Source organism: Choloepus didactylus, chromosome 6 (assembly GCF_015220235.1).
Source record: "Choloepus didactylus isolate mChoDid1 chromosome 6, mChoDid1.pri, whole genome shotgun sequence".
NCBI classification, from domain to species: Eukaryota; Metazoa; Chordata; class Mammalia; order Pilosa; family Megalonychidae; genus Choloepus; species Choloepus didactylus.
Window position 1 is genome coordinate 21,924,626 of NC_051312.1, and position 72,089 is coordinate 21,996,714.

The window sequence follows — 72,089 nt, forward strand, 5'->3', positions numbered from 1 at the left end:
GGGAAAGATCAAAAAATTTTCATACAAATAATGAGAGAGATTGTGAATAAGAGAACTGTGCTTCAAGAAATATAAAGGAAGAGCTAAAGGCTGATAGAAAAAGACAGGAGAGAGAGATTTGTAGAAGAGTGTAGAAATTAAGACCAGCAGGAAGGGTAAAAAGAGAGAGAGAAAAAATAAGATATGACATATAAAATCCAAAACACAAAATGGTAGAAGAAAGTACTGTACTTAACAGTAATAACATTAAATATCAGTGGATTGAATTCCCGAATAAGAAGACATAGATGGACAGAATGGATTAAAAAACAAGACCCATCTATATGCTGTCTAGAAAATCTCACTGCAGATGGAAGGACAAAAATAGGCTGAAAGTCAAAGGCTGGAAAAAGATATATCATGCAAATTACAACCAGAAAAATAGTGGGAGTAGATATATTAATATCAGACAAATTAGACTTCAAATATAAAGCAATTAACACAAATAAGGACACTATATATTAATAAAAGGGACAATTACTCAGGAAAGTATAACAATCATAAATATTTATGCAATAAGTCAGAGTGCCCCAAAACATGCAGCAAACACTGTCAGCACTCAAGGGATAAGTAGATGCATCTACAGTAATAGTTGGAGACTTCAATACACAACTCTCATGAGTGGCTAGAACATCTAGACAGAGGATCAATATGGAAACAGAGATGTTGAATTGTATGATAAATGATATAGACTTGATAGATATTTATAGAACACTACATCCCACAACAAAAGGATACACTTTTTAACCAAATGCTCATGGATATTTCTTTAGAATAGACCAAATAGTGGCTCATAAAGCAAGCCTCGACAAATTTAAAAGAATTGATGTTATATAAAACACCTTCTCAGACCATAATGGAATGAAGTTGGGAATCAATAACAGGTAGAAGGTCAGAAAATCCACAAATATAGAGAGGCTATAAAACCTTATAAAACCAGTGGGTAAAGGGACAAATTGCAAGAGAAATCATTAATACCTCAAGAGAAATGAAAATGAAAATGAAAATGCAACATATCAAAAGTTATGGGATGCAGCAAAGGTGGTGCTGAGAGAAAAATTTATTGCCCTAAATGCCTATATTAAAAGAGATGAAAGAGAAAAAGTTGAAGAATTAACTACTCACCTGGAGGAACTAAAGAAGGAAAAGCAAACTAACCCCAAAGCAAATAAAAAGAAAGAAAGAACAAAGGTTAGAGCAGAAATTAATGAAATTGAGAATAGGAAAACAATATAGAGAACAACAGCAACGACTACAAAACCGAAAAACAGAAGTTGAACTTTGAGAAAATAAATGAAATTGATGGACCCTTAGCTAGGCTAATGAGAAAAAAGAGAGAGAGTGGATGCAAATAAACAAAATCAGAAATAGAAGTGGGAACATAACTACTGACCCTGCAGAAATAAAGGAGATAATCAGAGGATACTAAGAGCAACTATATGTTAATAAATTAGAAAATATAGATAAATCTTCCTAGAAAAGCATGAACAACCAACAATGATTCAAGAAGAAATAGATGACCTCAAATAATCTATTACAAATAAAGAGATTGAATCAGTTGTCAAAAAGCTCCCAAAGAAGAAAAGCTCAGGACCAGATGGCTTCACATGTGAATTCTACCAAACATTCAAGAAAGAATTAGAACCAAATCCTTCACAAACCTTTCAAAAAAATTTAAGAGGAGGGAAAGCTACCTAATTCATTCTATGAAGCCAACTTCATCCTAATACCAAAGTCAGACAGATGCCACAAAAAAAGAAAGTTATATACCAATACCTTTAATGAAGATAGATGCAAAAATTCTCAATGAAATGCTTGCAAATTGAATCCAGCAGTACATTAAAAAAATATATACCATTATCAAGTGGGATTTATTTCAGGTATGCAAGTCTGGTTCAACATGAGAAAATCAATTACTGTAATACACCACATCAATAAATTGAAACAGAAGAACCACATGATTATTTTTGATCAATGGATAAAAGGCATTTGACAAAATTCAACATCCTTTCTTGATGAAAGCACTTCAAAGGATAGGAATAGAAGGAACATTTCTCAATATGATAAAAGTAATGTATGAAAAACCCACGGCTGTTATCATAGACAATGGGGAAAGACTGAAATTTTTTCCTGTAAGATCAGGAACAAGAGAGGGATGCTCACTGCCACCATTGTCATCCAACATTGTGCTGCAAGTTTTAGCCAAAGCAATTAGGTAAGGAAAAGAAACAAAAGACATCAAAATTGGAGAAGATAAGTAAAACTTTCATTGTTTGCAGGTGACATGATCCTCTATGTAAAAAATCCAGAAAAATCTACATCAAAGCTATTAAAGCTAAACAATGAATAAAGCTAAATGACAGGCTACAAGGTCAACATGTACAAATCAGTAGCTTTCCTTTACACAAGTAATGAGCAACAGGAAGAGGAAATCAAGAAAAAAATCCATTTACAATAGCAACCAAAGAATCAAGTATTTAGGAATAATCTTAAACAAGGCCACAAAAAACCTTTTCAGAGACAAGTATAATAAATTGCTAAAAGAAATCAAACAGGACCTAAAAATATGGAAGAACATATCATGTTCATGGATTGGAAGACTAGATAGTTATGATGTCATTTCTACCAAAACTGATTTATAGATTCAATGCAATACCAATTAAAATCTCATCAACTTACTTTTCAGAAATAGAAAAACCAATAACCAATTTTATTTGGAAGAACAATGTGCCCTGAATAGCCAAAGATATATTATGATAGAGGAAGGAAGTGGGAGGTCTCTCACTATGTGACTTTGAATCATACTATAAAGCAACAGTGGTCAAAACAGCTTGGTACTAACATAAAGATAGATATACTGACCAATGGAATCTAATTGAGTGTTCAGAAATAGACCCTCTCATCTATGGACCTTTGATCTTTGATAAGGCAACCAATCCAAAACAACTGGGACAGTGCAGCCTCTTCAATAAGTGGTGTCTGGATATCCATATCCAGAAGAATGAAAGGGGATATCCATATCCAGAAGAATGAAAGGGGACTTCTCTCTGACACCTTATACAAAAATTAACTCAGAATGGATTAAGGATATAAATATTACTGCTAAGATCATAACACTTCTCAAAGAAAATGTAGGCACATATCTTAAGGCTCTAGTGATAGGAGGTGGCTTCCTAGACCTTACAGCCAACACATAAGCAACCAAAAAACAAATAGACAAATTGGAACCATCAAAATTAAACACTTTTGTAAAACAAAGGACTTTGTCAGAAAAGTGAAAAGGCAGCCTATACAATGGGAGAAAATATTTGGAAGCCACTTATCAGATAAGGATTTAATACCCACAATATATAAAGAAACCCTACAATTCAACAAGAGAAAGACAAACAACCCATTTATAAAATGGACAAAAGACATGGATAGATACTTTTCTGAAGAGGAGATACAAATGGCTCAAAAACATTTGAAAAGATGTTCAATTTCACTATCAGGGAAATGCATACCAAAAGCACAGTGAGATATTGTCTCACACCTACCAGAGTGGCCATTATCCAAAAACAGAAAATTGTGAGCACTGAAGCTGAGAGATTTCAAATGGAGTCAAGAGGTCAATCTGGAGGGTATTCCTGTGTGCTATATGGATAGCATGTTTAAGTTTTTAATGTGTTGGATGGCTAGAGGAAAATACATGAAGCTGTCAAACCACAACCCAGTGACTTTGATTCTTGAAGATGATTGTATAGGTATGCAGATTGCATAGTGTGTCTGTGTGACTATGAAAACCTTGTGGCTTGCACTCCTTTTATCCAGTGTATGGACAGATGTGTAGAGGAATGGAGACAAAAATTAGTTGAACAATAGGGTGGGATGGAGGGGATGGAAATATTTAGGTGGTTTTTTTTTTTTTCTTCTTTATTTTTATTTTGGAGAAAGAAAAATGTTCAAAAGTTGATTTGGGTGATGAACGCACAACTGTATGATAGTGCTGTGAATAACTGATTGGACACTGTAGGGTATGTGAGTATATCTCAATTAAACTGTACTAAAAATGAATGAACAATGGAGGGAGATGGGAATGGGATGTATTGGATATTCTTTTTTATTTTAATTTTCATTGTATTTTTTGGAGAAATGAAAATGGTCAAAGTTTGCAGTGATGAAAGCACAACTAAATGTCAATACTGTGAACAACTGATTGTGTACTTTGCACAATTGTAGGTTATGTGGTTATATCTCAATAAAATTGCATTAAAAATATAGTACTGAGAGATACACCCTTTCTAATGATCATAATGTAATGTCTGGGAGAGTTCATTCATTTGGGTTTACATTAAAGAATAATTATTCAGCCTGCAATTATCTCTTCACAGAAAAATGGCTTCTTATAATATGATTGAATCTTTATTAACACAATTTTTCTGCTTTAGAGACATGAAAATTTCAGTATATATCTCCAAATGGTTCCAGTAATTAATCTGCAGCTAGTGCATTTATACACACACACACACACACACACACACACACACACACACACACAAACACACATATTTTTTAATAAAGACTTTGAAGCTAGAGAGTCACAATTTAGTTATTTTGGTATCCTTATCTGCTATTTTAAAGGAGAAAATACTTTACATTATAAAACAGAAGTTTTCTATGTAACCTACAATCAAGACCATGTCAACTCACAGATAAATAATACAAATTTTAAGTATCATAGCAATATGACACCATATTATTAATATTACTTAATGGTCCCTTTAGTGCTTGCACCTCAATCAAATAATTCAGTGTTTTTAGAGTGGCTTATACTTTCTTTTGTTAGTTCTATTCTCTTTTTTTCTTGATCTCAGGCTATAAGCTGTCATTTCCTATGTTACTTAAACTTAGGAGTCCTCATAACTTAATCTTTTATTGTTCTGCTCTCAATCTGCTAATAGCTGAGAAAGCAGAGCATCTAGCTATACCAGCATCAATTTAATATTTTTCACAGGTTACAGTGTAAAGCATGCGCATATATGGTTGGTATGGCATAAATTTCATGCACTGTTCAGGTGCTTCTTTACTTACTTTCATATGTTTATGTCCTGAGTATTTGATGTACCTAAATAACCCCCTTATACAGTGACTCAGTGTTGAAACAAAAAAGAATGGTAATTTACCTCTCAAATTTCAAAACTGTATTTGATTGGTCTGTGTTTTAACATTTGATGTTATTAAAATTCTTCCCAATTACTGAAGTAATTGAATGCTAAAGCCATCCATATTTGTTTTAATTTTAACATGTGTTGGTTATTCCAGAAAATAGTGTTCTATGTATGATTATCAAGGGATCATTTTTCACATCTTTGTTCCTCAAATTACAGATCAGTTGATTAAGCTTTGGAATGACAATGGTACAGAATACAGAGGCCACCTTTGCCTGAGCCAGCCGGAATGTCTGTCCAAATATTTATGGCTTATTTGTTCAAATTATGTTATTTCCCAAACCATCAGGTCAACTGGCTATTTTACCACTGAATTATTAGCTCTTTTAATATTAAAGCCCAAAACACACAAGGTGAACAGCTAAAATATATTTTCTTCTCTCATACAAACACATGAAATAATATATTAGTTGACAGAACATTGAAATAGAACAGGAGAAATACATCTTTAAGCACTTGTATAAAACGATTTGCTATAATCTATTCACTTGTAGAATGAAGATATAAATATTTATTTAAGTTAAGCATAAATATTGAAGGACAAGCTATGTTAGTAAGATTTAACCTTCAAAACATTTTCAAATATAGAATGTTTGAATTAGGTTTGCACTCACAGCCAAAGACTCATATATTGTAACAGTTTATGAGCTAATCTTTTAAAATTTTCTATTTGCATTAGGTCTTTTGGGGATTAGCTGATCAGAATTAATCAAGACATTTACTGGGAAGATACATTATGAATGAATTAAACTTTGCATAACAGTTCATGTTTCTTTCAAATATCTTGTTTAAATACATAGCATTATGTTTTCTCTGAATGGCTAAAACATTGCCCATTTTATTGCTTTGGAATATTAATTTCTTGACAATTCATTTGTTTTTCTATTTCCTCAAAACTTTAGTAGGATTGGTAAAAAATATTCTGATGATAAAAATAAGAAATTATATTTCTTTGCATTATACTTATTTATGTATGGTTGACTGGGGATTCAGTGAAATAGCAATGAAATATCTAATTCATAATTAAAGTAGTTATAGAAAACAGTAATTAAATATTACTGCAAAAATGAACAAAACTTTTTGCACATAAGAATTCAAGTTTAAGAGTAAAAAGGCAGGACAAAATGAAAGTTAGAAAAATAATTTAAAAATCTTTCCTGGACAGCCTTATCATTAAAGAAAGTAAGAGTCACTAGTGCCAGAATCCCAAGTTTTATATATGAGTCCATATATAGCACTGATAATAAGATAGATTTTATTAGTTATTTACTACCATTCCTTTTATTTTTTATGTATTCACCCCATAGGAATTTTGAGTCATTCCTGAGGTCACATAATCTTCTGCAGATAATATTCTGTAAATATTTAAATTTGTAATGTATGTCAAGATCCAGTTTTATTATATTGACATAGATCCCATTAGTAAAAGAGAAGAAAAAGCCATCTGGAGAGGAAATATGATGTAAAGAGAAGGAAGCCCTGTTCTAACATTCTTCTGGGAAAGACAAGATCACGGTTACTTAGAGGCCAATTAGAATTAGTGGAAAAAATAAAGTCATAGAAAAAGAGAAATGCTTAAATGAGGTGTCAGAAAAGGCAGATATTAAGTTGGAGTTTATTCATTGGAATTAAAATATAAGACAAAACAAATTAGAATTCCAAACTACCTGTTCTAATTAACATAATATTGTGAATGACTAAAAAACTATAAAATGTTTTTAAATTTTTCACTTAATTAAAAAATGAGTTAATGACTTGATTGGGAAACCCCAGGGCTTTTCTTTTCATATTTTAAAAGTGCCATGTTGGAATTCTTTATAAACATTAACCGAAGGGAGGATGAGACAAAAGTATTTATGTAGACATGTTCAAAACAGAATTGAAAGACAGGAAATACAAACATTGATGAATATTTTGAAAGTAATCTATTATTCTTAAGTGATTAGGACTCACAAAATAATATTTGTCCTGATACATTTCTTGTCATCAGTTCAAGATGTATCTGAGTTAACAATGGTGAAAAATAAATATCTTAGCATTTTGAATATGAATGTATGTATTCATGGCTAGTTCCATGATTAAAAGCTGCATTTGATGTTAGGCCAAATATCCAAATTTTATTGCTCTTTAAAACAACAATATATTTGAATGACCAAGGAGGGACAATGATGGAGGACTGGCAGACTAAATAAATAAAGCAAAAATTAGAAAATAGTTTACATAGTTCAATTTTGGCTATAAATGAAGAAGATGAAAAATTGAACTTTTATTTTCAAATGTTTTAAATCACCTTTTGAAATTAAATATTGACTCTCAAAATTAATACTATAACCAAATCATTAAAAATGAATGTGACAAGAGTCTTGAGCAAGGTATTCTTTCCTTTAGCTACATGCAATATATTTGTTTTGTGATTAGTAATTCACACAGAAACATTCTCTCTGGTTTAAGTTCAGTTATTCATATTATGATTAAAATATCTATATAGTTGGGTTTCTTGATCATCTTCTACTTTTTCATATCCAAAGTTACTATAATTTTAAGAGGTCATTTAAGTTTCATAAATATATATGTATGCATATTTATTTATTCTGGATGCCAAAAGAAAAGTCATACTAGGCATGATCAAATCATTTTAGCACTTATTGAAATGACTCAGAAGTTATAAAGAGAAAATGACTGTGATTCTTAAAGAATTCCATAATAATAGATTAATCTATAGAAATTAATTTAGAGTAGCTTCCATAAATAGCATTATAACAGAACATGAGGTACTTAAAATATCTCTACCCAATATTGAATCTCAATAATGTTTGCAAAGAAGGAGAAACATGAAAGTAATCATTTATTGAGAACTTGCTTTAGGAATGGAATTTTGTCCACTGTAATGGTTTAGAACTATGTATCCCAGAAAACAAAATTTCTTAAATCGTACCCATGCCTGTGTGTGTAAACCCATCATAAGTAGGAACTTTTGATGAGGTTATTTCATTTTAGGTGTGTCCCAGTGCAGTCATAAAGGGTCTTAGTACTGGAGTCTTTTATAAAAGAATGAAACTCAGAGAGGGAGTTCAAGCCACAGAGGCAATAAGCTAAAATCACTGAAATGCATAAGAGAAGGGGGAGATCAATAGATTCCACTATGTGTCCTGCCATTTGACAAAAGAGCCAAGGATTGTTTGCAGCCAGGCTTTAGGAAGAAAGCATCACCTTAATGATGCCTTGATTTGGAAATTTTCCTGCTCTCAAAACCAGGAGTGAATAGATTCCCAATATTTAAGATAAATCATGTAATGGTGTTCTAATTTGCTAAAGCTGCCATTATGCAAAATACCAGAAATTGGCTTGAATAAAGGGTATGTATTAGATTCCAAATTTATAATTCTAAGTCCATAAAAGAATGCAAACTAAGACATCAACAAGAGAATACCTTCTCTGAACAAATGGCCAATGGCATTTTGAGCACCTCTATCAGTTGTGAAGGCACATGGCTGTTTTCTGCTGGTCCTTTGCTCCCAGGTTGCATTTCAAAATGGATTTCTCTAAAATGTCTCTGCACTTCTGTCTCTCAACTTTTCTTAGGTTTCTGTTTATTTCTCCTGGGGCATTTCTCTCTTAGCACCTCGGAGTCCTCTCTTAGCTTTTCTGAGGCAAACTCTGGGTAGCATATTTTGGCTTCTCTTTAAAATATCTCTCTCAGCATCTCTGAGCACCTTCTCTTCATAAGCTCTCTTAAAGGACTCCAGTGATTTAATTAAAACACACCCTGAATGGGTGGGGTCATATTTCCAAGGAAATAATTTAATCAAAGTTCTCACCAACAGTTTGGTGGGTCACATTTCCATGGAAACATTCCATAAAAAGGTTCCACCCAACATGATTAGACTGAAAGATCATGGATCTTCTGGGGTCCATAATGGTTACAAAGTGGCACACATAGCATTTACTTAAGCACTCTAGGAAACTAAAACATGCACATGGCTTTATTTCATCTTAACAGCAATTCTCATAGCTAATACATGCCAGAGCAAAATTCAACTCCATCTCCTTTTGTGTGCATGCACTCTTCAGTCATATATTGCTTCTTAGTGTGCTATGAATTTATTCTGCAATGACCCTTTGTTACCATAGTGAAATAAAACAAAACATGATCCTTGAGATTGCAGATTTTTTTAAGCTATTAAGACAACAAAAAGAGACTATGAACCAAAGAGACTATGGCTAAGAGACTATGATATATGTAGTAATATGAAATTTCTTCTAGATTCTGTAGGTAGCAAAAAAAAAAAATAAACCACTGGATATATGAATGATTATTTCCCCCATTGATAGATTTTCATGACCTTTTATTGCTATTATTTTGAAATGGACTCTCTCCCCCATTGGTAAATGAAAGTATCCACCAAATTTGGAGTGCACTTATTTACCACAATATACACAGATTTAGCATATTTTTCTCTGTTTTTTTCTTTCCCCAATATGTTTTGGGTTCAAAGTCCTATGTAGAACTCTACATGAATCAGCTTTCAATGGATACTTCCTAGTCACATATGCAGTAGGCAAGAACTAAAGTATTTAGTACCTGAGATTTCATAGCATATTTGAACTTGATATTTTATATTCCATATAATAAAATAGGCTGCAAATTGTCTGAAATTTCCTCTTACCTGTGTAACAGCAAATGCAGGTTTAGGTACACCATAACTATGGCTTATTAGATTGTTTATTTTCACAGCTCATCAGTTCTAACCCACAGGAGAGGCTACAAGGGTAATGCAATCCAATTACCTTCTCGAGATAATATGATGATTTACTCAAAAATAAAAAGTAAATGATTATGGATTAGGGTACTACATGTTCACACTTGTTAAATGAATACAAATGCAAAATGGAAGCTTAAAATAAATAAATATATATATATATATTTATTTATTTTAATACTATGCAAGATATCTTAAGAGATGAGACATAAATTTATATGATAACCTCTGACATGGATTACTGCTTACCTACTCCATGGCCCAGTTTCCATATCTTAGTAATTTAGCCAATATTAAATTGCAACAAATTAGTAAATATGATGAACTATAATAATGTTACCCTACAGTGTATTCTTGCAGAATGTAGGACATAGGTTTATAATGACTCAAATTCATTTTAATTCTACTCAGTTTAAATTCTGAAGTGCTGTATTTGGAGTGAATAAGGTATAAATTTTGAGAAATTCAATGGATTATTATTCAAAGTGATAACGAAACTACAAAAATGGCATAGGCATATGAATATGGAGATATCAAAAGTATAAGTCTCTGGAGGTTTTAAGTCAGAATAATAACTTGTAGTTTACTCTGAAGAATTAGTGCACACATACTGATCAACACATATAGTACCCAAATACAGAAATTTAACATTGGTAGACAAGGAAGAACCAATAAAAGTTTATTTTTTTTTTCCATTCTTTGGGAGCTCCTTATGGCTATTAATTCAAAATGCTTTATAGGACCTATAAGTTGGCTGATATACAACAAATGAAAATGCCATGAAGTATAAGAGGAAGGCTGAAGCTCAAGTCTCTCTCTGTCTTATCAACAGCTTGTTACAAAATCAAGAAACAGGCATCTCTGGTAATAAATCCCAGAGTTAACATTTCAAAATCTTAAAATGTACAGTGTGCAACAAAATATCACAAGACAATGAAATGGGAAATGATGGTTCATCCAAAGCAGAGAACAAAAACCCAGAAAACACCAAAGAAGACCAGAATGTCAACAAATTAAACAAAGTCCTTAAAAAATGATCTTAAAAATTCTCATGGAGATGAAGGAAATACAGGAAAAAGAACTAAAGGATATCAGGAAAACAATGAATCAGCAATATGAGAATCTTAGTAAAGAGACAGAATTTGTTTAACAAGTCCAAACAGAACAATTATAGTTGAAAACAACAATAATAGAAATGAAAATTCCCAGGAGAGTTTCAAGAGCAGACTGGTACTGGCAGAAGACAGAATACATGAGCTCAAGGACAAGACACTTGAAATGACTCAGGCTCAGGGGCAGAAATACAAAAGAATTATTAGAGCAAAAATAGACAAAGAAACCTATGGCAGTCTGAAACTGTATGCACCTCAGTAAAGAATGCTATTAAATTTATTCCATCATTATGGGTGTGGGCCCATTATAAATAGTATCTTTTGGCAAAGCTACTTCAGTTAAGATGTGACCAACCTCATTCAGGATGGATTTTAATTGTCTTATTGGAATCCTTTACAAATGGGATGAGTGAGAGAGAGAGGGGAAGAGAGAAAGAGAGAGAGAGACACAGAGAGAGAGAACCACAGATGAAAGAATGTGAAAGCTGCAAAATGTGGAAGAGAAGTATAAGACAAAAGTTGCCTTGGTGATTCCTTAATTTGGATACTCTCATGGTTTGAACAGTAAACAAATACAGTCCCATTGTTGGCTTCTGAGAAGACGGTGGATGAGGCAAAGTGGAGGAAAATTCTTCTACATCAATAACATTAGATAAAGGGCAGAAAGTGCTACAGAATGGCAGTTCCAGGGTACCACAAGCTAGGCAGGGACTTCTACAACACATAGTAAGGACATGGCTGGAGAGGCAAAGAGAGTATGTGAGGCCTGAAGAATGTATTTAGACTGGAACACCATCAGTGATGGGCAATTGGAGCTGACCAATGAGTGCAGGCAATGAGAACATAACATATTAAAAGCCATAGGATGCAGCAAAAGCCATGCTGAGTGGGAAATTTATAGCTCTAAATGCATAATTTAAACAGGAAGAAAGAGCTAATATCAAAAAGCTAACAGAACAACTGAAGAAGCAACAAAATGATTCACAAACTCAACCAAGTAGAAGAAAAGAAATAACAAGGATTAAAGCAGAAATAAATATGAAGAAAAAAAAAATAGTGAAAATAAATAAAGCCAAAAGTTGGTTCTCAAAAAGATCAACAAAATTGACAGACCCTTAGCTAGACTGACAAACTAAAAAAGATAGAAGGCCCAAATAAACAAAATCATAAATGAGAGGGTGGACATTACTGTGGTTCCTAAAGAAATTTTAAAAATATTAAGAGGATATAATGAACAACTGTACACCAACAAACCAGATAATTTAGAGGAAATGTATAATTTTCTGGAAACATATGAACAATGTAGACTCACCCAAGAAGAAAGAGAAGACCTCAACAAACCAGTCACAAGAGATCCAATCAGCCATCAAAAAGCTTCCTACAAATAAACACCCATTGTCAGCTACCTTCACTGGGGAATTTTACCAAACTTTCCCAAACTCCCACCTCCCCCCCCAAAAAAAAAATCTGACACCATTTCTGCTCAAAATCTTTTGAAAATGAAAGAAAATGGAACACTACCTAATTCATTTTATGAAGCTAATATCGCTATAATACCAAACCCAGATAAAGATGCTACAAGAAAGGAAACCCACAGGCCAATCTCCCTAATGAATACAGGTGCAAAAATTCTCAACAAAATACTTGCAAATTAAATCCAAAGACACATTAAAAGACTATGCACCATGACCAAGTGGGGTTCATCCAAGGCATGTAAGGTGGTTCAACATTAGAAAACCAATCAATGTAATACCACACATTAACAAATCAAAAGGGGAAATCAAATGAACATCTCAATAAATGCTGTAAAAGCATTCAACAAAATTCAGCATCCTTTTTGGTAAAATCACCTCAAAAGCTAGTAGTTGAAAGAAACTTTCTCAGTATGATAAAGGGCATAAATGAGAAACCTACAGCCATTATAGTACTCAATGGTGAGAGAAAGAAAGCCTTCATCCTAAGATTGGGAATGAGACAATGATGTCCACTTTCACCAATATTTTTCAACATTGTGCTAGCAGTTCAAGCCAGAGCAATCTGGCAAGACAAAGGAAAAAAAGACATCCAAATTTGAAAAGAAGTAAAACTGTCATTATTTGCAGATGATATGAACATATATTTGGAAAATCCTGAGAAATCAATGACACAGCTATTAGAGCTAATAAACAAATTAAGCAATGTAGTGGGAAACAAAACTAATGCACAAAATTCAGTAATGTTTCTATACACTAGAAAGGACCTAACTGAAGAGACACTCAAGGAGAAAAATCCATTCACAATAGCAACTAAAAAATCAATTACCTAGGAATAAATTTAACCAAGGATGTAGAAGACCACTAAACAGAAAATTACATAACTTTACTAAAAGAAATAAATGGGGATCTAAAGAGATGGAAAGGTACTCCATGTTCATTGACAGGAAAGCTAAACATCATTAAGATGTCAATCTTGTCCAACTTCAATGCAATTTCAATCAAAATCACAACAACCTATTTTGAAGACTTGGAAAAGCTAGTTATCAAATTCATTTGGAAGGTAAATGGACCTTGAATTCCTGAAAACATTCTAAAAAGAAGAACAAAGTGGGTGGACTTACACCTCCTGAATTTGAAGCCTACAATAAAGCCATATTAGTCAAAACATCATTGTACTGGCACAAAGATAGATATATTGATCAGTGGAATCAAACTGAGAGTTTGGAAATAGACCCCAAGATTTATGGTCAACTGGTTTTTGATGAGGCCCCCAATTCCACTGAATGGGGACAGAACAATCTCTTCAACAAATGTGTTTGGGAGACCAGGATATCCATAACCAAAAGATTGAAAGAGGGCTCCTACTTCACACCCAACACAAAATTAGTTCCAAATGGGTAAAAGATCTCAATATAAGAGACACTACCATAAAACTACTAGAAGATAATGTAGGGAAACAACTTCAAGATCTACTTTTATGAGGTGGCTTTTAGACCACACACCGGAAGCAAACACAACAAAAGTATAAATAAATGGGAATTCCCCAAAGCCAAAATCTTCCATACTTCAAAGGAATTTGTCAAAAAAGTGAAGAGGCAGCCAACTCAATGGGGGAATATATTTGGAAACCATATGTTCCTGTTTGCTAATGCTGCCTTTTCACAAAACACCAGAAATGGATTGGCTTTTTAAAAAGGGAGTTTATTTGGTTACACAGTTACAGTCTTAAGGATATAAAGTGTCCATCCAAAAAGGGTACCTTCACTGGAGAAAGGCCATTGGCATCCAGAAAATCTCTGTTAGCTGGGAAGGCACGTGGCTGCCATCTGCTTGCTCCCAGGTTGGGTTTCAAAATGGCATTCTCTAAAATGTCCACATCAGCTTCCAACAGCCATCTTCAAAATGTCTGTCTCAGCTACATCTAGCTTGCTCTTTCTGTCTGAGCTCATATAGTGCTCCAGTAAAGTAATCAAGGCCCATGCTGAGTGGGCAGGGCCACTTATCCATGGAAATTACCCAATCAGAGTTATCACCTAGAGTTGGGTGGGTCCACATCTCCATGGAAATATTCAAATTACAATCCAATCAACACCAGTATGTCTGCCCACACAAGACTGCATTAAATAATATGGCTTTTTCTGGGGGAAATAATATATACAAACTGGTACATTCCATCCCTGTACCCCAGAAAAACATATTCTTTCCAAATAGGTTCATCCCATCACAGTATCACAAAAACTTAAATCATTTCAGTAACAATAGGTAAGTACAAGATCCCATCAAAATCTTTTACATGCATGGTCTGTCCAAAAGCAAAATTCTCCTCTGGCCCTGGACCTCTGAAACTTAGAACAAGTTATCTGATTCCAATATACAAAGGATGGACGTTCATAGTATAAACTTTCCTATTGCAATAAGGAGAAACAGTAAGGAAAATTGTTTAAGGGACCAAAACAGTTCCTAAAACCTGCAGGCCAAACATCATTAGATTTCAAAGCCTGAGAGTCATTTACAGAATGACATCACATCCTCAGGGCTTGAGAGAGTGGCCTTCCCACAGTTTCCCAGGGCTTATGCAGCAGCCCTTTTCTCTTCAAATGCTGGGGTGAGTGCTCCAACATATCCACACATTCGGGACACCAACTTTTTTGCCCCACTCTCATCAAACATTGGGGCAGCACCCGGATTCTCTTCCATCTCTGGTGCACATGCTCAACCCCTTCAGAACAGTGCAGTGGTGGCCAGGATCTCCCCAATCCCCTGGGAATATGCTCCACCCTCCTTGGGGCCTGTGGTGACGGAACTCTTCCTGAGCATTGAGGCAGTATACTTTCCCTTGACCTCTTGGGCAAACTCACCCTTTCCATGCATGTGGGCTACCCTGCTCTCTGAGGCCAAGACCTCTTGACTCCAGACCTCAACCTCCATGACTCTGTCTTTGAAGAAAAATTTCCTTTAATTTGTTCCTTGTCTGTTTCCTCCAGTCCAGACTGGAAGTGACGCCATGTATAAAGATCTCACAAAAATTCTGTTGTCAAAGCCATCAGACAATAGGATTTTCTACAAATCCTCTCTGGATTACTCCATCTCCAATCCTGGCTTGTACTGAAATGATGGCTGGTTTCTGTGTTTGGCTAAATTCTCATGACAGTGTGAAGCTCCTGGTGTTCCACCCCTTGGAAGCCCAGAATTTTCCAAACCATCAGTTTCTGGTTTCTTTGAAACCAGGAGTTCAGTTCTAAGTTTATCTTTTATCCAGTCACATTTTAGTTTAAGTTGCTAGAAAAAACCATGCTATATCCACAGCTTTTAGTTTTGAAGTCTCATCAGCCAAGTATCCCAGCTCTTTGCTCTCAAATTCTTCCTTTGATCCAAACACCAGGACTTAATTTTGCCAAATTCCCTGCCACTTTAAAACAAGGATCATTGTTCTCTCAGTTTGCAAAGACACATCCATCATTTCTGTTTAAGGCCTTGTCAGAAGTATCTTTAGAGTCCATATTTCTACTAACAGTCTCTACAAAGCAGTCTAGGCCTTTTCTATCAAGCTCCTCACAGTTCTCCCTGAATCTTCCCCTTTTTGATTTAAAAAGCCATTCCAATATGTTTTGTACTGGCAAGCTCAGCAGCACCAGCACCCCACTTCTCTGTTACCAAAATCTGTTCCAGTTTGCTAATGCTGCCTTTTGGCAAAATATCAGAAATGGATTGGCTTTTATAAAAGGGGGTTTATTTGGTTACACAGTTACAGTCTCAAGGCTATAAAGTATACATCAACAAAGGGTGCCTTTACTGGAGAAAGGCCATAGGCATCCAGAAAACCTCTGTTAGTTGGGAAGGCGTATTTCTGGTGTCTGCTTGCTCCCAGGTTGCATTTCAAAATGCTGTTTTCCAAAATGTCTGCATCAGCTTCCAACAGCCATCTTCAAAATGTCTGTCTCAGCTACAGGTGGCTCGCTTATTCTGTCTGAGCTTATATAGTACTGCAGTAAAGTAATCAAGGTCCACACTGAGTGGGCAGGGCCACACATCCATGGAAATTATTCAATCAGAGTTATCACCTACAGATGTGTGGGTCACATCTTCACGGAAACACTCAATCAAAGAATTGCAATCTAATCAACACCAATATGTCTGCCCACACAAGATTGATTTAAAGAATATGGCTTTTTCTGGGGGACATGATATACACAAAGTGGTAACCCATATATGTGATAAAAGATAGATATCTTGCATATGTAAAGAAATTCTACAACACAATGACAATAGTACAAACAGCCCAATTATAAAATGAGCAAAATATATGAAAAGACATGTTTCCAAAGAGGAAATTCAGGTGGCTAAAAGCATATGAAAAATTTTCATATTCATATTTCATTAAAACATATGAAAATATTTCATATACACTAGCTATAATGGAAATGCAAATCAAGACCAACATGAGATATAATCTCACACCAAGAAGAATGGCTGCCATTAAACCAACAGGAAACTACAGATTTTGGGGTGGATGTGGAGAAATTTTAAGATTTATCCGTTGCTGGTGGAAATGTATAAAGGTACAGCCACTGTGGAAGACAGTTTGGAAGTTCCTCAGAAAACTAAATATTGAGTTTTCCTATGATCCACCAATATCACTTCTGGGTATTTCACCCAGAAGATGTGAAAGCAGTGACACAAATATACATTTGCACACTGATCTTCATAGTGGCATTGTTCACAGTTGCCAATAGATGGAAAAAAATCTAAGTGTTCTTCAACAGATGAGTGGATAAACAAAATGTGGCATAAATATATGATTAAATACTATGCAGCAGTAAGAAGGAAGGTCTTGAAACATATGACAACATTGGAACTTTGAAGGTATAATTTTGAGTGAAATAAACCAGACACAAAAGGAGAAATATTGTATGCTATGACTAATGAAAACTCTGTGAACAATGTAAAGCAAGTGTCTTATAATTTAGAATACAGAGGATCTAGAAATAGACAGAAGTTAGTGAAGGGGGAATGATAACCTAATATTTACAGGCATGATATTGAAGGTGAACTTAATGGTAAGGGAATGGACAGGAGTGATTGTGGTTTGCTAATGGGATTATAAGTACCAGTGCTGCATTGAAGTTGAACATGATCAAAAGTGGTTGTTTAAAGGCATGTAACCCACAGAATAGCACTACAAATATAAATAAGGATTAGCATGATATACTCAAAACGTAATGCACAGTTACTAAGCATTAACATCAGAGTGGTATATGGAAAAACTAGCCATTAAATATAGAGTATATTTAACAGTGATATCTTACGAGTTCTACACTAATTTCTGGGATGAATAGTGGCTGTGGGATGTTCTATGTTATGATAATTGTTTAAAATTGAGACTGATGATTGTACAAATAAGTGAAGATAATATGAGAAATTGCTTGTTTATATTGTGACAAAATATGTCTTATGTGAAACTAGGAACCCCCTACTTAATTAGTCAGGCCCTAGATCTTGAGGCTTGCTCTTGTGAAACTTAGGGCTATAAATGGGAGGCTAAGCCTTCCTATAGCTATGTGTTAGAGGGGCCCCCAGAGAACCTCTTTTGTTGTGCAGATGGGGCCTTTTTCTCTCTAAGACCAACTAGGCAAATCAATTCATTAACCTTCCCTCCACCATACAGGACATGATTCTCAGGGGAATGAATTTCTCTGGTGACGTGGATCATGACTCCCAGGAATGAGCCTGCCTCTGGCTTCAAGGTATTGAAATTGCCTTCTTGACAAAAAGGGGGAAAAGAAAGGTAACAATAAGGATACAGTGGCTAAGATATCTCAAATAGAGTCAAGATGCTATCCTGGAGGTTTGTCTTATGCAAGCTCCAGCTAGATACACCGAAAATGCTATACCCTTACCAACAGTAGTCCCGAAATAACTAGGTCCCTCTCTGAGATTCTATAAAATATCCACTCACTAAGTTTTACCACTCAGAATCTTAAATCCACAAGAGCTCTCCAATGCCAGGCAAGTCTGAATACCCAGAGGCAACAACATCTTTAAAAACAACAATCAGATGCAGCTGCCTTCCCCATAATGTTGACACCTCCTTTCAATATGAACAAGTTAGGGTGATCACTGCCTAGACACACCTAAAGATTGAGAAAGTAGTTAAATGAAAAGAAGGGGTATTAACAGACAAGATAAGATTTAACAAAGGATTACTAATTATATATATATATAATTTTTCAGATGTTAGGGTATTGGAATAGCTAGAAGGAAATACCAGAAGTGGTGAAGTGGTGGAACTGTAACCTATAATATTCTTTGAAATTTGCTCCATAGCTATTCATTGAATTGTGCTTTCCATGTTATCACCTTTCTGTATATATCCTATATTTCACATTAATGACAAACTGAAACTGTGGAATTGTAACCCATAGCATTTCTGGAAATTACCTGTATAACTGCTTATTGAGCTGTACTTTGAAAGTTAGCACCTTCCTGTATATATGTTATATTTTACAATAAGGAAATAACTGAAATTGTGGAACTGCATTCATAATATTCTTTGAAATTTGCTAACTATTTGTTAAATCATACTTTGAAAGTTATCACTGTTATGTATATATGTGTTCAGATTTGCTAATGCTGTCATGCTAAATACTAGAAATGGATTGACTTTTACAAAGGGGATTTATCACATTACAAATTAACAGTTCTAAGGCCATAAAAGTGCCCAAACTAAGGCATCAACAAAAGTATGCCTTCACTAAAGAGCAGCTGAGGGTGCTGACAATACCTCTGTCAGCTGGAAAGACATGTGTCTGGTGTCTACTGGTCCTTTGCTCCTGGGTTCTGATTTCAAAATGGCTTTCTCCAAAATGTTTCTGGGCTTTTGTCTTAGCTCCTCTCTCACAGCTCCTGTGCATCCTTGCATCTTTCTCCCAGGGTATTTCTCTCTAAGTATCTGGGGGTCTGACCATAGCTTCTCCAGGGCAAACTCTGGGCTTCATCTCTAAGCATAGCATCTCCAAACATCCTTCTGTCCACATCTCCAAGCATCTTCAATGTTAGCATCTATGTAGGCTCTTGGCTTCTCTTAAGTATTTCAATGAACTAATCAAGACCCAACCTGAATGGGCATGGTCCACACCCCATGGAAATAATCCAATCATACTTATCATCCATAGTTAGGTAAATCACATCGCTATGGAAACACACAATTAAAAGTTTCCACTCTAAGACTGAGTTAAAAGATCATGACTTTTCTGGCGTTCATAACTGTTTTAAGCCAGCATATTCTACCCCCTGGACCAAAAAAGACATGTTATTTCCAAATGCAAAAATACATTCATCCTATCACAATATACGTAAGTATAAAAGCTTATCAAAATCTGTTACAGGCATTGTTTGCCTAGGGAAAAATACTCCTCTGGCTGTGAAACATAGAACAAGGTATCTGCTTCCAATATACAAAAGAGGGACAGTCATATGATAAATTTTCCCATCGTCATAGGGAGAAATTTTAAGGAAAACAGGGTTAAAGTTCTGAAACATCTCCTAAAACCCACAGGTTTTAGTCATTTATAGAAAGATGTTTTATCCCTGGTGCTTAAGAGAGCAGTACTCTCTCTTCAAACATTGAGACAGCATTGAGACTCTCTTCCATTTCCTGAGCATATGCTCAATCCCTTCCAAACAGTGGGATGTGGCCAGGCTCTACCCAGTTTCCAGGGAAGATGCTCCACCCTCTTTGAAGTCTGGGGTGGCAGCAGCAACCCTCTTCTTGAGCATCAAGGCAGAAGGCCTGGCCTCTGCCTCTGGGTCAAATTCAGCCTTTCCATGTGCATGGGTTGCTCTGCTCTCCATGCCTAAGACTTCATGGCTTTAGACCTTGGTTTCCATGTACCTGTCTTCTCTGAAGAAATTTTTCCTTCATTCTGTCCCTTTTCTGTCCCTTTTAGTCCAGACTGGCATTGGTTACATTTCTACAGACCCTGCAAAAAAATTGTTGGCTTGGCATGCAGAATACAGGGATCAAAATCTTCAGACAATAAGACATTCCACAAATCCTTTCTGTATAAATCCATCTCTAATCCAGTCTTGTACTGAAATGGCTGTCTTGTAACATATTTTGTTACATACTCATGTGGGGCTGTAGCCTCTAAGGTTTCACCTTCTGGAAGCCTAGAGCTTTCTAGACCATCAGTTTCTGCTCTCCTTGAACCCAAGGGTTCAGTTCTCAGCTTATTTCTTTCCTCTCACTTTTACTATAAGGTACAAGGAGAAGCCATGCTGCATTTTCCACAGTTAATTTGGAAATCTCTTCAGTTAAGTATCCCAGCTCATCACTTTCAAATTCTACCTTCCATCTGGCACCAGGACTCAATTTTGCCAAATTATAAGCCACTTTAAAACAAGGATAGCCTTTCTTCCAGTTTGTAATGACATAGTCATCATTTCTTTTTAAAACTTTATCATAAGTATGTTTACAGTCCATATTTCTATCAACAGCCTCTTCCATGCATTCTAGCCCTTTTTCATCAAGATCCTCACAATTTTTCCAACATGTTTGGTATTTGTAAATTCAGAAGCACCCCATTCCCAGTACCAAAATTTGTTCTGGTTGCTAATGCTGCTGTTACGCAAAAACTAGAAACAGATTGGCTTTTACAAAGGGGATTTATTAGGTTACAAATTTTCAGTTCTAAGGCCATAAAAGTATCCAAACTAAGGTGTGAAGAGGAGGATACCTTCACTAAAGAATGTCTGATGGCACCTGGAACACCTAACACTATCTCAGGCCTGGAGTATACAGCACCATTCTAAAAATGACTCTCAGAATTTGAAATCTAATGAAGCATGCCCTGCAGATTTTAAGAACTGTTTTGGTCCCTTAAACCATGTTTTCCTTTCAGTTTCACCCTATGACAATGGGAATGTTTATCCTATGATTGTCCCTCCTTTGCAAATTGGAAGCAGATGACTTGTTCAAAGTTTCACAGGTCCACAGCTGGGAGGGGGGGGGATTTTGCTTTAGGATGACCACACCTGGACTGATTTTGATAACATCTTGTACTTACCTGTTGTTACTGAAATGCTGTAAGTTTTTGTGGTTTTGTGACAGGATGAATGTATTTTGTATATTGAAAGCTCACATGGATTTTTGGTTCCAGGGTGTGGAATGTGCAGGTTTGGATGTATTATATCCCTCAAAATGCCATTCTTTAATGCAGGATAGACCATATGTTAGTTCATAAACTAAGTTTCAATAAATTCAAAAATATTGAAATCATACCATGTATATTTACCAACCAAAGAGGAATGAAACTAGAAATCAGCATCAGAGGGTGACATAGAAAATTCACAATTATGTGGGAATTAAGCAATATACTTTTAAACAACCAGTGGGTTAAAGAGGAAATCAGAAGTGACATTAGGAAATATATACACAGAAGTGAATATGAAAGTACAACATACCAAAACTTATCGGATGTTGCAAAGACAGTGCTGAGAGGGAAATTTATAGGTATAAATGTTTACATTAAAAATGGAGAAAGACTTCAAATCAGAGACATAGAGGCAAAACTGGAAGAACTAGAAAAAGAAGATCAAACTAAACACAAGGCATGCAAAGAAAAGGAAATAGGCTAGGCTGTCAAAGAGAAAAAGAGAGAGGACATAAATAACAGAAATTGGAAATTAAACAGGACATTACTAATGAACCCCAATGGGGGGGGAAGAATATCAGAGGACACTCTGAATAAATGTGTGCCAATAAATTAGATAACCTAGATGGACTATACGTTTCTTTGAAACACACAAAGTACCTGTTCTAGTTTGCTAATGCTACCATAGGGCAAAATACCAGAAATTGATTCACTTTTATAAAGAGGGTTATTTGGTTACAAATTTACAGTTCTAAGGCTATAAAAGTGTCCAAACTAAGCATCATCAAGAGGATACCTTCACTGAAGGACCAGTTGATGGCATCTGGAACACCTCTGTCAGCTGGGAAAGCAAATGGCAGACATTTGCTATTCCTTTGCTCCAGGGTTGCCTTTCAAAATGGCATTTTCTCAAAGTCTCTCTCAGCTGCTCTTGGGACATTTTGTCGTCTCTTAGCTTCTCCAGAGCAAACTCTGGGCTAGCATCTCAAAGTGTCGGCAAGCATCTGGGCCTGTGTGACTCTTTTTAAAGGACTCCAGTAAGCTAATCAAGACCCACACTGAATGGATAGGGCCACAACTCCATAAAAACTATCCAGTCAGAGTTCTACCCTAATCAACATACTAATCAGTCTGCCCCCACAAGATTGCATTAAAGAATATGGTTTTTCTCAGGACATAATGCATCCAAACTGGCACAATGCCTATATTGACTAAAGAAAAATATTTGGTCTCAACAAACCAAATAGTATTAAAGAGATTGAATCAGTAATCTAAAATCTCCCAACAACAACAACAACAAAATTCAAGGACAAGTGGCTTTACAGTGGAACTCTAACAAACATTCCAAGAAGACTTAACTCCAAGTCTGCAGGAACTCTTCAAAAAAATTGAAGAGGATGGAACACTCCCTGATTCATTCCATTTGGTCAACATCACACTCATACTAAATGCAGATAAAGATACCACAAGAAAAGAAAACTGCAGGCCACTATCTTATAAATGTAGATGCAAAAATCCTTAACTAAACCTTGGCAAACCAAATAAAACAGAATATTAAAGGAATTATAAAGTATGTTCTAGTGTGAGTTATGCCTGGCATGCAAGGTTAGCTCAGTATAAGAAATTCTTTTGTCATACAGACCATTAACAAATTAAAGGGAAAAAAAACATGATTATCTTAATTGATGCAGAAAAGTCATTTGAGAAAATTCTAGCACCCTCTTTGATAAAAGCACTTGAACACTAGAAATAGAAAGGAATTTATCAACATGATAAAGGACATATATATGCAAAGCCCACAGCTAATACCCTGTTTAACGCTGAAAGACTAAAAGCTTTCCCTCTAAGATCAGGAACAAGACAAAGACGTCCACTGTCAGCACTGTCATTGAACATTGTACTTAAAGTTCTTGCTAGAGAATTTAGACAGGAAATAAAATAAAATGCATCCAAATTAGGAAGAAAGAAGTAAAACTTTCTCTATTTGCAGATGATATCATCCCATATACATAAAATCCTGTAAAATCCACAAAAAAATCTCCTAAGCTAACAAATTAATTCAGCAAAGTGTTGTATAAGATTAACATGCAACAGCAGTAGCATTTTTATACACAAGCAAAGAACAATCAGAAGAAGAAATCAAGAAAAATTCCATTCACAATTGTAGCTAAAAGAATTAAATATCTAGGAAGAAACATAACCAATGTAAAAGACTTGTACATAGAAAACTACAAAACATTGTTAGAAGAAATCAAAGACCTTAACAAGAACTTTCTGTGTTCATGAATTGGAAGACTAAATAACAGTAAGTTGAAAATCTTACCCAAAGCAATTTGCAGATTCAATGAAATCCCTATCAAAATCCCAACAAGCAGAACTGGAAAAGGCAATCAAATTTATGTGGAAGTGTAAGGGGCCCCAAATACTTAAAGTCATCTTACAAAAGATGAATGAATTGGAAGAATCACACTTCCTGTTATGAAAACTTATTACAAAGTCGCAGTATTCAAAAGCATTGTATGGCAGGACAGACATATTGAACAATGGAATATAATTGAGAACTCAGAAATCAAGCCTCATGTTTAGGACCAACTGATTTTTGAAAAGGGTGAAAAGACCAATCAATTGGGGGAAGAAGTCTCTTCAACAAAGTGTGCTGGGAAAACTGGATCTCAATTTGCATAGAAAAGGAGGACCTCTACATGACATCTTATACAATACTCAACTCAAGATGGATCAAAAACCTAAATAGTAAGAGTTTGATCTTGCAAATTTCAGAAGAAAACATTAGTAAACTTCTTCAAGACTGTGTGTTAAGCAATAGTTTCTTTGACTTTATACCCAAAGCACAGGCAAAAAAAGAAAAAAAAAAAAAAAAACAGTTGTATGGTATCTCATGTAAATAAAAAAAAAAAAAAATTGCACCTGAAAAGTCATTATCATGAAAGTGAAAAAGGAATCTACTCAATGGGAGAAGGTATTTGGAAACCACATATCTGTTAAGGGCATACTATCCAGAATACATAAATAAATTCCACAAGTCTAAAAGAAAGAGACAAACCAATTAAAATGTACAAAACTTGAGTAAATATTTCTCCAGAAATGATTAAAAAGCTCATGAAAGCAAGCAGGACATCCTTTGCTGTCAGGGAAATGCAAGTCAAAACTACAATGAGGTAAAATTTCATACCCATTAGAATGGCTACTAACACAAAAATGGAAAATAACAAATGTTAGAGAGGATGCAGAGTAATAGAATCACTCATTCATTGCTTGTGGGAATGTAAAATGGTACAGCTGCTGTGGAATACAGTTTGATTGCTCTTCAGAAAGCTAAGTTTAAACTACCACATGACCTGGCAATCACACTACTTGGTGTATACCAAAAAGATTTCAAAGCAGGGTGTCAAACAGATATTTGCACCTGATGGTGATACCGGCATTAGGCACAAATGCTGAAAGATGGAAGCATGCAACTCAAGTGTCCATCAACCAATGAACGGATAAATATAATGTGGTGCACACACACACACACACACACACACACACACACACACACACACACATAATGGAATACTATTCAACCATAAAAAGAATGAAGTCCTGAAACATGTGGCAGCATTGTCTAAACTTGAAGACATCATGTTGAGTGAAATTAGTGACACAGAAAAGGACAAATAGTGAATTATCTCACTGATTTGGAGCAATTAGAATAAGCAAACTCACATAGTCTCAATTTAGAATGTAAATTACCAGGAGTTGGGTTCTGGATAGTGAATGGGGACTTAATGCCTAATTTGTAAAAAATTTCTGTTTGGGTTGGTTCTGAAGTTTTGGAAATGGCTTTTAAAAATGAAAAGGTATCATGAACTCCAATTTTTTTTTTTTTTTTAAAGTAACTTCAAACTGGCTGCTATGTATGGATGTTCTAGGATCTAAAAACTAGTCTACCTTTAGTGGTGCCAATGATGTTAAATCCTTTCTCAGTACCTATTACTGCTTTTTTCGTCTGTCAATGAGAAAAGAACTTGCCTTTTTAATCATTCCTAAATTTATACTGAGTGAAGGAATCCTCAAGAAATTGTCTCATTTCACCTCAACTCACAACTACTTCTGCTTTATTGATTCTGCTTTGTTTATTTTTGTTATAGGATGTGTTTATTTGAAGACACCTTAAGAATGGAAATTTACTTTTCTTTCAATGAAATTCACTCTTTTCCCAACAGAGATGTTTTTCCTATGAGTCCACCAGATCAGGCCCATCAGGACAAAATAATCAAAGATTTACTTCTTAGGTGTAAGTTATTAACACAGTACAATAAACTTCAGGACCTCAGATTCTAATCAATTATTTAAAGAGAGCCTATACATATCTATTGAACAAGACATGTTTGATATCAGAGTGTAGTGTAAATATATACTCAAAGTTCCTCTAAAAACAACTAGCAAATGTAAACATGTTCTTATATACAAAAAAAATCTACTTGAAGCCACAGCATCTTAAAACTTTCTTTCCTGATTATGATCTTTTGAGATGACTTTTCTGAAATAAAGAAAAACAAACACTCCAAAAGTATTTGTAGGCTTCTGACTATGGCAATAACATATCAGCCCCACTGCCCACCCTCATGCCTGCCACCTGCAAGACCACCACATTGGATATGTTTTCACACAGATTAGGAGATACAGGGAATGGATGACCAGAAGCCTTTGCAGGTATCAGAAGTAAAATACACCTGCCCACATGCACTGATTATACCTGTTACGTTAAATATGAATATGAGCTTGCATTCTTGGCGTGATATGACTGGGCTTTCATCCAATTCACAGGAAGATGAACCTGGAATTAAGCAGGAAGCAGAAAACATAAAAATTTTGAGAGACCAAGAGGTGAGGAATGGGATTCCTTCTAACAGGATTATTTGGGGAGGATTCTGCCATGGATGACCTTAATCCTTATATACTGCTCTTACCACACAGCAGAAACTGGCAGGTGTCATTGCACTCAGTTTCTGGATTCCACTTTGGGATTCATTTCCACAGGTTCCTACTAGTTTTGCTAACAAAGATATGTCTATCATCCAATACCATGGAGATTGCAACCCTTTAGTTCCCCTAATGTTTGGTTCTCTTATTGCTGAAAAGCTAAAAATATTGGAAAATCCAGACAATGGAATCTTCAAAACTTATGGGGGCTTGATGCACAGTTTATATCACAAGGAAATTATGGATATTGAGCCATGCACTTATAAAGTTCTACCATCACTTGATTGACATCACTAAGAGGCCTTTAGTAGAAGTATACCAGCATTATTGTAGTAAAGTTGAAACTTCTTAATGTGCCCAATCCTGAAACTTCTTATTTGCAGTGTTAGAATGTTTAGCAAATACATACCAATGATGCAAACTAAACAATGTCTCCTCATGGGAAATGTATGTTATTTTAAATGTCTACTCATAGACATATTTCATAGAGCATAAGTTCACAGTAACAAGAAGCAAAAATGTTGTAAGTGGGTCACATGGGTAATAGTGTTTTATGTCACTCCCATTTCTACCCTGCAATTGCTTGACCCATGAATCCTACCTATGGGAGAAAGAGAACTACAGAGTGAACCCTAATTTAGAGAACAAACCTCCCCTGAAAAACATTTACTCAGCTCTGCAAGTTATTGCTCCCCTGCTGGAATTGTGATTGAGTCTTCAGTAGGCAATTCTACGGATCTATTAATCTAGCTGATTCAAGATGATGGAGAACATGCTAATGTCAGTGAATCCCATGACCATAGATCTAATACACATACTTCATTTGCTGTGAAGTGAAGTGATTTACTTAAGCAGAAGCATTGTGTTCTGGTTTGATAATACTGTCATTATGCAAAATACCAGAAATGGATTGGCTTTCATAAAGGGGGTTTATTTGGTTACATTTGGTTACAAAGTTACAATCTTATGGCCATGAAAATGTCCAAATATTCAACTTGTGGAATGGTGACCACTAATAGTGAGTAGGGATGAGTGTTAGTCTCCATTGCTGAAATACTGGCACTCAGCAGAGACCATAGCCTGGTCTTGGAAAGTGGGCATTCATATTGCTGAGCCCATGTATATCCTCCATCCATACACCACAGCTATTTTGTTCATGAGTCCATCAGACAATGACAGGGGTGGCTGGGAAAATGCTGACCAGTATTCACAGGACAGTTCATTCTATCAACTTGTTTATAAAAATCTTCCTCTGCTAAAGACATTTTGTAGTGAACATTAACATGGGACATAGATATCTTCATGTTTTTTGCCCATTCAGAAAATCCTATTCATAGAACTCTCTCTTATATCAGTTAGTCTCCAATTTTCCAATTATGTTCCTTCTGAACCCTAAACGCAAAGTCAAAACACTGGCCACAGTCCATGAATATGTATACAAATGCACCTCTGGCCATTTTTCCTTACAAGCAAAATGAACAGGGTGCATTGCTTCAGGTTCTGCTGATTGGGAGGATTTCACTCCACCACTGTCATTCAGGAGTATCCCAGAGAGGGGCTGTAATGCTATAATTGTTCACTTTTGGGTGATTTCTGTATATGTGTAAAACCCTTTGTAAAAAATGTTCAAGTTTCCCTTTCCTGCAAGGAACTCCCTAAGAAACCATAGTGTGGGAAGGGATAGAGATTGTAAGGTGGAAGTAGTGGAGGCCATGGGAATTTGATGTACTTTTTCAGTAACACTTGTGCCTTAATAGCCTGGTAGAGACAAAACTCCTATATGCCACTTCCATTTGATGATTTGATCTTGATTTGATGATTATTTGATTTTGTGCAGCAGGGCATGCCCAATTTTCTGACTCAGTCATTCAATGTCCATTTCATGATGGTAGCTCAGGTCTTATGGTAATTGTCTGGCCCATGGTTAAGCATTTAGTCTCTACTAAGGCCCAGTAGTAAGCCAACAGTGGTTTCTTTAAAGAAGAGTAGCTATCTGCAAAGGATGTTAAACTTTGCTCCAAATCCCACATCTGCACCATGTATCTTGTATGGAGGCCTGACAAAGTTTCCAGACAGAGTCTCCAATTTCCACTGACACTTTAAGTACCCTTAGATATGCAGGATCATTATGGGATAAGTAGCAAAGTAGTTTCCGTGACAATCTAGACTTGTTTCCATGGCTCTTCTGTTCCAGTCCCCACACAAAACTTAGTAGGTTTTTGGGGTTACTTGATAAATGGGCTCAAGCAGCACACTCAGTTGAGGAATAGGTTGCTTCCAAATTACTTAAAGTCCAATTAGACATTCTCTCTCTTTCTTGGCTGTCAGACAGTCCAGATGCAACAGAATTTCCTTTCCCTGAAATGGGATATCTTCACATTGCCATCTCCATTTGATGGCTAGAAATTTCCCTGATGTGGAAGGCCCCTGAATGTTGAGCTTGTTACCCATCCTCTGACATGCAAAGGTATTATGAATGATTACCATTTTTGCTCTCTGTGTCCAATCAGCATGTCATCACTAATGGAATAGTGTGATTTTTTTTGAACAGTAATTCAATCAAGTCACCTGCATTCTAGATTATGACATAGAGCTGTGGATTTGCTATAAACCTGAGGTAGGACAGTGAAGGGTTTTGATAACCTTGCCAGCTGAAAGCCAATTAATAAGTATTGGGAAAAAAAATTGCCAAATCAACAGTTGCATACCAAGTACATGAGGATGTGTTAATTTGTCCAAACAATGATACCATGTCTAAAACATCAGTGCAATTAGCATAACCAGCTGGTTAATTTTATTAGAGTCTACTGTCATCCTCCAAAATCCATCTGTTTTCTGCACAGGGTAAATAGAAGAGTTGAATAGAACTGTGATAGAATCAACATCCCTGCATTCTGAAAGCCCTTAGTGGCACAGTAATCTTCACATATATGGCTGAACCTATTTCTTAACTCTCTTGTCAGTTCCCTTGATCAAGGGATCTATCTTTTCAATAATATTAACTGTATTGATTATTTTAATTTCTTGATGAGTCCTAAAATTAGATTATGTGAATCATTTAACTTTATTCATGTTTTTCTAAGTTGTTTTTACTGTTTTAGTCCTTTGCTTTTTCATATTAATTGTAAAATCAGCTTGTTAATTTCTGCAAAAAAAAAATGCTTCACTTAAATTTTAATTGAGTTGCATTGAATCTTAATAGATAATTTGTTCCAAAAGGACCTCCTACCAATATCTTATTCCCTTATTTTATTTTATTCAGATTCTATGATCAGCTTTACCTATCCACCAAGTTAGAATCTCTTGGTATGGGACCCAGAGATATTTTTGCATATATTTTGCAAAATTATCCTAAGAGTTTCTTATGTATCTGTCCAGGTACTTGTCTGTTAATTAATATGAGATACCCAAGACAAAGAAAGACCATATAAAACTCAAAACCCATGTTCCTTTATTCTACCAGATATCTAGTATTCTAATGTTGTATCCCATAGAATATCACACTTATCTGTCCACTGCCTACTATTAACTTTCCTGTTAATACTTCTTAACCATAAATTTATTTTCTCTGTGAGAATGTTAATGGTCTTAAAATATCTCTCATGTTTCTCAGAAGAGTAGCACTTTAAAATATAAATAAGCATATTAATTTTTATTAATAAATTGTAAATTATGTAATTTGTAATGCTTTCATATGATTTTATTATAAACATATATCTTCAATTTTTGAGGAATTAAAGAAGCTATATTCCCAACAAGAGGAAACTGAATCCAGGGGATTTAAGTTATTAACCTAATGACACATAGCTTATATGATTCAGAGTCTGTGTACTAAAAAACAATCAGTTGATTACTTTTCCAATCCTATGCCATATGGTTTTTCCTCTGAGGAATCATTTTTCATTACACATCAAAGTGCCTTCATGTACTCATTTTTATCATGTAGTGTGTTCTAAAAAAATTCACTTGTATATTATGGTGAAAAAATCTCATCCTGTTGCTTTTATTTACCAAAAAGACTTTTTGCATTTTCTCCTTAGGCATCCCCTGTGGACTTCAAATACAGCTTAATACACTGGCAGAAATATCCCAATGCATAATATGCACAGCATGTTATAATTGAGTGACCAGTTCTGTTCCAGAGGTAAGGAGAAACATTTTTATCATTTACACAATATGTTAGAAACTATAACCCTGAATTTCAAACCAGGCTATATGCTTTAATATTTAAATATGAGATAGGGTGTCTTAGTGTATTAAGAGTTGAATTAAAATTGAGCCACATGCCTTCTAGAGAATGTAGTTGGGAAAGTAGGAAGGTTTCTTTAAGTACTTAGGTCAATACAGCTGCAAATCAGAAATTTGTTTTACTTTTATTGATGCAAAGTAATAGAAAAGGACAGTAGAAATAAGAGACTGTATTTAAATATTAGGCAAATTATTAAAGATAGAAAAATTAATTTTCAACCATCCATTTGGTGTAAGCCACTTTGGTAACATAGTTTTATTTTCTGACAGATGATTTTAGATGAATTTTAAATTTAATTTATGAGTTACCTCATTGATTTAAAATTAATTTTATGTTATTATTTTTAAAATTTCATTGTCTTTTAAGCTTCATGGATTTATAAAAATAATTAAAATAGATAAGGACATAGCTTGTATTATTTCTAGGTGAAGTGACTCCAGAATTTTGCATGTCACAATACATTTGCATATAGGGTTGAGCAAATTAGCATGAGGAGTCAGAGAAATCTGAGCTTGAATCCTGGCTCTGCTAATTAACTAATGCTTTTGTCAAATTATTTATCAAGCTTGGCATGAGTTTTCTCATGTGTAAAATGATGCTAAATTAGTTAGGTTACAGGTTGCTGTATGATTATATAAAATAATGCCCAAAAAATTCCTAGCCCTAGTAACCACTTAACAATATGTATGCTCTTATGGATATCTGTTAGTTTATATCTGACTGTGAGTTGAGAGAATGGTTTTATTTGAATGTTTCAGATTGATCTCTTTTTTTTTAAATTCATGATCTATATTTTTTCCAGCTTTTAGTTCCTTTAAAGTGAAATCAGCTACACATAAACACAACCAGTTTAGTAGTCTTGTAACAGTTAATGGGAATACCAGTTTGCAAAGCCGAGTAGATGAAATGGCTAAACTCCATGCACTTTCTCTATTTTTGGTTCCTTATTGTGATGTAGAGAATTTCTGTAGTGGGATATATTTTGCCATGAAATATGCCTTTATTTGTAAACCAATGTCTTGCTCTACCTGGAAGATCAGTGACCAAGAATTGCCAGAAAATTATATTGTCAACAGTATTAGGAGAATTTAAATAAAACATATTATTATTCCAATGACATGTCCATAAACAGAATGTGGTGACAGAAGAAACAATTTGGTTCTTTATAGCACAGAATATTGGTATTCACTGGATTTCTCAAAAAAATTATATTTAATATTTAGATACTTTCATATAACAAGCATATGTATGCATAAATGATATAACTTAAAGAAGAAATACTTTGCTTCTGGTTTAGGGTGCATTCATTGCTTAATGCTTTGATAAAAAATAATTGATTTTATAACTTCCTATTTATTTACTTTAGATAAAAATAATTTGGATGAGGTGTTTCACTTTTGTGAATCCTTCACATAAAATAAAAAGAAAATAATTGAATACAAATATTTCAGGGCATCTCAGAAAAAAGCACTCTTCAATGACACCATGCTCATCAAGTTGAGTAGAACATGCCTTAAAATTTGGGTCATTGTTAGTTTTTCTTTGGTTTGGAATTTCCAGTTCACACACTCAAGGTGACAAATTGGACATTTTAACACAAGGTTATAGAGATTCTTAATCCTCCAAAATTATTGTCTTATCTCAGTCATTCTAGTTAACTGAAGGTTAGAGTTGTAATGTTGCCAATATTTCTGGTGTGTATTAATCAAGTTGTTTTATGTAATGGATCCCTTTAATAAACTATTTGCTTGCTTAATTTATTTCCTTTCACTCTGCTTCTACCTGTCTTCCTAATACCTTTTTTGTTCCTAACACTCCTCAGCAAATACTTCTGTATGTAGTCCATGGATTACCAAAAGAGTGAGAGAGAGAGATAGGGAGAGAAATTTTGGGGTAGAGAGGAAGAGAATGAGGATTTTTTTTATTTCATTAACATAACCACTCAAACTAAGATATTATTATAAGATTTCTTTTTGTGTCTGCTTTCATGAAAAAAAAAAAGTTGCCTGAATGTATACAGAAATCTGAGTTTAGCTTAATTATACATTTTTACTCTAGTATTCTCTTGGCCAAATGAACATATTTTTTATCTAACCCCACAATTATGAAGCTATGTATTCTATTGGAAAAATCTTTTACTTAGGTCTGTGAGAGCCATTTTTGGAAAATAAAGATGTGGTTTTCTTCTCATTCCTGTAATTTTAAGATGGTTTTTACATTCTCTTCTCAACATGTGAGCATCTCAATATGACAAAACCTTTGTGTGTTTCATGTTATGGGTATAAGTCATTTGTAGGACACTGAATGCAGCCAGGCCTAGTGCATGGCACAAGATTTACTCCTTTAAACCCTGGAAAATACAGGGACCAATGAGTTAATTATGGTTTAAACAACTTGGTCTATGCAAACCTGAAGGAAAAATAAAAAGTACCATGCTGAAATCTTGCTCCTATTTATGGATACTCAATTTAATTGTTTTCAGTTTATTTATAGGTGCATTTTAATATTTTGTGGGGAGCATACCCTTTTTATCTTTACACTCCACTGAATGAGAGACAGTCTGATGGCATATAGAATACCAGAAATCAGATAATTCTTGTTTCAAAGTTCATGATTTAATTTTTTCAGCAATAGCTTTTGAAAACATCCTATGAATGATCATTGGGTAATATTTATTGCCTAGTTATTTAGAGAATAAGTAAGCAACTATAATATATCCATGAAATGGTTGTGCTTTCTTTTTGACAAAAATATTTCCCAAGAATCCATCCAGGAAATAGTAACATAGAATGAGCACATGAATAGGGAGATACCTTATATAGTCACTAAGTTAAAATTTGAACAACAATAATGGTGAAAGAAACTGCAGTGGCCAAAATGGGCAATTTATTTATGTGCATTTCAAGAAAGAAAACTGAAAAAAAAAAATAAAAGACAAGATATTTCACTGCTTTTGTTTGCAAATATGAGGCATCTACCACCAGGATACTTTCTGCAGGCCTGTTCACCACTATTCCTGAAGGACCAATGGAAGCATCATTCCCAGGAAGGAACAAAAAATCATTACCTATAAGACAAGTTGAAATGTGAGACTAACATGTGAATTTGTAGTCATCTGGAAACATTTTAAAATTACATAATTTTCACATCTGTTTCATATTCATATTTAGTACTATCTTGTGATGTGAATATATTTGCTCACATTTAATAATTACAATGTGCATGACACAGGGTTAGTATTCAGATGTGTGCTTTGCACTGTAACATTTTTGGATTAAAAAATCCCAATATTCATTTGTTTGTACAATTTAAAATAATGTAATATGAGAACATGATTTGTGAATTGATAAGAAATGAACTGGAAATACATACTTAATATGGAAGTTTTTTTTTTTTTTTTCTTTTTAAGACTAATTTAGCCAACAAGTGAATGATATAATTTCTTCCTATAAATTACACAGAGAAAATCATCCTCTGGGATACAACTTCTTTGTCATGGCTGATGGTATCAATGCCTTGAATATTATTATTCCTTTCCAAGAAACAAAACTGTGGATATAATTTTGTGGGACTTGATTTTCACAGGATACTGCTTTGAAGATATATACCTATAAAGTGAAATGTCAGAGTTGCCATCTGCTTTGCGTGCATACAGGATTCAGGTGAGGAATATGACTGAAGTCACAATCTTTATATTGATGGTCCTCATGAATGATATTGAGCTTCAAGTTTTCCTATTTTTATTATTTCTAGCAATTTATCTCTTCACCCTTGTAGGAAATTTGGGATTGGTTGTATTGGTCATTAGGGATTCCCACATACACAATCTGATGTATTATTTTCTGAGTGTGTTGTCATTCTTGGATGCCTACTATTCTTCTGTTGTCACCCTAAAAATATTAGTCAACTTACTGGCAGAGAATAAAGCCATTCACTTCTTGGATGTGCAACACAAATGTTTCTGCTTGTTACTTTTGGGATCAGAGAAAGCTTTCTCTTGGTTGCAATGGCTTATGATTGCTATGCAGCAATCTACCACCCATTGCTGTATTCAGTTAACATGTCACCCCAAGCCTATGTGCCACTCATCTTTGCTTCCTATGCTGGTGGCATTTTGGATGCTACGTTACACACAGTGGCCACTTTTAGCCTGTCCTTCTGTGCATCCAATGAAATTAGACATGCATTTTGTGACATCCCTCCACTCCTTGCTCTTTCTTGTTCTGACACTCACATCAACCAGCTTCTTCTTTTCTACTTTGTGGGCTTTATTGAGATAACCAACATACTAATTGTCTTATTCTCCTATGGTTTTATTCTATTGGACATTCTAAGGATGTCTTCTGTTGATGGGAGGCAGAAAGTTTTTCTACATGTGGCTCTCACTTAACTGGAGTGTCGATTTATCATGGGACAATCCTCTTCATGTATGTGAGGCCAAGTTCCAGCTACTCTTCAGAACGTGATATGATAGCATCTATATTTTACAGCATTGTGATTCCAATGCTGAATCCCATCATCTACAGTTTGAGGAACAAAGATGTTAAAAATGCAATGAAAAAATTGTTTGAGAGAAAGTGGTTCATAAATAAAATATAATAAAAGCATTGAATAAATCTTGAAAAAATGTTAGCTATCAATCCATATCTCTATGGTCAGAAACTAAGGAAGAAAATGTCTTCATTTTGGTTAGTTGTGTTTGTATATCTTTGAATATTTCCAAAGAAAGCATTAATCTGTCCTCCAGTGCAACACTTTAAATATATAGATAATTTGCATCATCTATATGCCAATAATTATGTTCAAATTGATCTATATTAAATATTCCTTGATTAAATTAAAATCATATTGTTTGTCTCTATGTAATTTGAATTTCATTGACTATAATTATCCAGATATCCTCAGAAGTTGACAGCTTGATATAATGTCACATGGTTTATAGTAAATCCTCAGCACTCATTATGAGTGAACTCCTCTTCAGAAATCACAAATGAAGGACTTCCCAATGTCAACTCACTTCTCCATGTGCCCTTAAGCTCTCAGATCCATCTAGCCTTCCGGACATGCCTTCTCCATGCTTTGGCTAAACACAATGTATATTTATCCCATTATTTCCTTCCCACTGTCCAATCACAAGAGATTTATTAGATCCATTCTGAAACTCCCCAAATTTTATTGAAATGAGATGGTAATACTTATTGAGTGCATATTTAAGGCACAGGAAAACAAAATGTACTTGGCATCAATTTGTCTTATTTCTGACCTGAATTATTACTCAAATATTGATAGATATAAGTGGGTACATCCATGGCCCTTTTGCCAAGTTAATCTGCACTAAAATTGCACTATCTTCTTCTATCTCCTAGTGAAGAAGAAGCTATATGATGAGAATAAACAGTCCTCCATGATTTTCTATTCATCAAGTCAATATGCAAAATGGTATATTAAACTCTCAAATTAATAACTTTTCATTCTTCTCATCCCTGTTCAATTATCTTTCCATCAAGAAGGATTTATTTGACTTCCATTGCTCATATTGGACCTTTTTTTAAAAAAAATTAACATGGAAATCATTTAATATTTTTTTAATATGGATGCTTGATTTCTATCTAGATCTACCACTACACTGACACTCTAATTTGCATAAAGGCAGGAATTTGTCTGCCCACATAATTATATCCTCAGGACATATCATATTTCCTGCAACACATAGTTTACTCAGAAAAGATATATATTTTAATGAGTGCTGAGTCAATGGTTGGCACTTCTATGCAGCTTATTAGTTACTAGACAATATATAAATGTTTTACATACACTAGCTGTTTATATCCTCATAACAACTCCAAGAAGTGAGTATATTCTTACTGTCATTGAAGTCACAATTGAGAAAACAAAAGCATATGAACTTTAAGTTATATACTCAAGACCATATCACTCATATGAGTGATACCAGCAATCGAAACTAAGTTCCCTGATGACAGAGTCTCTGCTTGTAAACAATTTTGTATATACAATGCAGGAATGAAGTGATTTTTTCACTTTGCCCACTGATAATCTGGCTTCTTGACCATACCTGATGAAGCAGTGAAGGTATTTACTAAGTCAGTTGTAGAAATAAGAGAGAAAGGAATGTTTATAAGAAGTAGGGGAGAATTGGTTTCCACTCAATTTGACAAATCATTCAGTTTGTTGATACATGTAGAGTCACAGGGTATTCTGGTTTATCAATAAAATGAAGACATAAAAATAGAAGTAAAAGTACAAAAAGGTCAAAGAGAAGGAGGAAGAGGGAAAGGAAAAGGAGAGGAAAGAAAAGAAATAGAAGTAGAAGTAAATGTGGACTAGAAGAAGAACAATAAATGTTGGCAAAGGAGAAGGAGATAATGAGAAGGAAATGGAGGAAGAGGGTTAAAAAAGGAGATTATTGGAAAAGCATAGTGGATGAGATCAGCTACAACTATAATTATTCTGAAGTTCCATTTAATTTTGAAAATACAGAATTAGAACCCCAGACAGGTATTATACAGGCAAGTAAAACCAAATTAACAAATGTTGACAAAAAATTTTTGCCAAATTGTTATCTGCATAGTGAATAGCTGAGGATGTGTTGATTTGTTCAAGAAATGGTACTATACTTGAAAGTTCAGCTGAAAATATAGGAACTACCTGGCTTAGCTTATGGAAATCCACTGTCATCCTCCAAGAACCATCTCTTTTCTGCAGAGGCTAAACATGACTCTTGAATAGGGATGTGATGGAATAACTGTTCCTGTATCCTTCAAGCCATAGATGGTGGCACTAATCTTCACCACATATGTGTGAATCTATTTCTGAATGCTCTGTCAGTTTCATTGATCAAGTTTATCTCTTTGCAACAATGCCATACTCTCTTGATTATTTTAGATTTTCCATAAATCCTAAAATCAGATTGTGTGACTCCTCTAACTTTATTCTTTATTTTCTAAGTAGTTTTGACTACCTTACTTATTTGCTTTTTCATATATATTGTAATTAAGATTGTCCATTTCTGAAAAAAGATGCTTTATTCAATTTTAATTAGGAGATTCTAGACAAGCCATATGTTTTTCTATTCCTCCAAAAATCTGTGTGGAACAGTTCTGGCCAACATAAGATGGCAGCAAAAGATGTCCCAGGGTGCTGTTTCCCACAGAATCTGTGAACAAATAGCAAAAATTGCAGAGCCATCTTCCTCAAAACTCTGAAAAACAGTTGCAGTGTTGTTGAAATTGGACAAGAACTGAATCAAGAAAACACAACTTTAAAGGAAAAAGGAGAAACTTGTAGCACACTTCTGGTCACTCTTCCACCCATTCCATGGCATAGTTTGGAGCCAGCCTATACTCCCAGGGTGGGTTCTTGTCCCTGCTCCTGCTGGAGAAGAGTAACCCTTATCTTCACAGTGAGGTCCCTGATGATGGTGTCCATCAATGGGTGTGGAACCTGAAACACCAAGCTAGGAGATTCATCTTGGGTTTGTTCTCACAGAACTTGCCCTGCAGTTAGAAGAAGCTCATGGATAGCTAAAGGAGTTTAAGAAACAATTAAGTCAAATATCCTGGGGTAAAGGACTATCTGCTTTAAGTGATACAATAAGGCACCTGGGAAGGGGAAAAGTCTCTTTCATAGATAATAGAAGGGAATTTAAAATTTCCATAAATGGGATAATTCCTAAAGCCATGGGCAAACACAAGCCTAGAGCAAATTACAGGAAGAGAAAAGAAGGAGAGGACCCTGCCCTTCACATTTACCTCAGGCCAGTCTTCTTGAAAGGCAGTCTAAATTTTGAAGGAGCACAGATCCAAATTGCAAAGAATGTGAAAGATGTTTTATAAAATTGGTTTGGTAGTTTTTGTGAACATTCAAGGAAGTGTCTGTTGTATCAGTAGCAGTCTCTACTAGGAGCAGAGAAAGGTAGCTCAACCAAGCACTGATTGTGGACTTACTTAACAAATTTGTACTGCTGATTACAAGCTCTGAGCACAGATAAACCTGAAGAAAGCATGAAAGGAATCAGGAGGTCTTTCCCTGGTAGAGAAGAGGAGGAACTAATGGGGAAATAAAACAAACAACAAAAAAAGAGGCATTTGGAGTTGGCTGAGTGCAAAATACTGCAAAAAGGGTTATGCCCCAAGAATAGGGCCACATAGAGCAAGATAACAACTCTGACTCTAACTGGTGAACTGGGAGGCTGTGGACCAGCTCTGAAAAGGATTTTCTTTTTACTTCATAGCAAAAAAAAATCAGCATGCTTTTCCAGTTTTCAGCACTGCTCCAGGAAATGGTGGAATTAAGGAATAGCTGAAAGACAAAGCAACTAGACAGGTGAAGGAAATAATTCCCTGAAGGGTGTGTCTTCCCCAAGAAAGGGGGGTGGCAGGACCCAACATGAGTGGCAATTCTCATTCAGAGAAATCAAGTCCCAAGAGCTGGAAATCAGAAAATGTTCAAGCTGGCCCTCTACCTGAGAATCTGTTTCAACCATGCCCATGGAAGAAGCAGTGTTTGCTGAGAATTAAAGGCACTCTAAGATAAGAGGTCTAGAATAAGTTGAACTGAATGTCAAAGAACAGGTAGAGAACAAAGCTAGCCAACAAGAAAACCCAAAGTAAAAGAGAGAAAATCATGTTTATAATAAACAAAAACAAACAAAAAGAAAATCAAGGAGACCAGACGCCTAGACACCAGCAACAAATCATGGGTCATACCAGGAAGCATGAAGATGTGGCTTGGTCAGAGGAACAAGGATTTGAAACAACTAATTAAAGATGATCAATTAAATTTTATAAATCAAATCAAAGAGTTGAAGGAAAATGTTGCAAAACAGGTGAAAGATATAAAGAAGAAATTGAGTGAACATGCAGAAGAACTTGAAAGCTTGAACAAACCAAAAGGCAGAATTCATGGGAGAACAGCTAGTTTGAAGCAGTTATGGACCCCAGAAGAGCCATGAACTTTTAATCCAAACTTCTGGAGTTGGGACATTTGATTGAATATTTCCAGGGTGATGTGGCCCTTCCCATTCAGAGTGGGACTTAAATAGGTCACTGATGCCTTTAAGAGAGCTCATGCAGAGAAGGAACTCAGAGAAGCTGAGAGACACATCTTGGAGAAAAGCTAAGATATGTAATCCAGAGTTTGCCCCTGGGAGAAACTAAGAGCTGACACAGACACAGATGCTTGGAGATGCTAGGAGATGCAGACAGAAGGATGTTTGGAGATGCTAAGGTAATAGATGAAGCCCAGCATTTCCCCTGGAGGATCTAAGAGAGGATTCCCAGATGCTGAGAGAGAAATGCCCTAGGAGAACCAAGAAGAGAGCTGAGAGAAGCTAAGAGAGACAGAAATCCAAAGACATTTTAGAGAAAGATGCTTTGAAATGCAATCTAGGAGAAAAGGACCAGCAGGTGGTGGCTGTCGGGAGCCGAGCCGTCTAACCCAGGACCCAATGGCACAGCCTTGGGACCAGATGTCGGGAGCCGAGCCGTCGGACCCAGGACCTGATGGCACAGCCTCGGGACCACCCCGGCCAGTATCCACTACCTCAACATGCCGCACAGCAGCGGACGAGCTGACCCGACCATCCCCCGTGAAAGCTGCTATTCCTGCAGTTCCCCTGCAGGAACAATAATCCCTCTAAGTCTTTTAATCATTGTGCTTGTTCTTGGCCTTTTTCTTTACTAATGTAATAATTTGGGATATACTCTGGATAATAGTCAAAGATATGACAAAGTGTTGGGCACCTTCTGATGATTTTTCCTTTTGATGAATCCCCTCCTCCACCTATGAGAAAGCAGCCACCCCGTTTAGCCGCCTGAAGCCCCCTTGCCCCTTTCCAGACATCCTCCTTTACACAAGTTCCCCCTTTGACATCCAAAAATATTTCACTGAGAAAGCGATTAGAAGGCCAAAGCAGAAGCAATGTAAACCACGTAATTCATCACCCAGTGCCTTGACAGGCCCCGTTGTTTGCTGAGGTTAGAACTGAATCAGGGTCAACACGCTCCACTAGTGCCTAATGGCTGGCCTCGGGCACTAATTTACTTTAGGTACAAAAACAAGCCCTTCTAAATAATTAAAATAGCCAAAACAGAGATCATTTTTAATAATTAAAATAGCCAAAACAGAGATCATTACTGAGAACAAGGAAGAATATTATGAGGAACTTGGAAGGTCTGCACCGGAATAGAGTTGTCTTAACATAGGGATGAAAACACACACTGCTCGGTCCCCCCACCCTGTTCGGACCCCAATGTCCCCTGGAATTGAGTAACAATGGTTTTGTGATTTATATGCTGTGCTTGCCAGCTCTCACCCACGTGATCCAGGTGCAGAGCTTATGTAACTTTGAGCTATAAAAGAAAATCACTTTTTCATTAAAATTGTCGGAGCCCTGAGCTTCGTCCCAGACACTTTGCGTGTCTGTCTCCTTCCTTGCTGCGCCGACGCCGACCCCCACTTTAGGACCCTGTCACATTTGCTGAGGCAGGACCTCGGCAGGTGGCCACATGCCTTCCAAGCTGACAGAGGTTCTCTGGATGGCATTGACCTTTCATCAGTAAAGATGTCCTCTTGTTGATGCCTTAGCTTTGACTTTTTTATGACCTTAGAAATGTAAATTTGCAACCTAATAAATCTCCTTTGTAAAAGCCAATCCATTTCTGGTATTTTGCATTATGGCAGCTTTAGCAAACTGGAACAGGAATGAAAGGCAAAATAGAAGAGAGGACAAACACAAAGGAGACATACAACAGTAAATGAGACATACAACAGCATATTTCAAGAGGTAGAAGAAAGGATTAATGATCTAGAGTACATGACATCTGGAATTCTACATACAAAAGAATAGATAGAAAAAGAATGGAAAAATATGAACAGGGACTCAGCCAGTTGAATGGCAACATGAAGCACACAAATATATGTGTTATGGGTGTCCCAGAAGTAGAGGGTAAAGGAAAAGGGGCAGAAAGAATATTGGAGGAAATAATAATTGAAAAAATGAATTTACAAGAACACCAAAAATATAAAATATTTAGGAATAAAATTAACCAAGGACATAAAAGATGTATACACAGAAAACTTTAGAAATTGCTAAAAGAAGTCAAGGAAGACCTAAATAAATGGAAGGGCATACTGTGTTCATGAATTGGAAGACTAAATATAGTTACAATGTCAATTCTACCCAACTTGATTTCTAGATTCAAAACAATACAAATTAAAATTCCAACAACTTACTTTGCAGAATAGAAAAACCAATAAACAAATTTATTTGGAAGGGCAGAGTGCCCCAAATAGCTAAAAATATCTTGGGAAGGAAAAATGAACTGGGAGGTCTCACAGTACTTGACTTTCAAGCATGTATCAAAACTACAATGTTCAAAACAGCATGGTACTGGCATAAAGATAGGTACACTGAACAATGGAATTTAATTGAGTGTTCAGAAATGGACCATATCATCTATGGACAATTGATTTTTGTTAAGGTGGCCACATTGAATCAACTGAGGGAGAGCAGCCTCTTCAACAAATGGTGCTTGTAAAACTGGATATCCACTTCCTGAAGAGTGAAAGAGGACCCCTACCTCACACCTTATACAAAAATTAACACAGAATGGACCACAAATTTAAACATTAAAGCTAAGGCCATGAATTCTTAGAAGAAAATATAGGAAACTATCTCAAAGACCTTGGTATAGGATATGGTTCCTAGACCTTTCACCCAAAGTGTGAGTAAGGAAAGAAGTAGATAAATATGGTCTCCTCAAAATTGAACACTTTGTGCATAAAAGTACTTTGGCAGGGAAGTAAAAAGGCAGCCTACACAATGGGAGACAATATTTGGAAACCATATATCAGATAAGGGTTCAATATCCAGAATATGTAAAGATATCCTGTAACTCAAACAAAAAGACAAGCAACCCAATTAAAAAAATGGACAAAAGGCATAGAAGGAGAATTTTCAAAAGAAGAAATACAAATGGTTCAAAAATGTATGAAAAGATGTTCATTTTCACTAGCTATTAGGGAATGCAAAACAAAACCATAATAACACATTATTTCACATCTACTGGAATGGTTATTATCAAAAATTCACAAAACTCCAATGTTGGAGAGAGTATGGAGAAAGAGGTAAACTTGTTCACTGTTGATGGGAGTGTAGAATGCTGCAACTGCTCTGGAAGGGAAGTGTGTGGTTTCCTCAGGGAGCTAAGCATAGAATTACCATATGATCCAGCAATTCCATCACTAGGTATATAATTGGAGGAAATGAAGGCTTGGACAGGAAGGGACATTTGTGCACTGATGTTTAGAGCAGAATTATTTATGATTGCCAATAAATATAAACAGCCCAAATATCCATCCACAGACAAGTGGATAAACAATGTATGGTATCTACATATGATGGAATATTACACAGCTGTAAGACAGAATAAAATCATGATGCATGCAACAATGTAGATGAACCTTGAGGACATTATGTTGAGTGTAATTAACTAGAAAAAAGGACAAATACTATGTAGTCTCACTAATATGAACTAAAAAAATAATGAGCAAACTCTGAAAGTTCAAGTTATGAACACAGTTCATCAGGAGGTAGAAAGATGGTAAAGATTTGGCATTTGATGTTGAAGGACTACAGAATGTTCAACAGGATTGATTGTAAAGATCCAGAAATGAATAGCACAATATTATCTCATGGTAACAAAATATTTTAAATATGATGAACAAAGCTGAGTTTGAGTGTGGTTGAAAGAGGAAGTCTAGGTTCATGAAAGACATCATAAGGAAAGATAGTGGATAAAAACTGGGACTGTAAAACTTAGCAAAACCAAGAGTGTACAATGATGGTGTTTAAATGTAGAGATGTAAGAAAGTTTTTACATGTGGGAGAACAAGTGTATGTCAACATGCAATGTGTTGAAAATTGGAAGATATATAGGAAAAAATGCAACCAATGCAAACTAGGGTCTATAGTTAACAGTAACATTGTAATATTCTTCCATTAATTGTAACACAGGCAATGCACTAAGCCTAAATGTTAATAGAGGGGGACATAAGAGAGGGCTAAGGGATTCTTGTTATTGTTTCTACTTTTTAACATTTTTTATTCTTTTATTTTTTTTCCTCTTCTTTCTTTCTGGAAGAAATGGAAATGTTCTCATAAAGATTGTGGTTGTGAATGCATAACTATGTGATTATACCAGGAGCTATTGATTATTCACTTAGAATGGATTGTATGCTGTGCAAATAAAACTGTTTAAATATAAACAGAAAGATATAAGTGCTGGAGAAGATGCAGAGAGAGATATACCTATTTACTCTTAGTAGGGAAGTAGAACATGCAGCCCCTCTGGAGGGCAATGTGGTGGTTCCACAGGAGGCTAAGAATAGGGTTGTCATATGATCCTGCAACCCCTTACTTGGTATATACTTGGAAGATCTTAAAGCAGTGACACAAATAGGCATTTTCACACCGGTGATTATGGCAGCAGTATTCATGATTTGCAATAGATGTAGATGTCCTAAGTGTACACTGATGGATGAAGGAAGGGTGAACTCTGGGGTACACATACAACAAAATATAGCATGGCTACAAGAAGGAAAGAAGTTGTGAGGCATTAAAATAGGTGAATGAAACTTGAGGGCATTATGTTGAGTAAAATATGCCAGAAATGAAATAACAAATATTGTAAGCCCTCACTAATATAATCTAACTATAATGAGCAAATGCTGAAACTTGAATTTGAGGGCATAGTTTTTCAGGGGATAGAACATGGGCAGAAATTTGGCAATCAATGTTGCAGGAGTACAGAATTTTCAATGAGGCTTATTTTAAAGATTCCTAGATTGTAAGCTTTTATAGCAGTCACATCTATTGCTGAGTTTTAACTGTTATTTATGTTTGGTACAAAATTTCTATTCTCTGTAGCACACTATCTAATTTAACCGTATGATCAGTTTATTTAAACAATATAATTGCATGTAACATAGAAGAGAGAATGAGATCTTGTAATTCTGTACAGTTCAGTGTAATATACAAACACATCCCAGAGTATTTGGGACAGAATATGGAAAACTATATATATACATGTGCAAAGTCCACTTGAGGACCTGGGGAAAAATCTGGATAAATTAATTTCCCCACTTTGGGGAATTCCTGATATTCTCACAAGCATTAAGGACTCCCATTTTAGTAAGTCAAGCCCTCAATCTTGGGACTTACCCTTATGAGACTTGTTCCTTCTGCAAAGGAGAAGTTAAGCCTCCTTAGAATTATGTGTAAGAGTTACTCCAGAGAATGCTTTTGTTGCTCAGATGTGGCCTCTCTCTCAGCCAACTCTGCAAATAAACTCACTACCATCCCCTCTATGTGGGACATGACCCCCATAGGTGTAAGTCTTCTGGCAACAAGGGACATGACTCCTAGGGATGAGCCTGGCCCCAGCATCATGGGATTGAGAATACCTTCTTGACCAAAAGGGGGAAAATTGCAACAAAATAAAGTTTCAGTGACTAAGAAATTGCAAATAGAGTTGAGAGGTTATTCTGGAGGTTATTCTTATGCATTATATAGATATTTCTTTTTAGTTTCTAGTGTATCTGAATAGCTAGAAGGAAACACCTGAATCTGTTGAACTGTAATTCTGTAGATTTGATTGAAGTGATGATAGTATAAGTGTATAGCTTTCATCATGTGACTTTGTGATTGTGAAAACCTTGAGATTGACATTCCCTTTATCCAGTGTATGGAAGAAATAAAATAAAAACAAAAAATATATAAATAATGGGGGGAATAATCAGGATGGGGTATTTTGAGTGTTCTTTCCAATTTTAATTTTCATGTTTTCCTTTACTTTTGAGTAATGAAAATGTCTTAAAATTGATTGTGGCAATGAATGCACAACTATATGTTGATACTGTGATCCACTGATTGCATAATTTGGATGGATTATAGGGTGTGTGAATGTATCTCAACAAAACTGCATTAGAAAAGGACTATGAAACACATAGTAAGCTTCAATGGCTTCTAGAGTAGATAAATAGCAAAATATACTTAAGAGAATTATTGATTAATTCACTCAGATCAAAATATAAGCCACTGTACAATTGAAGGTTTCTTGCCCTCTCTTGAAAATTTTCATGACCCTTTAAGTTTGGACCCTACTTCCATCACTGTTACTTTGAAGATGACTCTCTTCTTCCATAGGAAAATGAAAGCATTCACCTAATTTTGAGCACTCAATGATGATTACAAACATAAATTTTACAATTTCTAATAAGTATGGGTTTCCATTTCCTATGTAGAACTCCACATAAATCGGGTTTTGATGGAAATTTTCTAATTAGCTATGCAATGGACAAGAACTAAAAGTGCTTAATACAAGGGAATTCATAGCATATGTGATCTCACTATTTGTAGTCTCCTAAATATTCTGCATTTTATTTGAATTTTCCTCTTACCTGTGGCACAGGAAAGGCAGATGAAGTTTACACTAGCAAGATGGTTTATTTAGATTGTTTATATCCACTTTCTCAGCTGTTGGAACCCAAGGGGAATATGCTCCAATTATCTTTTGATTCAAAACAACAATATGATGATTTACACAATAATAAAAAGGAAATGGTCCTGGAATAACACACTTCCTGTGGATATTTGTTGAATAAATAGAGTTCTTTGGCCTCCCATTTAAAATGATTCCTTAGAAAATATATTCATATACATTTTAACAGTATGTAAGGAATCTTAAGATATGAGACGTAAACTTATACCATAAGATCTGACATGCATTAGCATGTAAATTCTCTGAGGTCCAGTTTCCTTATCCTGGCAATGGAACCATATTATTTCACAAGAAATTAGTAAATATTATAAACCATAATAATGTTACACCACAGTATATCTCTTGAAGCATCTAGTAGGTACATTTATAGTCGTCCACACTCATTAAATTTTACTCTGTTTAAATTATGAAGTACTGTGTTTGAAGTGAATAAATGCATTTTGACCTTAGACAAACTGACAATGAAACTACAAAAATGATAAAGGCATGCGCAGTTGGAGATAGAGTAATTTTTATTTAAATAATTGCAAACTCTGTTATAGGATTTGCTTTCATACTGTTTCATTACATACATGTAGATGGGAATTCTTGAGAGAACTAAACAGATCATATTCCCAGGAAGAGGCAACTGGTTTATGTGGTTTTAATTTATTAACTTAATGGCATGTATGTAATATGTATGAAAGATAGGACTACATAATGTATGATTATGTTTCTTTTCCATTACAATGTCATATAATTTCCACTGAAAATTCTTTTATTACCAAAGGACAAAGTGCATTCACATAATCATTTCAATCATGTAGTTCATTATTCCAGAAACAATCACTTGTTTAGTACAGGAAAAAAAACAATCATCTTGTTGCTCTTCTGTCCCAGAAGAGAGTGTGCTTTCTCTTTGGGGCATTCATTCCCTGAGGACTTCAAGAAAAGCTTGATAAGCTTGCATAAGAATCCAAAAACATTATAATGTTACCTTAATTGAATGTGCAGTTCAGTTCCACAGGTAAAAGGAAAAGGTTTTCATCACAAAGCAATATTTTAGAAACTATTAGCCTGAAATTCCAATTCAAACATATCGTGCATATTTAAATTAGAGATAGGGTGTTCTACTTAGATTTGTATTAAAAATTGAACTACAAGCCTTCCACAGAATATAGCAGGGAAAATAGGAAGGGCTGCATCAGTTCAATAGATGTAAATTCGAAATTTGCTTTAATATTTGTGATGAAAGATAATAGTCAGAATAGGGACCTATAAATAAAGGACTACCATTTAAAATTAGGTAAATTTGTAAATGGAGAGATTATTAACTTTCAACTGTCTTTTGGGTATATGCAGATGCAAGATCATATTTTTTTTCTGATGGAGGAATATAAATGTATTTTAAACTTATTTTCTCAGTTAGCTGCTAGATCTATTTTCCACTTTAGTTTTTTTGTTTATTTGCTTGTTTTATTTTCCTGGTCTACATTAGCTTGATGACTTTAAACAAGAAATTTCAGTAGGTGAGGGTATTTTGTGTTGTTTCTTAAGGACAAAATTCCAGAATTTTTGCAGGTCACACTAGGATTTCAATATGGTCAAGTGGAAATAGCTCAGGGTGTGGAGTCAGAGACATCTTGGCTTGAATCCTGTCTTTATTAGTAAATAACTGTGTGGCTTTGGTCAAGTTAAATGCCCAACTGGATAGCAGTTTTTGCATCTATAAGAGTATGCTAAATTAGTTTTCTTGTTGCTCTGTAGATTACATTAGGTGCTATAAAAGAAAATTCCTAACTCCTAATAGCCAGTTAATAACATGTGGCAGCTGCTAACATAGCTTTCCTTCTTCACAAGATCAGCGATTGTGTAACTATTCTCATTGTTGTCTGCTACTTAGATTTCTGACTTACATGAGTTAAGAAAATGATTTTATTTGAATCTTCCAGATTGATCATGGTTTTTCATTAATTCAGGATCTATACATTTTTTTCTTTCTCATCTCTGTCTCTTCTTAAAATCAAATCAGCTACACATAAACACAACCATTTTAATAGAACTTAAATACTGGTTAACAGAACTAATCCTTTGAAGAACACACTGGATAAAATAGGTAAACTCCATATTTTTTTTTTTTTCTATTATGCTTATAGAGCCTTAAATAATGTAGAGAATTTAACTAGTGGAACCTGATTTCTATAGAATATACCTTAATTTGTAACCCAAAACCTTGATCTATAAAGAAATTAGACACACAAAGAGATGCCAGGAAAACATATTGCCAAGGAAATCAGATCAGTTTAAGCAAAATAAACTGTTACTTTACTGAGATGTCAAAAGCAGAATGTGGTAGCAGAGATGATTTTTTAGTCCCTAATAACATAGGGTTTTAGGATTAATTGGGTTTAATCTAAAAAAAAATGATATTTTAGCAGTTATTTAGTTTCATATGACAAGCATACATATAACTTATAGAGGAAATTCATAGCTTCTGGTACAGGGCCCATTTGTTTCTCAATGCTTTGATGAAGAAAGAAACTGAGTTTATAAATTTACTTCTTTTGTTTTATTTAAATAAAATCAGAAGTCATGTTTTAATTGTATGTATCCTTCATATATATAATAAATAATGAAAAAATAATATATAAAACTATTTTACTGGATAGCATAGATAAACACTCTGCAATGACACTATGTTCATGAAATTGAACATGTGGTGCTTAAATTTCTGCTCAATCTTAGTTATTCCTTGGTTTGGAAGGATAAAGTTACTTTTCCAGGCTCATTGGAATTTGGGGAAAAATTATGATTTAATACAGGAATTTAGAGGCTCTTAATCTTCAACCCTTGTTGTCATAGACATGCTAGTGAAGTGTAGAATTGGAATGTTGCTTAAATTCCTGTGGTGTATGTTAATCATCATGTATTATGTACTGGATTCCTTTATTTGACTCTTTATTGATGCAATTTGCATCATTCATCTGCCTATTTTTATTTCCTTTCACTGTGTTTCATGCTATAATTCTAACTCCTGTTTTGCCCCTGACCCTCTCCAGTAAATAATTTTTAAATATGTTTCATAGACTCTTGTAAAAGAGACAAAGATTAAGGGGTGAAAGACGGAGAGACATAGAATGGGATAGAAAAAGTGGAGTGGAGAGAAAGAATATGAGGAATTTTTTGTAACAGGAATATATTTTTGTTCTTACCAAAATACATTAATACATACTTGAATTATTAATTAGTACATTTATAGTCATTCAAACTCAATAGGACATCATTTTAAAATTTAAGTTATGTGTTTGAGACATGTAAATTGTCTGAATTTTCCATCCTGCTTTTTACTATGTTGAATATCAATTAAACCCTGTGCCTATATTTTATTCACTCTGATAAAGAAACATTAGTAGGCATTCCCTCATTAGATGTGACCTAGCAATAATGTCTCTGAAAAGATGGGTTTAATTTTTTAGTTATAAATTTATAACAATTTAAGACAAATGCAAATGTTAAAATCTATTTCTTAATGACATCAACAATTATTTAGTAAACCACTACAAAGATACTCATGCAACAAAGTGAAACAAACCTTTAAAGCAGGTTTATATCTAATGTCTCAAGAGCTAGCAAACGTTACTGTTGTATGAAGTACGTTAAGGAAAGTAAAAGGAAATACAAGGAAGTGGATATTGCATGCCTCTACTAAAGTACTATGTTTGACTTGTGAAAATGTACATGAGCAAGAAAAAGAATTTATTCTGCCCAGATAAAGCCTACAAGATGTGACAATGAAAAGAGTATTTTTGCTACATCTTAATTTTGAATGCTATTCCTACATCTTTATTTCATCTTCTGTCAAGTATACAACAAATATTTTGAATTAACAAATTTTAATTTGAGGGTTGCATTGTTCCTAACTTTACTTTCCCAACTCTTTTTCTCTTCAGTTTGATTCAAAGGCAAGTGCTTCCAAACTTTAAAGGAAGAGATCATCCATACTCTGTACACACTCTTACAGATTATACAAAATGAGAACGGCTCTGCAACTCATCCTAGGAGGTCAGCATAACCCTGTTTTTAAAAAAGGCGCAAATGATATGTAGGCCCCATCATTTCATATATACAGATGCAAAAATCCTGAACAATATTAATATATCATTAACAGCAACTTTAAAGGTAACCTCTAATTGACTTTCTCTCTCTCTGAATTGTCCATTCTAGACATTTCATATTTCAAATAGTCTTTGCTTAGATTAATAGGTTTATCTGATTAAGATCATCATGCTCACACTGAAACAAGAGAAGGAAAAAAAGTGAGAGAAAAGTAGACAGGAAGAAAGAATACTGAATGACTCAAAAAATACATTTGGAGTAGAATTTTTGGGGTGGTTTTGCCTCATCAAAGATAGTTATGCATATTATTTTAAAATTAAAATATAAAAAGGACATTCAACACAGCTAATGAAGCCATGAGCTTTTATAAATATTCCACTCCTTATTGGGTAAAATATAGTGCAATATGACAGTATGGAAACACTAAATTCACAATACAGGGACTTCTGTGAATATTATACCTTTTGGAGATAAATGTCAAATCACTGATATGCAGCTTGTGATGATCTTTGAAGATTTTTTTAGCTGTGCTTCTTCAATATAATTATATATCATTATGCCAGATTCTCAGATACATGGATAAAATCCTATTGGCTGAGATATATGATTTGCATTCCAGCTGTGCCGTATAACAGGGGCCCATGGAGAGCTATGGGCAGGTTTCATCCTTCTCCATCCCCAAACATAGTTTTCCTTCTTTTCTTGTGATATGTAAAATTGGTAACATGGATTACAAACCAGTATGAACACTTCACTTATGGCATTTGGGTATAATCTGAGAAGAAAAAGGGAATAGCCAAACCTAGAGCTACGGAATGTTTAATGTAAGGCATGTTCACAAACCTTGAACTTCACTATTTGTACAGGAACACCTGCAAATTTATTACAAAAATAATCAAGTCCAAGGAACTTTATTATTGTGCTCGGATGAATATATTAGCCTAAGTTAAAATGTTCAATATTTTATTTTGACTTTGCCATCAATTTACTATTGCAAATATCACTGTTGCAGCAACATCTGTCTCCCTACACCCTATCACACTGGAACACTTCTGATATGGCTACAAGCTGTAGCCAGTCTGCAGCTTCTCAAACCTTCCAAGAAGATTTCTGCAGAGCACTTTAACACTTACAGCAGTAACTTACTCTTTATTGCACTCCGTTATCTTTCCTCCCTTCCCTGTCTCAAATTCCCTATTCTCTCATTATGTCCTTCTGGAAACACCTATCAATTAAATGTCATAACCCACATCCTCATCAAAAGAATTGCTCAAGGGGAATTTAAACTCTGACAATCCCTGCCTGCCTCTTGTATGGAACTGGTCAAATGAAACACACATATTTAAGGCACAAATGAAACTGTAGATGAAATTAATAGGAGACAATGATAATGCTACTATCACATTACTGAATAACTGGAAGCTATTGATATTTGCAACATAAACACTTGTTCAGCATCAATAACCCTGATCTAACCATCACCATCTTAGTAAAATCACATTCTATGTGTTTTCAAACATGCTTCCCCTTATCCCGTTCAGAATTTTCATTGTTCAGATTTCCAATGTCAATGTAGAAATCATAAATAATAGATAAAGTTTCCTTGCTTTCTTCAAGGGACATAATGATGGTGTTAGAAATGCCAAGTTACTTCGGAAAACATTGCTATAAGAATAGTAATACACATGGTATACTGTGCTGAGTCTGGCCTTGGTCCTATTGTCATTTCCATAATTTATATTGTAACCACTGAGTTAAGAATTTTCACTAAAGCTAAACTGATAATCATGATTAGAGTCCTCGACTCACCTTAAACAATGAATGTGTTATTGCTCCCCCGTATGGTTGCTAACCTCATTGAAATCAGAGGTATTTATGAGTCTCTCTCCCCTTTGGGAGCTTGAATGTAATTTATTGTTATTCCCAAAACATCTGAGACCAGGAAATGATGCCAATGGGTTGTTGTTAATTATCCATGGTATCTTTGAGTTCCCTATTGAGGAGCATTCTTTCATATACAACTTCCCTGCTTTCTTGTGTTATTTCTCTACTGCCCCTCCCAAACACCTTGGGTTAAGTACATTATTTGTTGGATACACACTTTAATCTCCCCAAAATTATTTCAGTATTCAGCATTTCCACATTGGCAAACTCCAAGTTTTATGTGTAAGATAGATTTCTTTAACATGCCCTGTATTGCTTTAAAAGATTCAGAAAGAATAATTATAAATATATGTGTTACTCTGAATTTATTTCTTTTAATTTCACAACTAAATTGAGTTAATCCTACCTTAATTCCTTATCCTATATTTATCATCAGTCTTCATTCCCAATTCCACTTCTATTTTCCTTTCTATATAGGCACCTCTACTAAGAAGGTTGATATATGTCCTTAAAAAGGCATGCATCTTTATAAATAAAATATAATGTATATTTTATTGAGTATGCATATGTTGTTACATATGTTTGACATCTAACGTTCTCATTCAACTATGTTTTTTTTTTTGATGGCCAGGAAGTAAATTATTGGTGGGCACAAGCTGGTGAAGGCAGTGCTGGCAAAGCCTTCACAAGGGCAGGGCTGGCTACTTGTGCAAGTGGCCATGGTTGCAGATGTATTTGACCCCACAACCATCTGGGATGAGGTGCTTTTCAGCCACCAAATCATCCAATTTGTCAGCATTAAACTTGGTAAAGACTGACTTCTTGGAGACATGGATTTTCTGGTTGTCAGAAAACTTGAACTTGGCTCTATACAGCTCCTTGATCACCTGCTTCTTGTTTTGAAGTTTGATGCTGATGGGCATAATGACTTGGCCTAAGTGAACCCCAGCCATTGTACCCTGTGGTTTTCCAAAGTCATTGCACATACCTGTCTAGAGCCTAGACTGTGGACTTCACAATGTCAGGCTAGGACTATCAACAGAAAAAGGCTGTCCACAAGGGTCCTTAGGGCAAACCACACAAGCAACAGTCTGTGTACACTACTAATGAAGCTGCTGCATGCAGCCACTGCACACTGGGCCCCCATGGAGAGAGGGGAGTGGTCAGGTAAATTGTCTGAAGAGTCAACTACGTTTTTGAGATCTATTCATTTGAGATCTATTCATTTTACTACACATACACCAATTTTGTGCTGCCTTCTCATCTCCACTAACATAACAGTAATATTGTGATATTGCTATAACCTGTGTCTACTCCCATTTAATAAATCCATTTGTTTCTTTAATATTAAACATTTGGGTAATCCTCTAGTACTGAATTCTACATGTATCACAACAGTTAACAACTTCATGTGTGACCCTCTGCTGATCATGATTTAACATCTCTGTGAAATATATTCAATAACATAAATACCTTACAGTCTAATGTAATCAAATTTTTATGGATTTTTTTCACAGAGACCAGAATTATCCAGTGTATATTTTGACTTTTCTGCTTTCAGCTATTCTGTTCATTCATGACCAAAGTGAGAAATTCATTTACTGACCTGAGACTCACAGTTCTTGGTTTAAGCTTAATTCTGACCTGCCTGGAAATGTCATAACTGTAGTTTATTAGTAGCCTCCATCTTCCCTTTGCATGTCATGTCTAGTCTCCCACAATCCATCCCTTACTGGAATAATTTTATGTGTATACAGATAGTTCACATGATTATTGAATCCTGGAGAAATGGTGCCAAATTTAAGACAATTACTCTTTTTTTTATTCCTAACAACTCTTTCACCTCTGAACAGCCTAAATAGAAATGTCAGAAGAAATGTATTTGATGTTAAGCTTTTATAACAGAGCAATTTTATGCAACATGCAGCATAAGAACATAATGTTGGAAATGTAATGGTTTACCATATTTGGGTGGACATAAACACTTCACTTTGTGTACATGGATGGAATAAAAGGCGTGAAAATTAGAATCCTTTTATTGGTTGTTCAGAATGGTACACCATATGTCCTATTGCCCTGTGTTTGGAGAATTCTTGTGTTTAGTTTTTATTTACACTAAAGCTTTATTTTTCTGTGAAATACACTTAGTTTAAATGGCCCCATAGTAGATTATGATGTTGATGGGGAAAATGGTGTAATAACAAAGAAAATCATTAAACAAAAGATGGGAACTGCAAAGAAGTAGATCTGATTCTTAAGTACCCTCAAGAAATTATTCTCACATACTTCCAACACCATCAAGCTAACTCTTCCTTTTAGAAATTACACACTTTATTAACTTGGATGGACTTACTGTAAAATTATTGTTTGTTAAATATGTTTGCTTTAATTTATAATTGATACACTTTTTATATCCGGGTCAATCATTTCAGTATTTTGAATTAGAATCAAATGCATTAAGATTTATCCCATAAAAATTAAATTAAAGAAAAAATAGTCATTTATTGCTTCTTCAATTAATAGTGAGATTTTCAGTAGCAAATTTAAATAAAGTCAGTTTTAGTTATAAACTCAGATTTATTTGAAAGAATAACATGGGTTATTAATGAATCTCTTCAGTGCATCCTTCACATTCTGTTCTTTAGGCTTTAAATTAGAGGAGTCAGCATTACTAAACTAGGGTGTAAAGCTTGAGGCTATTTTACCAGTATCTAATGAGTGATTACTCCTTGGTTGCAAATAAATGGGGAAAAATGCCATAGAACACAGGGCAGCCATCATGTGAGAAGCACAGGTGAAAAATATTTTCTATTCCCCCTCTAAGGAATGTGTCTTCAGAATGGCAAGAACACTGTAGAAGGAGGATATCAGAACAATGGTCATCAAAATCAACAAACTGGTCCCCCAAAAGGGTAAACATTGCTGTTGCTAGAATGTTGGTATCAGAAAAAGTTAATGCTAATGAGGGACATCATAGCAATAAAAATGGTTGGTTTTACTGGAAGAACAGTATGACACAGAGATCACACAAATGGAGACAGAGCAGTTGTCAGACTGTACAAGTATGTAATGTAGTACCAGAAGGCAGATCTGCCAGGACACCATGGAAAGCAAGGAGTTACAAGTAACCACATAGCAGCCATGGGCCATTGCAGTCAGAATGAAGACTAAGAATCCACCAAATTGAGCTTCACAACCACAAATAGGAGATGGTTTTCTTCTTAACCAAGAAGCTGGCCAGCATTTTAAGGGCAATAATGGCATAAATGCCAAGAACGATGATAGCAAATTATCAGAGGAAAAAGTTCATGAGGGGTTGAAGTTGATATTCAGCACTGGTGAGGTTGATTCCCAGATTCCAAGATTCCAAGCCAACGTTAGACCAAGAAGCTAAAGAAAGAGAAATCTGGAACTCTGGATGGTTTGAGACTCCCACTAACATGAATTTAGTCATGCTAGTGAATTTTCTTGGTGCCAACTATTTTGTTGCTTTCATCTTTTGAGGGAAAAACTGAAAGGGATTAATTGATGATAAAATTGAGTGTGCTGATACAGAGTTACTCTTTGTTAAATATTTCATTTTCAAATAAGTTAACTTTTCTTCAAAATTATTGAAAATTTCCAGATCTTAATTGTTTTTCTTGTCATCTTCTCACAAATTTCAGAAATACAAAGTTGCAAGAAAACTATTGAGGATCTTAGAACTGTTTGATGAAGCTATTAATATAGTTAATATAGAGATAGATTTTACATATGTGTATTATATTACATAATGTGTTCCAATGATAAAAGAGAGCTGACTCAAGAAGTTGATGAGCTAGAGTGACCTCCAACCCATACTTATCATGAACCTTGGGTATATCACTATTTCTGTGGGAAATACTTCCAGAACCCTGGCATTTTGCTTACCAATTTCTATCACACCACTCTGCTTCAGCTACCAAACAGACTAACACATCAATACTCTTCCTTCTAGTGTAATTCAGTAACACTGACACCTCCTTCCTTAGTCATGTGCCTTTACTGCTGCCAAAAAACCTAGTTCTATACCACCATGTGACTTCTAATTGCTCAGATTCTTCTCATTATTTTGCTCTGGTAGCTCCTTCTTGCCTTTTTTCAGCCTATCTTTTTGTTGTCTTGTATAGAGAAATGAATGGGGAGGGTGCTAACATTATTTTTATTTCTAACTGTACCCAGAATTATGCTAAATATTTTGACATAATTATCTCATTATTCTGCAGGACAGTCCTAGAAGGTAGAATCATTTTCATGTCTGATGAAGGATTTGTACAAAAATCTACAAAACACTGCTAAATGAAATTCAGGAAGACCTACACAAATGACAAGATACCCCATTTTCATGGATAGACAGACTTCATTTTTTAAGATTTCAACCTCTGAAAGGGACCTATAGATTCAAAGCAATAGCTCTCAGAACTACAGCAGACATTTTTGCAGACGTGGAGAAGATAATCCTTATATTCATAAGAGATTGAAATTCAAATGAAGGGTCCTTGAATAGCCAAATCAATGTGGAGAAAGAAGAGCAAAATTGAAGGTCTCACATACTGTCAGACAGCTATGACAAATACCACACAATAGGCTGGCTTAAACGACAATAATAGATTGGCTTATGATTTCAGCAGCTTGGAGTCCCAGATCAAGGCATTGGCAAGGCAATGATGTCTCCCCAATGTCTATAGCATTCTGGTAGTTGCTTGCCAACAATCGTTTAGGTTTCTTCACTTACATTTCTGATTGGTAATTTCTCTCACCTTGTGTCTGCTTTTCTGTTTTTCACTGACCTGTATCTTCCAGGATCTACCAGTGTTTTTTTCTAACTGAACCTAAATTTCTTCCTCTGACTCCATTTACTATGTATTGAGACCTACCATGGTTCATTTGGGCCACAACAGAACTAAAAATAACATTGTGTAAAAGTCCCATTTATATGAGAAACACACACAGGAATGCAGATTATTAAAAATGTGCCTTTACTTGGGGTATATAATCAAGCCTACCACACTTCCTGATTTCAAAAATTACCACAAAGCTTTTCACTTGAATTGTAGTTAATTTTCCAACAAATGTGTTACTTTTAAGATACAAATATACTACTTAAGAAAATTACCTTGGATAAGCAAAGTTCTGATTTAGACTCAATTATTGGATTTCATCCAATCACTGGATTACAAAATTTCAATTGTCATAATATTTTTTTGAATGGTCATAGCAGCTTTAATTGTACTAGCTAAAACCTGGAAACAACCCAGATATTCACAGTTAACTCTGGTATATCCATATGTATTAGTCAAGTTTCTCCAGGGAAACTGAACTGGTGTGTAAATATAATGAGATTTATTACAGGAATTGGCTTACATGACTGTAGGGGTGGGCAAGTCCAAATTCTGTAGGGTTGGTTACAAGCTGGGAACTCTGATGAATATTTTCAATGAATTCCCTAGAAGAAGCTAGCTGGTAGAGATGGAAATTCTTCCTTATGACTGCTGAAATCATCACTTCTCCTTTTAAGGCCTTCAACTGATTGGATGAGATTTTTCTCAATGTTGAAGGCAATTTCCTCAGTTGACTGTAGAGATAATCAGTTATAGATGCAATCAACTTAATGATGATTTAAATCCACAAAATATCCTCACAGTAACAATCACACCAGTGCTTCCTTGACCAAACAACTGGGCACCATAACCTTGCAAAGTTGACACATGAACTCAACCATCACACCATATAATGGAAAACTACTTGGCAATAAAAATTAATTGACTATGGGTACAAGCAACAATATAGATGAATCTTAAAAGTCATGAAAAAATAGCAAAAGAAGATAAATCAAAGCATATGTTCTGGTTTGCTAATGCTGCCAGAACACAAAACACCAGAAATGGATTGACTTTTATAAAATGGAGTTTATTTGGTTACACAGTAACAGTCTTAAGGCCATAAAGTGCCCAAGGTAATGTATCGACGATCAGGTACCTTCCCTGGAGGATGGCCACTGGAGGATGGCCAGTGACATCTGGAAACCTGTTAGCTGGGAAGACATGTGGCTGGCATCTGCTTGCTCTCAGGTTGTGTTTCAAAATGGCATTCTCCAAAATGTCTGCATCAGCTTCCAATAGCTGTCTTCAAAATGTCTGTCTCAGCTGCAGCTAGCTGTAAGCTGCTTCTCTCTGAGCTTTTATAGAGCTCCAGTGAACGGATCAAGGCCCACACTGAATGGGCATGGCCACACCTTCATGGAAATACTGAACCAATAGGTTCCAACCTAATCCACACTAATACATCTGCCCCCACAAGATTGCATCAAAGAATATGGCTTTTGTTGGAGGACATAATACATTCAAACTGGTACAGAGTACATATTACATGATCCTTGTATAAAACTCTAGACAGCAAACTAATCTGTAGTGGCAGAAAGCAGGTCAGTGGTTGCTTGATGGGTGGCAGAGGGGGGGATAAAGAGACAGGAAGAAATTTGGGGGTCATGATGGATTTGGGGGTAACGGATATATTCACTAACTTGATTGTGGTGATGGTCTCTAGGATGTATATAATGTCACATTTTATCAAAATATACATTAAATGTGTGAAGTTATCCATGTAAATTATTTCTCAATAAAGGAATAAAGTCATGTAGCCATATTCTAAAAGTTATTCCTGTTAGTATGAGAAATAGCAATGAAATAAGAAGTTTCCTAATATTAACTCAGTTCCTTTATTTTCGGGAGTTAAGTTTTTTAATTCTCTCAAAACTTATTTTCTGAGAATAAGAAATATTTTAAAATTAGAAATGCACTGAATGTAGCAATCATTCTTCCTACTAATGGTTTCTTGTACATCTTTTTAAGTCTCCTGTTTTCACCAAAACAAGCCAACTGAAAAGTGATTTGAAAAAAAAAAAAAAAAAAAAGGAAACTACCACAGTTCATGTATTTGAAATGTAAGTATACACATTTTAATTTATTTTTAACAATATATTTATATTTTAAAAACAGGACATGTATACATATGATTAGACAGCATGACTGATAGAGACCAAGTCCACACAGGTAAGCTTCTGAGAACAATTTAATGTGTTGCCCATACTAGTAGTGCAGGCAGAGCAAGAATAAATAATGGTGTTTTGGGGAGAACAAGTAGTGATTGGCTAGGTGGAGAGAGAAGGAGCCACATTGTGGAAACGCTAACAGGAACTCCTCCCCAGAACTGACATGCAAAATTACAAATCTCCATGGCAGAAATGGTCTAACACATTCAAATGGCCCCCAGCTTGGCTGGCACCTGCAATAGGGAGAACTCAGGCAGGGTGGGCACAGAGATGGGGGAACCGGATCCAGAGAAAAACTCAGAAGAAAGAGTTAGAAAAACCAATGTGTTCATACACACATAACCCCACAAGGTCATTGTACTATAATAACAGAACTGTACACAATTAACCTAAGCACTCCCAGCCTCTATGTCACTGCTTTGGCAGTAGGACAGGCTACTCAATTTCTGATACAGAAAGACATGCCATGAGGAGGAGGGCTGCCCTGCGGGCACAGGCCTTCTAGTGAGAGCAAAGCTAACAGAGCTACAGCATTAATTGCACATCTCTAAATTAAAAAAAAAAAAAAAAAAAAAGATCTTAATTGCTAACTACAAGTATACAAGTCAGAATTATCTCTGTCCCAAAACCCAACGATAGGCACAATATATCATTATCCTACACAATGGAGAGAAATAAAACAAGCCCTTGAGCATGCATCAGAAAGTGAAATTACAGGGTACAGAAAGAAAATGGGTCCCTATATGCTAAAATTTGCACTTACTGCTATAAACTAAGTTTTAATGTATTTCTTGAGTAAAAATAAAACCAAGTCTCTGAGGACCCACTGAATAAGTGATGTAACACTCACTCATGTCTTAAAGTTAATCCCATGGTCATGGAAGCCATCCAGGGTTTTAAGCAGACCCAGAGAATAATTAAAGAATAATTAAAGCCACCTACATATAATTAGGTCAAGGAACAGGAAGCCACTCAGGGCTTCTCAGGACTGGATGCTGGTGGAATTGAGGATTCGAGAAGTAGCATCAGATTTGGAAGGCTTTGAAAGTTCTCATGCTCAGGATGCTGCCATTGAGCTCCGGGTTCTCCTTGTTGGCTCCATGCCTAAAGAACGGCACGGGACTTTTTTTTTTTTTTTTTTCCTCCAAACAGGTGAAAGTGATGACTGGCTTGCTGCCAGAAGGTGGACTGTCCTCCCAAAGATAGGCCAAATGCTTCTATTGGCTGTAGAGTTGGAGATGGTGTTAGTGTTCAGCTTGCGAGCTTTGCCCAGCGTGCCGGGCGTCGGACCTCTCCGCTTGCTGGGTGTGCAGGGAGCGCTGCCCTAGAGCATCTCCGTCTCTGTCTGCTTCTTATTCTTTTCGTTGTCTTTCCTGATTGGCTCTCTTTCTCCAATGAATGCATCTCCCATTGTGAATTTCTGCCCATTTACCACGAATGCCTTCGAATGCTCCTGTTCCCACATTTCAATCTGTGCCTTCACTTCTTCCAGCTTAGGAAGTGGTTTTTGGAGCTTGGCTCGTTGCTTTTCTTCTTTTAAAATTTTTCTCTCACAATTTGTAAACCAGCTTGAATCTGAAGCTTTTCTCTCTAACTCCAAGAAAAGCTTCCAGGTTTCTTCTCACTTCTGAACACCTTCAAAGAGTTCTTTGTGAACTTCATAGCAGTGCTTTCAGTGCACAATTTTGGCATCATGCATCTGAAGCAGCTTTTCTGTGTAGTCCTCAGAATAGTATGGGGCAAAAGCTCATCTTTGCTCCTGGCTGTAAAAGCCCTGGTCCCAATACTGAGCCCTCTCCATTCGAATTGCCTCAATCACTTTCTTCATGTTTTGCATCTTCAATTCTTCTGACCAATCCACTTCCAGTTGAAGCACTTTCTTGACTTTGGCCTTCGACCTAGTCATAACTGTGGCCACTGCTTCTCTCTCCTCTGCAGGTATTTGCAACCTGTCCCAGAGCTTGTGGATCTGAGTGTGCAAATTCTCACACACATCTTCATTTTGTGACTTATGCATTTCCAGCTTCTGTAGCAACATTTGTAGTGTTGCAGTATTCTCCAAAGATAAGCAAGAGGTGTCTTCATCTTTACACACCACATCTCTTTCAAAACTTGTGTCTGGGGTTTGATCTAATTCTTCCATACACAGTATGATCAGTCTCTTTATATTGAAAAACTTCATTAGTAGATGCCTTTGTTTCTCTCAGAGTTGTCATATGTTGCTTGAACTGGTTCAGCTCTTCTAAGCTAAGCTGGGAACTGAGGCACTGTCAATGTTATAGTGAAGCTTATAAAGAATTTCACATAGTTCTTGATCTTGTTCTTGAAGTAGTTTCAGTTCCTGTTTTCTCTCCTTCTTCTGTTTTCACATCAATTCCATCTAAGTGCATAAATCCTTTTCTAGTTGCAAGACAGTTGTCTCTCCTTCTTCCTGAAATGGCTCAACATGTAACCCACTGAAGAGGGCACTCAGCTCTTTTGACAGACTGATATGCTTTTGATGAGCCTTGCCTTCAGGCTTTCTTCATCAGCAATCATCATATCCAGGAGGTCATTGATATTCTTCTTTACAACCTCAGTTCTTTGTAACTGCTGGTCCTCTGGAATCCCAATTAATTCCCATATTCCATGAAGGTGTTTCAAGGCTTTTTGGAGACATAATATGGACTCCTCAGCCAGAACCTTACTTCTCCTCATAATAGACGCTCCAAGCAGCCAAGTGTTAGGGCCCCAGACCTACTCCATGAGGGACTGAAAAAGAGCAAGACCTGGCACTCTCTCTTCAGGTAGCAGTACCCTTGTCAAAATATTTTTAAGAAACATATGCACACATATACACATACAATGGCATAATAAATAAATAAACACACATCTCTATCACCTACCTTTAAAACATTTTTTTTTTTAATATTGCAGATAAACTATATTTCCATTGACTCAAACACCATCCTTTTCCATGTACAGGCAACTTGATTATAATGAATTTTTGAGTTTTCCCAAATGATTTTTAATGCGTTTATTGTTCTGCACTTAGATATACACACACATAGGCATATAATTCCTAATGATGTATTTATAATTCAGTAAAGTTGATTTACGTGATTTTGTGGTTGGATGTTTTTTCACTCAGCAGTAATAATTTGGGATATACTCTGGATTGTTATGGGTTGAGTTCATGCATTTAAACTAAATGTTCATTTTGGCTGCTTTAGAGCCTTTTCTATTACAAACAACAGTGCTGTTCACATCTTTTTTTATGCTTCACTTTTGCACATACAGTAATCTAAATTGCCTGTATACTCGACCTTTCGCTATATATTGAACATTCTATTTCACTCCATATCCATACTGGTATCTATGCCAAATACATCCTGTTTGCAAATATGCATAGGTTTATTCCTGGGCTTTGTAAAATCACATTTTTCAGTTTCTTATGTAACAGTATCATTTGGCCTTGATATATAGAGTTAACTAAGTTTTCCCAACTGTACTGTACCATTTTTTGAGCTACTTTCTAAAAATTTCCCAGTTCCATTATGCCTTCTTGGGTTTTGCTGAACAAAACTCATCAACATATTCATTGGGAAGGCACATTCTGCTTGAATTTAAAGTTTGTGTGGGGACTCAGAGCCCAGACCTCCTGCCATTCATAATGAAAGTGAGTCATTTCACATAGCCACCTACTTGACCAGGACAGATGTTAAAAGTCATCAGACTTCCCCGGGGGGGGCAGGGAACAATGTATTGTGAACAAGTATTGAAATTTCCCTCCCCTGATCACTGTTGGTAACAAATCTCCACACCCAGGTGTCACAAGCCCCTGCTGAAACTCTGGTCTCATACCCTATGGAATGTCCTTGCCCTAACCCTTATAAACCACACCCCTGGCACCACCTGCTCTTTGCAGGGCTCTAACTTCCATCTTTTCTGGCCAGCCATCACTGGGAAGAACTCTCTTCTGTCAGTAAGTCCTATTAAACTCATGTCTAACTCCATGTCTGACATGTTCTTTGGTCTTTGGGCTGAGCTTGGATGGAACAATTGGCCAGCCATCCAGGAGACCAAAGAGCCACCAGCCATAGTGGTCATGAGTCCTGGGAAGGGAAGATACATGGAGGGGATTCCCAAGTTAGCCTGTGTCATCCATGTTGGGAGGGGTGGCTGCCCTTCTGGATGAATAAGGACTGCTATAAGAGTATGGGAAAGCCATGAAAACTCTGGCAGGGTTGCTAACTCTTTTGAAACAAATAGCAAGACAACTAAATTTGAGTAAGAAGAAAAGGAATTGCCAAATATCATTTCATATCATGGACCCTGTTAGGAGACTTCAGAATGACTATCAAGGCAGAACAAGCAGCAAAATCTACTATGTGCTGTTTAGAGGAGAAAGTAAATCTAGAAAGACATCTGCACCTTGTCCAAGTAGAAATGAAGGACTCTATGACTGATCACCTTCTCTGAGTTGATGATCAGTTAGATAATCAACCTGGTATTCAGATATGCCCAAGTCAAATGCTGTTAGTTGTCTCAGGCTTCAGTCCAGAGGAGTTTAGCTGCTCTGGGTTGGGACCTCAAAACCTGGGAAACCATAGACCCCTCCTCAGAAGAGGAAGGGGAGGAAGAATGGGTGGTAGAAGGGAACAAAGAGCCCCAACAGGTGCACCCCATATAAAATGTAAATGGATGGCATCAAAAGATCAATCTGCTGGGGTTCAACAAGTCCAACTGCCTAAAAAGAAATTACACATTACTATGACAGTCTAGAGCTCTGTTGAATTGGATGATTTAGGGCAGTGGTATAGACAAAATCTAGGGAGTCCTTACCCTATTGGCTTCTGAGGCTGTAGTACACTGGAGCAGAGGGTGTAGTGCTCTCTGGAGTGGAGATGAGTAAATTGGCTCTATTATCACCCACCTTTCACTATGACAATTCTTGTATGCTGTATCAGCTTATGCAAAAACTGCCTCCTTATTGGAATGGCTGGTTGATGGGTATAAGGCTTCATGGCCTAATGAAGGGGATATACCACAAAATACCCCCCACTGGAAAACTATGGAGGAATTTTAATATGTTTTAAGGGGGCTAGAAATGAAGCATGCCATCTATGCTGCAGCTATTTTAGTTCCTGATACTGAGGCTTTTACCATAGGAATGTAAAACATGGTATTGCAAACTACTCTCAACAAGTACTATGAGCCTTTCCTTTTTATCCTAAATCTGCTAGTAGGACAGCCCATCTCTCTTGCTGCTCAGGCTATAGCTGTCTTCAAAGAGTTGGAAGGCTATGTAAAATGGGGATGGGAGTAAGGGCAATGGGAAAGTCTCCCTGTGAACATGACGGCCCTAATCAGGTATCCCACAAGCAGATGTGGGTGGCTGTCCTGGAGGTAGAAATAGTAACTATAGATAAGAAACCTAACGCTCTCCTAATAAAACTATGAAGTATACTGCCTAAGTGCCAGAGATTTACTAATGTGAACTCCCAAGCCTCTGGGGGAGAAAGGAAGTCAGAAAAGAAACCATTGTTCAGAGGCTGAGCCTGGGAGCCCTCTGCAACCCTGGAAGAGGCACGGTGAGCCCCTTTCCCTCTCCTGTAGGGGGCAATGCTGTGCTCCCTCAGTGTGAACAGCCACTGGGGATCCCTGGGATTGGAGTCCGTATATAGAAATAAATAACTTGAAATCATCATGTTGTGTGAAATAAGCCAGTCTCCAAAGGACAAATGTTTCATTATTTCTCTGATATGAAATAATTAGAATCTCCAAAATTATAGAATCAGAAACTGGAATACCAGTTACCAGAGCCCAGAGTGGCTGGAGGGAATGGAGAGTTAATACTGAAGTGGTTCAGAGTTTCTGTTTGGGGTGATAGCAAACTTTGGTAATTAATAGTGGTGATAGTAACACAACATTTTGTATTTTATTAACACCAGTGATTTATATATATATGAAAGTGGATACAACAGAAAATTTTAGGTTGTATATATTTTGCAGAATAATCTTTTTAAAGACATAGAACTGTGCAATACAGAGTGAACTCTAAGGTAATTATAGTGGCAGTTAATAGTATATTTATAATAATGTTTCAAATATGTAAGAAAAGCTCCACACTTACACAAAGTGTTACTATGGAAAAGTGTGTTTGGCGTTTGTATATTGGATGTCTGGACATTCTCCATGGTGTTTTCCTATAAATCTACTTCTCTAATAAAAAAAAGAAAAAAAAATCATATTTCTTCATTTAAAATGTAAGAACACTATAAACTTCTAATTTCATTAGCTCCTACACATTTTAGCCATTTTCTGTATATTTTATTATATATTTATATATTACAAGGCTGAAAATGTTATTTTCATTGTACACAGTTGACATTTACAGAAATTTCACATATTTCCCATTACTTGCATGCATCATTTCTTTTTTGTAGATTCAATTTTCCTCTGATATAATTTTCTTCATGCTGGAGAACTCCTTCAGTTTTTCTCATACTGCAGGCCTTTTGGCAACAAATATTCTGAGCTTTAATTTATCTTCAAAGTCTCCATATCACACTCAAGTGTCATAAAAAAATTCACTAGATATGGAATTATTTTTTCTTTTTACCTTTCCACACTTTGTAGATTCTTTTCCTTCTAGAATTATTGTTTCTTCTAGGAATCCAGATATAATTGATATGTCCCCCCACTCCCCACCCCTCTCCAAAAGTCCCCTTGTCTCCCCCATCCTGTAGCTTGATTGTGATGTACTTCTGTGTGGGATGGGGAGAGTGATGTGTGTATGATTATGTATTGGATTTAATTTTGAGGGGATGTCCAGAATTACTTAGATTTGTAAGTTTATATTTTTCTCCAAAATTAATAAAATTTCAGAAACTTTTTCTCTGTATTTTTGACCCACGTAGATTATATTCTTATTTATTTAAGCAGTGCTGTTGCTATTGTTTCTCTTTTAGTTCCTCAGTTTGAAAAACATTTACTTCAATTCAGGTTTTATTAAAGTTGTTTCTGAGCATTACATTTCATTCTTAGTTTTCCTGATTTTGTTTTAGTGTTTAAGAACTTTTCTTCACTTAAATTGTTTTCCAGGAAAGAGAGTATCAAAGAACCCATGCCAAAGTGACCAATTCCTTTATGGCACTGAGGAAATATCAATAAAAGGTGTGCGTAATCCATGAGAAAAGTGTTAGAGACAGTCTTTGATGAAGTCATCAGGGTAGATGTCATGGACAGTGGTGATTCTGCTCATCTAACCTTAATGAAGAAGCCTGAGCTGGGTGTCACATTAACAAAAGTTCACTGCTGGTCACTTGCACAGCTTTTAAAATGTTTCTTCATGAATACAGATATTTTGGTCCTAGAAAATATTGATTTTTTTTTGAGAGATAGAAATTGTCAACAGCATGAGACCCAGGGTGGTCTGATGCTTCAATTCTGGAGTCTTTGTTTGCCAACCTTCAGATGAAATGTACAATCAGCTGTTGCACCTTGCTTCCAAGCAAGGTAGTTTTGATGGTGGGGACTAAGGGTTACTGAGCACATTTTTTAGCAGCTGGATAACAGCAGATATCAGAGAACACCTGCCATTCATTTTTTAACTTTAGCAGCATTTCTATATACTCCTACCTCTCAGCATTTAAAGAGCTTGGTAAATACCAAAGTGGTGCATTTCCTGGGTCAAAACAAACCATCTAATTATACTTATGATCCCAAAACAAAAGGTGTCAAATATGATGCCCATGATCCCATGATAACTCATCCAGGGTTTCTCAACCTGTGGTAGGATGTTTTTGCCACCCATGTGTTACCCCTGCTTCAACAATTAGGCTTTGCCTTCTCATACCTAAATGTGAAAAATGCATCTGGAGCAATATCACATCTGTTCCTTGGGGAGATCCCAACTGCAGCACAGCCTCTTGTATCCTCAGGAGAATGGAAGGAGTGAGGGTAACAGGGCCAGGTTGATTATGTGGGAGCAGATTCCTTTGACAACATCAAGAGGAAACTTGACTCTTATCTTCAATAGAAACACTGTCATTTTCCTGTGAACACATCCATGGACACTTGTTTTTATTACTTAGTATTTAGAACTGTGTTGAGAAGGGTCTGTTACAGTCACTAGAGGTTTTCACTAAACTCATGCAAATGAAGTGTTTTTGCAGGACAACAGGTGAGAACTGGGCAAAAGTTTTAAAGTAGCACTTCTATTACATGGACAGTTTTCTGTTTGTAAGTCCTACACTTATTCAGTTAATGTTCCAGAAATTCTCAATACTGATATGCCAATATATGTGGAAAAAGAAACCCAACATTCAAAGCTTAAAATTTGTGGAGCCAGACTCCAAATCCATCTCCCTTCAGAAAGGGGCATGGCATCTGTCCCTTGCTTGCTTGTTGAACCTTCACTAGGCCTGCATTTTAGAATTATCCAGAGGTTGACGGAGTGATTGCAATTCTGCTTTCAGGTAAAGAAAACTCATAATAACACTGCTGTTCTGATTTGTTAATGCTGTCATCTTGCAAGACACCAGAAATGGATTGGCTTTTATAAGGGGGGTTTATTTGTTTACAAAGTTCCATTCTTAAGGCCATAAAGTGTCCAAGGTAAGGCATCAACATTGGAGAAAAGCCATTGGCATCTGGAAAACCTCTGTTAGCTGGGAAAGCACATGGCTGGTATCTGCTTGCTCCCGGGTTGCATTTCAAAAGGATATTCTCCAAAATATCAGCTTTCAACAGCTGTCTTCAAAATGTCTCTGTAAGCTGCTCTCCAAAATGTCACTCACAGCTGCTCTGGGTTTTCTGTTTGCCAGCTCTTTTATATGGCTCCAGTGATTTAATTTAGACTTACCCTGAATGGGTGGGGTAACACCACCATGAAAATTATCCAATCAAATTTCTTGCCCACGGTTGTTTGAGTCCCATCTCCATGGAAACATTCAATAAACAGGTTCCAACTTAATAAACACTAATACATCTGCCCCCACAAGATTGCATCAAGGAACAAAGCATTTTGGGGGACATAACACATCCAAACTAGCACAACCACTGAGTGATTCATAAACATTATCAACAAATGGATTTAACACTTTTCACTTCCTAGTCCATTAAGGCAGCATGCTAAAATGCTTTTTTTCAGTTCTGTATGTCTGAAAATAGCAGTGTGTTCTATGAATGATTACCTGCAGTGACACTGTATGAAAAATAAATACTTATCACAAAAAAGAGAGGAGAAAAACATTTACTGATCTGGTTTCAAGTTTACATAAACTTTCTTTGATAGTCTCTAATCTGCTGAGCCCTGTCATTTTTTTAATCACACATTTTACTTTTTCTTTCTAGAATTTCTACTTAGTTTATATTTATTTTACTCTGATTTCTTTCTGCTGTGATTTCATATATATTTCCTCATTAGATTTGTCTATTCCCTAAGTCATTAAATGTGTTTAAAACTGTTTTATTATAGTCCTTGGAAGCTAATTAAAAGTTTGGGTACATTTTGAATTATGTTTCTATGAACTTTTTTTCATTAATATGGTTATGGTTAATATTTTTTCACTTTGTCTTATGTTTGGTAATTTTTTTGTATTATATACTATAGTTTATAAATGATATATTTTGGGGAGTCTGGATTATAACATCTTTAAATAGGAGTATGAATTCTGTTCTGCCTGTTAATGAATTTCTGTCAATATTTTTGAACCTCTCAGGATTTATATTATTCTTTGCTAAGTAAGCTCTATTTAATTTTATCCTCAGCTCTAGGGTATAGTATTTATTATAGGGCATTGTCCTTTCTCTTAATTTGTGGACTTTTTATAAATGTCATATCTTCATGTCTAAATTAATAGATATTTTTCACACTAACAAAGCCATAAATTCAGCTTCTCCTGGCCTGTCACAACAGCTGGTATTTATGTACTACTCTCAGCCTTGTAGTAGCCTCTCTTGACTAGAACTGTTGATTCTCCATCTGCATATATACACCTCTGCTTTCAGCTAAGGACCTAGAGGGAATCCAAGTGCTGATATTTGAGGCACCTCCATTGGAAACTGTATCTTTAATATTCTAACTTCTCTAACTGGTAGAAATGCTAGTCTCTTTCTCTTCATATATTGAAAACCCTTATATTCTACATGTACTCTGCAACTTTTAAGACAGCAAGCAGGACAGAAAAGCAGGGTAAACATGAGTCTCTTCGCAAATACTTCCATTATCTCATGGATAACTAACATGTTGTGTTTGTTTCCAGTGAGATGTATTTGAGATGTTTTAATTTTACTGTATATGCACAATTTCTTTTCTGCCTTCTCCTCTCCACTAACATTGTAGTATTATTACTATATTGCTAAAATTAATGGCAATGTAATGAATATATTTCTCTTCAGTAATAAGCATTCAGTTAGATCCTAACTACTCAGTTCTACCTGTATCACCAAAATTGACAACTTGTGTCTCTCTGCTGATCCATGGTTGAACATCCTTGTGAAATATATCCAGGAGTAGATTGCTGATACAGGACAAATAAACACATTTAATTTCTAATGGATCAATAGACATCCCACCATCAAGAAGAACTTAAAAATGTGGCATACACATCCAAATGCTTATTACCCACAGAGTATTGTAATTGAGTTGCATGTTCATTTCCAGAAGTAAGAAGAAAAGTTTTTCATCACTTACACAATATTTTAGAAAATACAACTCTGAACCTCAAAGTAGAGTATGAGCTGTAATATTTAAATTTGAGAGAGGGTGTTTTAATTCACTCAAAGTTATATTAAAATTGAAACACATGACTTCTAGGGAACATAAATAGGAAGGTCTCTCTGCATAATTAGGTCAATGGAGCTGCAAATCAGAAATTTGCTTTAATTTTCCTGGTGGAAGATAATAGTATATGGGCAGTAGAAATAAGGGACTATATTTAAATATGAGGGAAGTTATTAAAGAGAGAGAAAATTAATTTTCAACCATTTATTTAGTGTATTCCACTTTGGTATCATAATTTGATTTTCTGAAAAGATTATAAATTAATTTTAAATATAATTTACAAGTTAGCAAACTGATTTGGGTCATTTTATTTTATTATTTGTAAAATTTTGTTGTCTTTTAATCTTCGTGACTTTATGAAAATAATTCAAAAGACTAAGGTTTAGTTTGTACTGTTTCTAGGCAATAATGATTCCAGAATTTTGCATGTCACAGTAGGATTGGGTATACAGTCCAGTGGCTTAGCATGTCAAGTTAAAAGAATTTTGAGCTTGAATTCTGGCTTTAACTGTATGACTTCAGTAAATTATATTTCTAGTTTGGCATGTGTTATCTCATATATAAAAGGACACTAAATTATTTAGTTTGCAGGTTGCTCTGTAGATTGTGTAAATTAATGTCCACAAAATTCCTAACCCTACTAACCACCAAATTATATGTGGTAACCACTATCATAGCTTTTCTTCTTGAGTATAATGTTTGTAAAACTGTACCCAAGGACATCTGTTACTTTATGATTTCAGAAGATATGAGAATTGAGGAAATAGTTTTGAGTCTTTCAGATTGATCATGTTTTTTGAAAAATCCATGAGCTACGTTTTCCTAGTCTCTATCTTCTTAAAGTGAAATCAGCTACACATATACACAATGACTTTAATAGTCCTGAGGAATTAACAGGAATAATTTTTGCAGAACAGATTGTATGAAGTGGCTAAACTTCATACACTCTGAACCATGTTTCCTGTTCCTGACAGTGATGTAGAGAATTTCTACAGTGGAAATGAGCTGCGAAAAAATATGCCTTCATTTTTAAACCAATTTCTTCATCTACAGAAATGATCAGTGACCAAGAACACCAAAAAAAAAAAAAAAGAAAAAAAAAAAAAAGTACTGCCAAGAATAACAGGAGAATTTAGGTAAAACATACTATTACTTTGCTGATGTGCCCATTAGCAAAATGTGGTGAAAAAGATGAATCTTTTTGGTTACTTTAATGGTAAAGCATAGAATATTGGTATTCACTGGATTTATTCTCAATAGATTGATATTTAATATATAAACTTTCATAGAACAAATATATATTACTTAGAGAAGAAATACTGAGTCTCTGTTTTTGGCCCATTCATTTCTCAGTGCTTTGATTAAAAAAATAGTTCATTTTATAACTTCATATTTATTTGTTTTAGATAAATAAAATGTAGATGTGATCTCTCAATTTTGTTCAGCCTTCACATGTAATCAAAATTTAATTTAATGCAAATATTTCAATGCATCCAATAAATAAACACTCTACAATGACACCATGTTCATGATGTTGAACAGGACATAACAAAATTTTGTTCAGTTTTAATTATTCTTTAGTTTGGAAAGGTGAAGTTACTTTTCCAAGCTCACACTGTCAATAGGTGGTAAATCAGACACTGTAGTACAGAAAAATAGAAGCAGACTCTTAATCCTCCACAACTATTGTCTCTTCTCAGTCATGCCAG

At 35.5% G+C, this 72,089-nt stretch overlaps 1 non-coding gene and 3 pseudogenes across 1 annotated transcript; 2 read left to right on the plus strand and 2 right to left on the minus strand.

The window, feature by feature from the left end:
- Positions 1–34,564: 34,564 nt before the first annotated feature.
- On the plus strand, positions 34,565–35,579 carry LOC119537834 (annotated as a pseudogene).
- An 18,008-nt stretch (positions 35,580–53,587) lies between these two features.
- Positions 53,588–53,722, minus strand: LOC119538922. The gene has a single exon (XR_005217705.1). It is a non-coding gene; the product is annotated as a small nucleolar RNA SNORA70 (small nucleolar RNA).
- A 6,869-nt stretch (positions 53,723–60,591) lies between these two features.
- LOC119538178 lies at positions 60,592–62,306 on the minus strand (annotated as a pseudogene).
- A 4,474-nt stretch (positions 62,307–66,780) lies between these two features.
- On the plus strand, positions 66,781–69,038 carry LOC119536674 (annotated as a pseudogene).
- Positions 69,039–72,089: the final 3,051 nt, after the last annotated feature.